Source organism: Akebia trifoliata, chromosome 8, assembly GCF_017979445.1.
Source record: "Akebia trifoliata isolate Shusen 1 chromosome 8, ASM1797944v1, whole genome shotgun sequence".
Lineage (NCBI taxonomy): Eukaryota > Viridiplantae > Streptophyta > Magnoliopsida > Ranunculales > Lardizabalaceae > Akebia > Akebia trifoliata.
In genome coordinates this window covers 16,834,190-16,905,797 of record NC_141382.1, presented here as the reverse complement: position 1 = coordinate 16,905,797, position 71,608 = coordinate 16,834,190, and the positions used below count along the sequence as shown (strand labels likewise).

At 38.2% G+C, this 71,608-nt stretch overlaps 6 protein-coding genes and 1 long non-coding RNA gene across 7 annotated transcripts; 4 read left to right on the top strand and 3 right to left on the bottom strand.

The window, feature by feature from the left end:
- The first annotated feature begins 17,071 nt into the window (after positions 1-17,071).
- On the top strand, positions 17,072-19,131 carry LOC147396315 (uncharacterized). The gene is made up of 4 exons (XR_015180805.1): positions 17,072-17,493; positions 17,709-17,812; positions 18,147-18,581; positions 18,678-19,131. It is a non-coding gene; the product is annotated as an uncharacterized LOC147396315 (long non-coding RNA).
- A 7,025-nt stretch (positions 19,132-26,156) lies between these two features.
- LOC147396314 (putative carboxylesterase 17) lies at positions 26,157-27,481 on the top strand. Its single transcript, XM_086451810.1, has one exon. The coding sequence runs from the start codon at positions 26,243-26,245 to the stop codon at positions 27,251-27,253; it is 1,011 nt and encodes a 336-aa protein (XP_086307936.1). The 5' UTR covers positions 26,157-26,242; the 3' UTR covers positions 27,254-27,481.
- A 5,013-nt stretch (positions 27,482-32,494) lies between these two features.
- LOC147396313 (uncharacterized) lies at positions 32,495-34,390 on the top strand. The gene is made up of 3 exons (XM_086450089.1): positions 32,495-33,051; positions 33,135-33,730; positions 33,820-34,390. The coding sequence occupies exons 1-3, from the start codon at positions 32,526-32,528 to the stop codon at positions 34,312-34,314; spliced, it is 1,617 nt and encodes a 538-aa protein (XP_086306215.1). The 5' UTR covers positions 32,495-32,525; the 3' UTR covers positions 34,315-34,390.
- Positions 34,391-38,924: 4,534 nt separating this feature from the next.
- On the bottom strand, positions 38,925-40,793 carry LOC147396312 (uncharacterized). Its single transcript, XM_086450088.1, has one exon. The coding sequence runs from the start codon at positions 40,791-40,793 to the stop codon at positions 38,925-38,927; it is 1,869 nt and encodes a 622-aa protein (XP_086306214.1).
- A 1,050-nt stretch (positions 40,794-41,843) lies between these two features.
- LOC147396311 (uncharacterized) lies at positions 41,844-45,672 on the top strand. Its single transcript, XM_086452089.1, has 3 exons — positions 41,844-42,343; positions 42,437-42,526; positions 45,168-45,672. The coding sequence occupies exons 1-3, from the start codon at positions 42,028-42,030 to the stop codon at positions 45,248-45,250; spliced, it is 489 nt and encodes a 162-aa protein (XP_086308215.1). The 5' UTR covers positions 41,844-42,027; the 3' UTR covers positions 45,251-45,672.
- A 4,018-nt stretch (positions 45,673-49,690) lies between these two features.
- On the bottom strand, positions 49,691-50,155 carry LOC147396310 (uncharacterized). The gene has a single exon (XM_086450086.1). The coding sequence runs from the start codon at positions 50,153-50,155 to the stop codon at positions 49,691-49,693; it is 465 nt and encodes a 154-aa protein (XP_086306212.1).
- A 486-nt stretch (positions 50,156-50,641) lies between these two features.
- Positions 50,642-51,398, bottom strand: LOC147396309 (uncharacterized). The gene is made up of 2 exons (XM_086450085.1): positions 51,330-51,398; positions 50,642-51,037 (listed from the first exon to the last, which is right to left on the bottom strand). Exons 1-2 carry the CDS (start codon positions 51,396-51,398, stop codon positions 50,642-50,644), a joined length of 465 nt encoding a protein of 154 aa, XP_086306211.1.
- Positions 51,399-71,608: the final 20,210 nt, after the last annotated feature.

Below are 71,608 nucleotides of genomic sequence, written 5' to 3'. Positions count from 1 at the left end.
ATGTGTTTGAAAGGATTTTCCTAAGCGTACTGTGGGCTGTAGGGATGTTTTGATGTCAGGGGTATTTTGATAATTTAGTCATTTTTTAATGATTTTTACTATAGAGCTTTTTTTTGTTTGCAAGATGATGATTTCTATGTTTTGGGAGTTATATTTTCCTAGCATAGCGTGGTTTTTACAGTTTTGTTAGTTTGAAATACTTCATCCGAATTTCTAAAACATATCTAGTAACAAATAAAGCAATGGAATAATCATTCATCATTGGGAATCGTCGCGATCAGGTTGACGAGTTGATTAATAAGGTGAATGCACAAATGGGGTGTCTACAATTGCGCGCCACTTTTGATCTAGAGATCCAAATAATTCAAAATTAACTTCATAGACCTGAGTTGGAAGGCTAGTTGTATTATTTCTACCTAATTAGGAGCTATCTAGCTTTAGGCAACCTATCTAGGTCCAGTCTTTTGTTTTCATGATTGTTTGATTGATTGTGTGATTTACATGCTTGGTAGACGTTCACAAAGCAACGTATCACAACCATTTGATCCTGAGATTGAACGTACCATTAGTGAGATACGCAAGACACCATTAGTAGTTATGATGGATGATCGATAGCGAACTCTCAATGAGTTCTTTGCTCTAGCTTTTGCATATCCTCATACATGCATTATGTCACTATTAAATAATGCACCTCTGTTTCAAATTAGGACTACCACCATCAATATGCTCCTTGAGTTCCACGGTCTAAAATGTGAACAACCTTACACCTACCTTAATCGATTATTGACTATATGTCAAACTTTTAGAAATCAGAATCTAGATGAGGAGAGTGTCAAGCTTATTCTGTTCTCGTTATCCTTGGAAGACAATGCAACTGCGTGGTTGAACTCCCTAGCACCTAATTCCACAGTCACCTGGGATATTCTATCTAAGAAATTTATGGTCAAATTCTACCCCGTGGCTAAAACTGAGAAAATGAAGGATTCCATTAGAAATTTTAGAGTTCGTCTTGATGATGAATTTTTCCAAACTTGGGAAAGATTCAATGATTTATTGGTCAAGTGCCCACACCATGGCATTGAAAAAGTACAATTGGTGCAAAGTTTTTATAAAGAATTAACAATGAATCAACGTACCTTAGTCGAATCTATGCATAAGGGTTAGTTCATGAATCAGACTCCCAACCAAGCGTACATTTTATCCTAGAGTTAGTCGAGAGTGCTCAAAATTGGAGCATTAACCAAGATTAATTTGATAAAGACGATCTGGTTAAGAAGACAGGCATGTATGAGATGAAGGCAGACCTTGATCTCAAAAATGTCATGTCTAGTCTAGTAAATGGGATGAACAGTCTCACGAAGAAGTTAGATGCCTTTACCATCTTAGCATCCAAACTTTACCTAGACCCTCGTACAGTTTAGCAAGTGACTGTCGAACCGAGTTCTTTGTGCGTCATATACGACGACAACGACCATTTGGTTGAATTTTATCTCAACTTGCTTCAAATCAAAGTTGAACAAGTAAATACGATTAATGGCAATAATGCTTTTAGGAAGTCAAATCCGAACTCTTTTAGTTAAACGTATCACTCAAATAATAGGTTCCATCCTAATTTCTCGTACAGATAAAACGAACCTATTCAATCTAGTGGTCCGTTAAGTTACAATAAGAGTTTTCCTAGGCAATCTGGTCCTTCCACAACCCAAGAGATTATTCCTCAAGTTCATTATCAACCCCAACAATCTATAGATTGTAGAGCTATCATCCTAGATCCCATGACCAATTACCATCAACCTGCTCAACAACAGTCATCCTTAGAATCTATGATTACCGAGTTGGTAGACAGCAACAACAATTTATCCAAACTCAACAACAAACCCATCAAAATCAAGTTGGGGCAGTTAGCTCTCTCCTTAAGTAGGAGAGAGAATGATCAATTTTCTAGTCAAATTATCCCTAACTCTAGATGTCAACTTTCAGTTCCAAACGGATCAAAAGGTCATTACGAAGTAGGAAGTCATCCTTGAGCTCCACAAGACTCAATCCAGGTTATCCACACCTTACATTCGGAAAAGAAGGTGGACAACAAGGTCCAACCTGTGGACAAGGGAGAAAAAGTCCTAAAGAAGGACAAAGTTCAAAAAGAAGTCATAGAGTTTCCAAAAGAGAAGGAAAAAGATTTGGAAAATCCGCCCATCATTTTGTCAATTCCAAAAGCTCTATTTTTCCATCGTCTTAGAGACTCTAAAAAAGATAAGCAGTTTGATGGTATCTTAGAAGTCTTCCAAAATATGCATATCAATATCTCATTCCTAGATGTCATTAAGCAGATACCTTCTAATGTGAAATTCCTAAAGGATTTGACCATAGCTAAGAAGAAAACACTATTTTCTCGAGAAGCCATCATAGCAACCTAAGCTTCGTCTCTCATCCAGCAAACGATTGCACCAAAATTTAAGGATCTTGGATATCTAACAATTTCCATTCACATTGAAAATCAAGTGATCAAAAATATCTCTTAGATTTAGGGACTAGTATGAACCTTTTGCCATATTCGATTTATAAACATTTAAGTTTGGAGGTATTGAAACCCATTGATATCACGTTGAGTCTAGTCAATAGGTCCATAAAAATTTCAAAGGGTATAGTTGAGGACATGATAGTTAAAGTCAAAGATTTTTACTTCCCTGTTGAATTTGTTGTCTTAGACACAAAGCCAGTCATCAATCCGAATAGTCATATACCTATCATCTTTGGTCATTCATTCTTAGTCACGTCTGATGCAGTCATTCATTGTAAAAATGAAATTATGACTTTAGCATTCAAGGATATGAAAGTGAAACTGAACGTTTCACTACAGCAAATCAAGGATATAGCGATGGTCGGTGGCCGTCGCTATAAGGGAAAAACCTGTCGCAAAAACATATAGCGACAGCCATCCGAGCCGTTGGTGGTCGTCGCAAAAACCTCCATCGTTGTATGTATTACCGATGGCCAATTATTCAGAAAACGTCGTTATATATGAGACTTATAACGACAGCCACTATTGGCTGTCGTTATAGGGTATTTTATAAAAAAGAGTTATAGGCCTTTAGCGACGGTTTTAAAAAAAAAAAAATTAGGCCTTTATCTACTGTCGAGGGTCCCTATAAGAACTTTTGAAAAAAAGAAAATTTACCCCCCCCCCCCCCATGTTGCTGAATATTGGAAAGACCCCTATATTTTGAAATTGATGACCTAGACCCCAACTAGTAATATGAAAAGACCCAAATGCCCCTCACCTTCAACTTTTATAAATCTAATTATTTTTTAAACCATCTAACGTCATATAATCAGGAATTCAAACAGAAGTCTAAGAAGGGAGAATTATTAAACAACTACTTATTATCATCAGAAACAATTGAATAGAAATTACATTATTTTTTCACAATAATGTAATTTCAAATAATGATGGAAATCCATTTTATGATTTAAAGAATAATGTAAACAAATCATTCACGATGTTACCTTCATAATTGTAGCAATGAAAAGCATCAATATTCCTCAAATGCGTCCACGCCTTACCTACAACCTCATCGAAGATTGGCTCCTCAGCTTCCATATCCACTCCAACTACTATAACCCATTGACTTTCCCTACTTATATATTGATGGAAACACTCAATCAAAAAGTTTAATGCAAGAAGGAAAATCGGATGAGGATATCAAATTTGATCAGGAAGTAGATCAATGAAATAAGCAAAGAATAACGAGTAAATCAAGTAATTGAATGGCTCTATAGTGTGCACCAAGTAATCAAATGAAATATCAAAAAAAATTTCAAGATAAACTTCAAAACATCAGAAAGAGCAAAGCAAATCTAATTTTCTACTTTGAGTCATTTTGTTGATCGTTATTGTTATTAGTAGCCTTTATACTTTCAAAAGAAATCGATATCTAGGTTTGGTTTAATTGATTGATGTTTCTCCCTTCTTGCAAGTTCAGTAAGAACATCTACAAAAAGATTTGTCAAGAACATTAACAAGTTGATTTCTACAAACTTTTGCAAGATTTAATGTGGAATCTGTTGGGGATGGAAGATATAGCATGTCTGTAACCAACACCCTGACACCAAGCAGAGAAATCCAAGGTTTCCCACACAATCATGTCTCCCATATGCAGATCATGTTGACTGATGCTTAATCCCAAAGTGTAGTTATTGCACTTTAATGTGTGCCCTTACGAGCACACGTTAACAAAACCCATATATATAAGTTATCTAGTCAGATCCAAGCATAATCAGTTTTATATTGGGCCTTATTTCAATGGTTGGATTATAACAGCAGAAATTGACAACTTAAGCAAATGCCTATTAGTATAGAATTAATTATAACAAGGATTTGATGATAATACAAACATATATGTAAATATTTTACTTACATTTCTTCTTCCTCCCCACTCTTCAGGGCATTCTTTGCTATGCATTGAAAAGCTTCTTCAATGTTAATGCCTTCCTTGGCGGAGGTCTCAAAGTATGGAATATTCCCCTTTGAAGCACACAATGCTCGTGTTTTTTTCTCAGACACCTAGATTGATCAATGAAAACACACATTACCATGTAAATGAAAAATCAAAAGGAATAATAAACCATTAGAAAATATAAATACACAGATATTCTCCCATACCACTCTGCTGTTTCCACCATCCACTTCAACCTTGTTTCCCAAAACAACAAACGGGAAATTTTTCGGGTTTGAAGGGCTTGCCTGCATAAGTCCTTTTTTTTCATCAGCTTAACTTTTTAATAAAATTGTAGAGATGGATTGTGATGTAGTTGTAATGCTTCTTTTATGGCAAATATACTACACCCTACATATGTGCAAACTTTTTAGTGTTTGCGGAGCTGTAAATATATTTTTTCGAAAAGGTCTTACACTTCAATAACACTACAATAAAGTTACTAATAAAAGCAAACAACCTTAAGAATTCAAAGCACACCCGAATAAGAAATTCTTCCCTCTAGTTGTTCAAATTGTCAAATGACTTCATAACATTAACATCATATACAAGAACACAGCAGTCTGCACCACGGTAAAAAAACAGCACCTAGACTTTGGAATCTTTCATGTCCAGCCATGTCCCATGTCTGCCATAAAACAACAATTGACCAAATATTAGTACTTAAAAACTCAACCATCCGAGTAACCATCAAAATTATTAAAGAAATAAGAGGTGGTGCCCAGAGACACATCAAATTTGGATAGCTGTGACGATTGTAACAATACATGGTGCAATAACGATTGTAAAAAGGGTTTGGATTCAATTTGGTATTATTAGAAGAGAGTGAGAAATCTTACTTACCTTGAGATTGAGAGCAATAAAGAAGATTGTTTGCTTTCTTTGTTAAAATAAAAGACAGGTTCTTACTTCTTTAATATTCACAGAGACGGACATTGTCTTTTGCTCACAGGGAAAGATCCATTATAATGAAGAGAACTAAGAACCAGTGACAACTAACATATAATATGATTGCTTGCTTTCTCAATTTTTTGATTTTTGCTATAACTCAGAAATCAAAAAATGCTTTGAAGTGGGTTGTTTTATGGATCTCTACGGAGGTTTGGAGCTGTATCACACAACTTTAACCTAAAAAAAATCTGAAATTTAATTTTAAAGATCTAGTCATGAAATGAGTTTTGAATTTTAAATAATGAAATAGAATACAGAGACTTGGAAAAGATAGAATCAAAAACCACTGTACAGTTGAACAAAACCAAGAAATTTTAGCATCCCCCCCTGAAAAATATAGAAAAGCATAAATCAAAGCAAAATTACTTAAAATTTTCGAAAAAGAATCTTTGTTACTTGAAAAAAAACTAAAACTACCTCAAATCAACAAAATAAATCCTTCAAAATATCCAAAACAAAGAGACGAACCTACAATGCTTCAAACCTAAGGAGAAATCACAGACACAGAACACCATAAGATAATCAATTACAAACAAAATACCTAAAACCCAAGACGACCATTACCAAACCCTAGAATCACCATTTCCTTGTAGGACTTGACCAACAAAATGGGATTCACAGAAGCTCTCAAACTTTGTTACAAACATTCCAACTATTTACTGATCTAGTAGACGGATTTAATATAGAATTCTTAAATTTAATTACGAAGCCATAAATCGGTGCTTGAAATCTCATAAGAAAACACAAACTTCATGAATAAATTAGAAATCATAAGAGGAAAAACAAAAATTAAAGAGTTCGTACCACTACGATCCGAACAACCAAGTAGATCGGGAGAGAATGAGAGATCTAAAAAAACACCATTGAAGCTGAAATCCGAAACTTTTGGATGAAGAAAAGTAAAATCATGTTTAGATTTTTACCTAAAATTATAGATCTAGCAAATGGTTTTGATTCTACTTCATCTTCCTTCTACCTCTGATTTTCGTCTCTTGATGCTTTTGATTCGAAGTTTTTGAGAACATTGCTTTCGTGAGGGAGAGAAAGAAGTAAGATTTGAGAGAGTTTAAACATATAGAGTGGTGAGTCAGCTAGATGGGGGTAAAATAAAGACTATGACGACGGTCAAATTTTGACCGTGATTAAAAGTTGTTGCTGTAGCTGATTTTTCTTGTAGTGTTTTCCACAATTTTTAAGAAATTGATGTAGATGAAAATATGGAGGAAGTGATAGATACGTTAATCAATCAAACATGTCAAGAGTTAGGGTACTCTGATCTCCTAGCGAAATGTTTGGCGCACTTTGGCCTTGACTTGGACGTAAAATAGTCTATAAATGAAGTCAATGCTTTTCTTGAATCTGTTCCACTCTTAGATTTTGTGCAATGGCATGCAAAAACTGAAAGTCTTCCTGTGCGCAGATCCAATCTTCTTCATTCCCATGTTGAGCCTCCAAAATTAGAACTCAAGTCACTTCCAAAGACTTTGAGATATGTATTTCTCAACAAGAGTCAAACCTTGCCTGTGATCATTTTCTCTCACCTTAATGAAGTCCAAGAGGGAAAGTTGTTAAGAGTATTAAGAGAACACCAAGAAGCTATTGGTTGGATCATAACTAGCATCAAGGGAATTAGTCCATCTGTAGGGATGCACCATATTCGTTTCGAGGATTTCGTTAAGCCTTCCTTAGAACCTCAAAGATGGCTAAATCATGTCATGAAAGACGTAGTTCAGATGGAAGTGATGAAATTGCTAAATACGGGTATTATCTATCCCATCTCCGACAGTAGTTGGGTGAGTCATATACAAGTAGTTCCTAAGAAGTCTGGTATCATTGTGGTAATGAGCCAAGACAACGAATTAATCCCCACTTGAGTCCAAAATGGATGGAGAGTATGTATCGATTATAAGAAACTCAACTAGATGACTTCTAAGGATCATTTTCCCTTATCTTTCATTGATCAAATGTTAGAGCGTCTAGCAGGACATTCTTACTATTATTTCTTAGATAGTTATTCCTGGTACAACTAGATACCCATTGCTCCAATTTATCAAGAGAAAAAAAAATTTCACCTATCCATTTGAAACTTTCGCGTATGGTTGCATGCCTTTTAGATTGTACAATACACCTGCTACTTTTCAATGGTGCATGATGAATATATTTTCTGACATACTAGAAAGATATCTCGAAGTGTTCATGGACAATTTTTCAATTTTCAGACCAAGTTTTGAGGAATGTCTCCATCACTTGACTTTGGTTATTGTACGTTGCAAAGAGGTCAATCTAGTCCTCAATTGGAAAAAATGCCATTTCATGGTAACATCGGAGATTGTGCTAGGGCACATTGTTTCTGCTAAGGGGATTGAGGTAGATAAGGTGAAGGTAGGTTTAATCGAAAAATTACCACCTCCTAGAACGATCAAAGAAATTAGGTCATTCCTAGGCCATTCGGGTTTCTATCGTAGATTCATTTAAGATTTCGGAAAAATCTCAAAGCCTTTATGTGAGCTATTAGGAAAAGATGTTCATTTCGACTTTTTAGAGTCATGTCTTTCTACGTTCAACAAGCCCAAGTCCGAGTTAACCTCGACACCCATTATTCAACCTCTAAACTAGAACATTCCATTCAAAGTTATGTGTGACGCTTCGGATTATGCAATAAGCGTTCTTTCGGGTCAGCGAATCGAAAGACAACCTCATGTTATCCAATATGCTAGTAAAACCCTTAGCGGTGCTCAACTTAACTATTCTACAACAAATAAAGAAATGCTAGCAGTGATCTGTACTGTTGAAAAATCTACCCCTATCTCATAGGATCAAAAGTCATGATCTACATAGACCACGCAGCATTGAAGTACCTCCTATCAAAGAAAGATGCTAAAGTAAGGCTAATCCGTTGGATTCTACTTCTATAAGAGTTTGATCTTGAGATCCGAGACAAAAGGGGCAAAACATGTCGTAACTGATCACTTGTCTAGGACAGTTAAAGAGCCGTCCGAGGAGTCATTAACTATCTCTGAATCCTTTTCTAATGAGCAACTTATGCAAATTTCTCAAGCCAACGCTCCATGGTATGCGGACATTGTTAACTACTTAGTTACATGTCAATTCCTAATCGAAATGACTAGCCAAGAGAAACTCTGTCTATTGTCAAAAATAAAATGGTATTTCTGGGATGGCCATACTTATTTAAGTATTGTCTCAATCAAATCATTAGACGTTGTATTCCAACCTGTGAGCAAGCCAATATCTTAGAGTTTTGCCATAATCATGCCTACGGAGGGCACTTCAGTGGTAAGAAGACTGCTATGAAAATCTTATAGTGTGATTTTTTTTTGCCCAGTATTTTTCATGATGCCCACGAGTTTAACAAAGTTTGTGATAGACGTCAAAGATTAGGAAAAATCTCCAAGAGAAACGAAATGCCTCAAAATCCTATCCTAATCATCGAAATTTTTGATGTGTGGGGTATAGACTTCATGGGACCCTTTCTTATCTCCCAAGGTTACCAATACATCCTAGTTGTCGTTAACTACATGTCAAAATGGGTCAAAGTTATGGCATGTAGAACTAACAATCACAAGGTTGTAGAACTAACGATCATTAAGGAGACGATCTTTTCAAGATTCGGTACTCCGCGAGCTATCATAAGTGATGGTGGCTCGTATTTTTACAACAAGATATTTTCTACGTTGATAAAGAAATACCTCATAACACATAAGGTTGCCATACCTTACCACTTACAAACAAGTGGGCAAGTAGAAATTTCTAACAGGGAGATAAAGACTATCTTAGAAAAAATAGTCAATCCTTCAAGGAAAGATTAGTTTTTGAGATTGAGTGATTCACTATGGACCTATAAGACTACATTCAAGATACTCATAGGAATGTCTCCCTACTAATTAGTTTTTGGCAAGGTTTGTCATCTCCCTGTAGAACTCGAGCATCATGCGTATTGGGCGATCAAGCGCCCTAACTTTGATTTTGATAAAGCCAATGAGAAGCGAAAGGTACAACTAGACGAGTTAGAAGAGATTAGAAATGACTCGTATGATTATGCCAAAAGATAGCATACCAAATTCTTTCACGATAAGCACATTCTTAGGAGGAATTTTATTCTCAATCAAAGATTTTTGTTGTTTGATAACAGATTCCACCTTCTTCCAAGAAAACTCAAGTCTTGGTGGACTAGCCTATATATTATCCAAACAGTTTACCCCCATGGTGTTATTGAAGTCCTTAATCCTAAGGACGGATCCACTTTCAAAGTGAATTGCCAACGTCTCAAACCTTTTCTTGAGAATGTTCCGCAAGAGGAAGTTTTTTCCTCGATAACCTTGTCTATCAAAATTAACTAAGTTTTCGTCTGGCTAAAGACATTAAACTTAATGCTTTTGAAAGGCAACCCATGCGCTTCAGGGGACATTGTGTTAAATATCAACAGGACTATAAGGTCTTTCTCAGGCGTTATCTAACCCACTTCATTTCATTTTATCAATTTCAATTTTACCTTTGCATGTATATGTTGAAATATTGAGGAAAATATAATGTTTAAGTTTGGAGGTATTAGGTTAGCTCACAATTGCGTTATATTTCTTTGCTAGTTTAGTTTCATGTTTCCAAAAAAAACATTTTGAAAAAATAAAAAATATTTAACATTTGAAAAATATTTTCTTCAAACTCTTTTTATGTACTGCTTATTTATGAATTTCAAATCTCAGGTTCATGTCCTAATTTTTTTTATCATAAGTTCTTTTTGGTATTCCTCATTAAGAAATCAAAAGAATACTTTGAAAATTCACGACACTTCTGATTGAATACTTGAAAAAATAAGATTTTATGGAACAAGAGTGGACCCTCTTTTCTGTCTAGAGTGTTAGGGGAAACCTAGTCTAGTGAACTATGACTTCCTTGTCTTTTGGTTGGCTAGTTAAAAAAACATAGAACTGGAATTAATATCACTAAGACAGCAACCATAGGATTAGACTGGGTACCTTGAAAAGGGCTACATGCTTTTTGTAAAAAAAAAATCAAAAAATGGTAAAGTATGAAAAAATTGAGAAAATAAAAAGTAGAAAGATGTGAAAAACCCAAAGTAAAACAAAAAGATTATAACTGAAAAATACAAAAATGAAAAGAGTCCAATGAGACCAAATAGTGCAGTAGGGTGAAAGTCGTCAATGGTAAAAACGTGAGTATACTAGAACATCACAAATAAAGCCCCTCAGAAGTATTAAAATGAATATCTACACCTCTTACAATCCTAGACAGGATGTTCAATTTTGAGTTAGAACTTAGATAGAACCGACCATTCTTAACAGTCAAGAACTAAAATCTTATTCCTAAAAAGATGTTGCTTTTAAAAAGAAAAAAAAATCAAAAAATCACACACGCACTCAAGTTATCTTTAAATTTTCTAAAATGAGGAATAGAAACAAGAACTTTGCTCAAACGTATGAACCTTTGATTAATTTATGAAATGTCGTTATGTTCGCTTTACATATTTTGATTTTGATTTTAATATTTCTGAAAAGTGTTAAAATTTTGTAAGTATATTCACTGCAAACCCTCACGAGTCAAACTCGTCCACTAGGGGTAACCTAGGGTTTAAGGGCTTGTTGCATTCACTAAATGTAGTCGATGTGCCTTCGAAAGTGGCAATGTTATTTTTTAGGGACTAGAAAAAATGTAAGTTTGGGGGTGTGATAAGTATCTCGAAACACTAAATTATACGCACGTTTCTTGGATATTTATCTTAATTTTTGTCTCTATTTCTTCTTATTAAGGTTATAATCATGATAAACCTCGAAACATCTTGTTGCATGTTATTAGATGATAATTAGGCTTAATTATACATAAATAATTTCAGTATTTTTGAAGTCAAAATCTCAAGGTAAAAGCATTTGGGCCCACTTTGGAATGCCCTAATTATTAAATCATGTTCTCCTATTTTATCCTTTTGTGTAAAAAAAAGTGGAGGCTACTTTTGGACTCTTCTACACACATTTTTCTCTATAAATAGAGCCTCAATTTCTAGAGAAGGTCTCTCTTGGTTCTCTCATCAAAGACTCGTTTAATCTAAGGCTCTTACCATTTTCTCTTATATTCTTGTATTTTTATCTTCTAGTTCATTTTTTGGCTAAATAGTTTTGTAAGAAGTAGAAGAAGAAGAATTTGTAAGTTTCTCCACGAAATGAAGAAAATTTTTTCCATCTCTTATCTTTTCTCTCTTGCAATGACATTTGGTTAAGTTCCCCTCCATTAGAGAGTGGAAAAACCTAGAGCAAGTTCTTGTGTTGTTTCTAATTTTATGCCTTTCTTTTATCTAAAATACTTATGAGTTCTCTTTAAGATTGCTTGCACCTTTTATTCTTAATATAGATACTTTATGCTTAGATTAGGTCAAGATAAGGTATGTTAAAAGTAGATAGTTGGTAGTAGGAAATTCAAGGAATTCTGCATTGTTTATGTTCCCTTATTTGATTTCATTTGCTAAACTTTCCGATTGAGTTATAAAAAGGCTAGAAACTAGGAATTGCTCATTAACATGTTCTAGGTAGATTCACCTCCAATGGTGCTTTAATTTCATAAATTTGCTTACTTTTAACTTCATTTACTTTGGTTTATTTTCCAACAACTTTAAATTTTCTTGATAAGTTCAAAAATCCATAAATAAAAAAAATAGTTTTAATCCCATTTGGTTGAGACAAATTTTATCATTTTAGCTTAACTCTACTCCCCCTTTCTCTTGGATTCTATCCCCCTACTTGCCCCACAAGTAAGGTAAAAGTAAGATTAATATTAACTTCGATGGGAATAACAACGATAGTACCACCACTTTTCAAATATCTATTAAGTGTTCAAAACACACAATCGATCAAACAATCAAAAGAAAGAAAATATTGGACCTAGATAGGTTGCCTAACTCTAGAAAACTTTTAACTAGGTAGAAATGACGCAAGTAACCTTTTGATTTGGTTATATGAAATCAAGTTTGGATCATCCGGATCTCCAGATCAGAGGTGGCGCATAATGCATAAGCAAGGGCATTCTTAAGTCACATTTTCTTATAATAGACTGAGTTTATTCCCTCAAAGAAAAAAATCTTAGATACCAAAAATGATCAAAAAATGCAATCAGTACAACTTGAAGTTGATTTCTCCTATTAAGCTTGTGGGCCTTATGATCAAATCTAATTAATTTTAATTAATTTGATTGGTTTGACTAGTGAATTGATTATTCTAATTAGAGTAAGGAATTTGTAATCACTTTCAATCTTTAGCTTATTGGGTCATCCCTAGGAAAGGGGTGCTCTTTGCTCTCTAATTATCTAATCCAAGTGTGTACAAATTGAAAAATAACAAACAAAGGTAAGGAGTAACTCACTAGCAAGGAGAGACGTGGGTAAATCCAAATTACCTCTTGTGCTAGATGGGGTAAAGATGAGTTGAATCGACTTAGGCTACTAACTCCGATTTTTATGTGCGAACCTAAGGAATCGTGATAGTATTGTTTAACCGTCATCCTTCCCTAGTCTATTGCAATCCAAGTCTTCTTGGATAATTAATGAAAGAAAATTACAAAGTACTTAATACAAGAGTGTCTATTACAAAAAATTAAACCTATCTAAAATGAAAGGAAAATAGAAAATGAAATGTTCTTGGAGCTTGATAATCCTTTAAGATTTTTTTCCAAAAATTAATTGAACCTACAAAAAGTCAAAAATAGAACCAAATCAAGAAATAAAAATTAAAATAGAGGATGCTGCTACAATCCAATGATCACCAAAATACTTTTGTGAGGACCAAAGTAAATATGCCAACAATTTTATTGTGGTGCCTTGATAGGGTTGGGCGACGCTGTGATGATGTCAAGAATCATCACCAACTTTTAACAGCAACCTTCTGTTGGTTCACTGATTGTAATGAATATTTTTTTGATTTTTTTCTTTGAAACATTTTTGGATCAATAGAAAACAGAAATAGAAAAATGGCAAAAATAACTTCAAACAAAAACTTGAAACTACAACACTTTTTCTAGATAGCATCGTCAAAATTTTGATGGGACTATCATTGTCCTTCCCATAAAAATTAACATGTTTATAACTTTCCTTGACTTGTGGGACAAGTAAGGGATCAAACCCAAGACAAATGAGTAGTTACCAAGCTAAGGCAAAATGAAGTTAATTTAAGTAACTATTTTAAAATATGTTTTTTTATTTTGTGTAAAAAAAATGAATGTAAATGTTGTTGAAAAATAAAGTAATAGAAATGAAAATTAAACTAAGAAGCAAAAGAAGAATAACATTAGTGATTAGAGTAACCTAAGGCTAGCAATTAAAATCACATCTAAGTTCTATTATTCTTTTAACTCAACTCCAAAGGCTTGGTGTGAACTCCTTGGGTTGGAAGATATAGCATAAGAGTTAGAGTTCCTTCACTCACTAATGTGTGAAGCCTTTACTATCAATTATTTAGATTAAATATGTTTTATCTTGATCTAATGTAAGTATAAAATATCTAAGTTAAATATAAAAGATGTAGAGATCATCTAGAGCTTTAATCCATTAGAGTTGGACAAAACCTTGAATAAAATCCAATAATCATAAAGAAACATGAAAGGATAAAAACTAAAATATAAAATTAAGAACTTGCTCATACGCTTCCTCCTCTCACTAATAGAGGGAGTCTAGCCCATGATCATTACAAGAAAATAATGAGAAGTAGTAAAACTAACACTTATATTCATTGAGTAATCAAGATACACTACCATTTTCTATGATAGACTACAGAAACTTAAAGAAATGGAAACTATCCTAAAATGAAAAATTACAAAAGAAAATGCCAAGGGTACTAGAGGAGAGAAGAGAGAACAAGGGAGAACAAGGGCTCTTTTTAATTTGGAAAATGGTCTATTTATACACATTCAATGCTCTAAAAGGACTTAAATATAACCGTCATACTCTTTGCACATAAGATCACATAATGAGTATACTCGAGAAATTCTAAGGCATTCCACTCGAGGTCCACTGCACTGCCTTACCCAACCTAGGCGTCACGGCCCATGTGAGCCCAATTGATCTAGATTTTGGCTTGTGACTTTAGTTCAGATTCTAGATCGCAATAGATGCTTCAAATTCTATTGATTCTTTTTCGGAACTTTACGACTTTTTCTATTACATGAAAATAGTTGTAATTACTTCCAAAATACATTATTTATTATAAATTAATAATAAATATGAGCTAACATTGAATTATATCTAATTAGAGGATTTAATGTATAATTTACTTATAAAGCCTATGTAATTAAGGTTCTAGAAACCACTTTCTAGACCTTAATCACTATATAATTCTAAGTCACATTTGTACCTTACATAATACATTCCAAGATTGGCCTAGAAATATTTGAACTACCCTTTAGTAGACCTAGGATATTATTAAACTGGTTTAAGGTCATATTTGGGTTGTAGAAGTGTGGTTTTTCATCCATGGATAACTTTTACAGAGTTGCTACCATCTTGCTTATATTGGCAAATTTTAATGACATTTGATACCTCAGAAATTCAGGGACTAGTGAACTAGAATTTTGGCAGAATCTTGATACTTCAAGGATTTTAGAACTTCTGGAATCAAGATTTCACAAAACCTCGATACTTCAAGATTTAAAGGACTTTAAATTTTAGGATTTCGAAAGAACCTTCGTACTTTGGGTGTTTGGGGACTTCATAAATCAAGATTTCAAGGGAACCTCAGTACTTTCGATTCAAAGACTTTATGAATCAAGTTTTTGGCAGAGGCTCGATACTTTAGGGGTTTGAGAGATTTCAAGAATCAGGATTTTGATAGTGTCTTAGTACTTCAAGGGGTTAAATGTGTATTTAGTATTTTTCATAAAGTTGGTTTTAGAAATTTCTTAAGGATTGTGTGGGGGGTTAAAATGCTAAAAAGAGGTGTTTTTTTCCCTTAAAACTTAGTAAAGTTTGTCGGAATTTCGAAAGGTTAAAGGGGTTTAGGAGAGACGAAAAACTTAGGATTTTTGTGGTAATTTCCTAAAATCTCATGAACTTTTAGGAATTAACCAAACTTAAGGGGTTGATTATGATTATGTCTTTTGAACTAAGGAGGGTGGCTTTATTTTTGGGTTGGCTAGGAGAGCCATTCTTCATAGCCAATGTGGAACTAAAAAGAAGGTAGGGAAATGAAACTTTTGTATTCATTACTTTTGGGTTTTAATTTGATGCATACTCACATATTGGCCGAAACACATGTCCTACAATTTCATTTATTTTGAAAAATCTTGATCATGATTGTATCCACCCCATTAAAGGTTTTCAACTCAAGTAATTCACTTTTTTTAAGGACCGATCTAGCAGTTAAATCCTTCTTAAAAGCACTTTTTTGGATTTTCATTGAAAACTCTAATCTCTCAAAAAAGAATGCTTGGATTTGTCTGAATTAGGTAATAATGGACATTTTTAACATATTGGCATGCTTGATTAAGATTTAATTCCTTTTGTTAATAAGGGTTTTTAAACTTATGTCTGACTAGTAGGACTGGGTGAGTCAGGGCTTGGACCAAGGCATATGGATCCCTCCCCCGGGCACGTGCAACACCCACACATGACATCCACCAAGTAAGTGATGGTTTGCCCTCGTGGGTGGGCTCAAGGATCCAATGCTCATATTGACTTGGTTATGATTTTTACTACGTGAATGCAACTAATTAGATGAAAAAAAAATGGATTTTTGCCTACCAGATTGGTGAAATGGAATGGGTAGGTGTCATGATCACAATGTGAAAAAAGCCCAAATTTGATGGCCCTAGACTGTCAAATTTCATAAAATTCAACGGACAAAGGTGTTGAATTGGTGTCGAATTTTTCATTGTCAAATTTTTTTTGACAGGCCAAAACTATCAAATTAATGAAGGATGGGAGAAATTCGACAGCTATAAGCCATTAAATTTGGGAATATCTAGAATTTCGACGATCCTAGACCATTAAAATTCAGTTTCTAAAATCCGTGGGCTTTGGCCCGTTAATTTTTTCTATTGAATTTTAGTTTTCGCGTAGTGGACGGAAGATTGAGTGATGGATGTAAAAGACATATTACTTGATATCTAGAGTTATTATACATCAACATTTGATACCTCACCCTTATTTATAATATATTGAAGTTGGTGAATGGTTAAATCAAAGCATACTTAAGGAATGAGTGCATGTGAGTGATCGTATCGATCCAGTCATGTCCCATCCATCGATTGGTTAATTGTCGTTTCGTTGATCATGTTATATTTTTCTTGAAATCATAATATTTTACATATCTGTGCTCCCGATACATCTTGATTTTATGCATTTTTAAATTAACATTGACTCCATTTGAGTAATCTTCAGACTTGAGATCGAGTAATCTTTCAATAGGAGACTAAGGTGGTGTTTGATTGAGCTTCAAAACACAGCGTTTCGCGCCTTTGCGATGAGAAGCTGCGTATTTTACTGTGATTATCGTTTGATACAAGAAATTGCAAAAAATTGCGTCACGCTTTTGCTTTTTTTAAACACAAATATTAAAAGTGGATATTAGCCACTTTTCCAAACTGCGTTTATGGGAGAAGTTTTTATCGAAAAACGGCTCAAATGAAAAGACGCAAATGCCTTCAATTTCGTTTTCTTTTCTTCTTCGTCGACAGAGCCCACACAGCTCTCTTTCTCTCTCTCTCTCGCACTAATCTCACTCTCTCTTCTTCTCTTCTTTTCTTTGCTGTCGACAGAACCTCGAACAAACCTATCTCTCGTAGACCTTCACAGTCATATGTGTTTCTCTGCTCTTTAATAGCTAAAAGCTCTTGAAGGATCAAATAATGACTTCTGGTGGTTACTGAAACGATGTTCAAAAGGGATCTGTGAAGGTCGAGAGACCTCTCTCTATGAGTTCGAATCTCAAGTCTTCGAGCTTTAAATCCAAGCTTGCTTCGGCATCTAGTCTTCACCGGAGTACCTCTGGTTCACTTGGAAGCTCTGCCGGTAGAGCAAAATACAACACCGAAGGTTATTTTTTTCAGATATTTATCTCATTTTGAAATTGAGAAGTGTGGATTTCTGTTTTGGAGACTGTGATTGCTGGATTTGCTGATTTGAGGACTTTGAGATCTTTTTAGAGCCCGTGATTTGTGAATTCTGAATTTTGATTTTTTGTTTTTAGTACATTTTAGTTTAAATTTGTTGAGGATTAAGGATTTTCTTCTATTTGATGTTATTTTCAGATTCTTAGATCTGAAGTTCGAGCTTTCGATCTACTGGTTTTCGAGCTTTAATGTCGATCAAGCAACTCTACTGATAATAGAAGACTAAAACTCTTACTTATAAGGTTCGTTTTTTTTCATCTATAACTCAATTTGGATTCCTTAATCTTGTTTCTTTGTAAATTGATGCCGAAATGCACTTAGAAATTCTTCAAATCTAGTCATTTTTAACCTATTTTCGTTTCTTTTTTTTAATAAAAACTGAACTAATCCTGTCAATCCAAGAAAATGATAAGCAAATAACTGATTGAGATTTTATAATAGTTTCTGATTTATAGATTTTGTCTTTTTTGTTATGTTTAGAAGAGTTGAAATTAAGAAATGTGAAAAACTAATTAAACTTTGGATGTTTAAAATTCTATAATTTATCACTCTTAACCTTAAAAGCCTAATTTGCAGAGAATTTAAGGGTCTTAATTCTTGGCAAACTCAAGACATAATTTTTCTACTCAAGATGCATCTCCCACCTCTATAAGATCAAGGAGATGGGATAACCAATCTAGATGGTCTGAATATTTGAGTCAAGAAATGAACTTTCTCGCGACATCGACGCCTAGGAAGCATTTTGGTTCAGAAGGGCAATCAGTCACAGAACTTGGGAGGAGGATCTCATAGGGTTTGAACATGAATTGGGTCTTGCAACTTACTGATGTTGCTAGAGGTTTATTGGCTAAGATGTATAGATTGAATCAAATTTTAGATTATCTCGATTCGTTTTCTCATGTGTTCTTGGATGCATTTTGGAAAGCGGGTGTGATTCCAAACCATCCGAGAATTTGTATGCTGATTTCGAAGAAGTTTTCGGAGCATCCAAGCAAATTGCAACTCAAACATGTAAGTTTTTTTTTAAAGCCTGTTTAGTTACTGAGATTTTCGTGCCAGTAAAAATAAAAATTGATTATTTTTTATTTGGGAAAATTATTGGTATAGGTTGATAAGGTTGCTCTTGATGCTTTGCACGATAATACTGAAGTCTATTTTCAAAGTTTGGAACCATGGGTCATGGTACACAGTTTCTTTCACTGCTACTAGAAGAAATATCATTTTTTTTAGTAATTGATTGGTCTACATGTATATATGAATGTGCTTTTAGGTTGTGTTCATTGTTACTGGTAATATTATTTGTTTTGTTCACTTGAGAATAAGATTGGAATCCATTTACCACATTCTGATCTCGGTAAATATGCAAGAGAGTTGAGCTAATGTATCATATGCCAATTGCCAAGTACATTGCATTGGACAATTTGAATCATGGAATTAAAAGATGCTTATACTCGTAATGCTTGTTGCATTATGTAGGACAAAACTTTTAACTGGTAGGGGGGTTCAAATTTTTTTTTTGATAGGTGGATTCTTCAAGATTGCCCAACAAAAGGAAAATTAATAGTGTATGTATTATTTATGAATATAATGAAAATTAGAATTTATATATCCAATTTGACCTATGGACAAATATTATTATATTGTCTAAGAAATCATTCTATCGTCTTTCTTAGATTTTCAAGACTTCCAGGTAATGTATTTCCTTTGTATTTGATTGAGTTTCATCATATGCTACATACTGATCATGCAATGTGGATTACCTAATAAATGATGTCAGAATATAAATGAGATATTATATGGATGTGTTATGAATATAAATGATACTGGTTATTTTTAGTACATTCTGAGTGCATTATCAACATTAATTATGCAGGTATTTTGTTTATCAGGAAAATTTCATATGTCCATTTTTTAGAGAAGATGCTGTCGAAATTTCTATAGAATTATAAATTTTTCTATAATTTTTTTAGAATTATAAACATTTTAAAATTAAAACAATTATTTTTTTTAATTTGTTATATAATTTTATTATATTTATATATATTTAGTGTAATTATATATTTATAGGGTTATTCTGATAATTTTTTCTGCATTCTGGGTGCATTATGTTGGATTGTGTATTATGCAAGTATTTTGTTTATCAAGAAAATTTTATATGTCTATTTTTAAGAAGAGATGTTGTCTAAATTTCTATAGGATTATAAATTTTTCTATATTTTTTTTTAGAATTATAAATATTTTAAAATTAATACAATTATTTTTTTTAATTTTTATATAATTTTATTATATTTATATATATTTAGTGTACTTATACATTTATCAGGGTATTCTGGTAATTTTAATGCATTCTGGGTGCACTATGAACCTTAAGGGTATTCTAATCATTTTATCCTAATACAACAGATTCTAAAAGTTGTATCAAACAGTAATTATCAGATTCTGGTAAACAGCACAACACTTTTACAAAATTCTATCAAACAAGCTTTTTAGTGTTTCAGCTTCTGACAGTAGATTCTGATAGCAGAAGCTGACAGCAAATTCAGGCAGCTGAATCAAACGGGGCCTAAGTGTCCATGAAGTTATTTTTCATACCTTTCAATAAAAAAGAGTCGTGATGAATGCTAGTGGTCTTGGCATGCGGATGATGTGACAAGGCCACAAAATCATAGATCATTTTCATCATGATACACATGAGCAAGATGTGCAATTCTGTGCTCTTGCCATGTCAGCCATGTATCAAAATCATGTGCATTCATCATTATTCATAAAAGAAAACGTTATTTTTTATTGCTTCAATATAGCCACATACTAAGACCCAACGAGAAGTACGTGCAAAATTAAGATGAAAAATATTTGAAACTAAATAGTTGAAAATCACCGATCATACTGACATATGGTCCAAATTTTACCTAAGTATACCCAACCATTCTTTGGAAAGCCTGAAAAAAATTGGTAATAATTCTCTGTAAAGCAAGATATAACCGGAGCGTCTTCTACGGACAAGTTAATGGAAACTTCGTGGACGACCGCGAGTTAGACCCTTTACTGGAATCCCAATTGAAAGAAGCTAAAGTCCTGTTTGGAGCTGTTTTTAATTGGACAAAGGAACTAGGCAGTAGGTTCAGCTATGAACGACGCCATAGGCCTCAATAGTGGTCTTAACGGGGGCCACAAAGAGTTCACAACTATTCAAGGTTGTCGTGTAACACACGTTACCGAACAGCACTTGAGTCTTGGTCAAAGAGGAGGCTTCTTGGAAAGGACCCACAACGATTCACTCGTGTAAGACATTTTTTTCCATGTGGACGCGTGTAAATTGGTTTTCCTCACACATGTATAAACTTTCCTGCTTTCAAAGAAGTCTTATTGACTTAAACAATCAATTTAGTACTTTAATAAGGGTGACTTGCAGTCCATATTTAAGAAATTCTTTTATTTTTTATTTTTTCTTTTTTCTTTTACAATTGAGTATCCCGATAAACAATAAATGGACTTGTATCTGGTCTTTGCCCAGTCCATAAATCATAGTCTTGCCCAAAGACTAATCTCGGGCACGTGCAATATCTACAAATCACACACACACTAAATAAGTGAGAGTGCACCCTCACGAGTGATTTCTGAGGAATTAATGTTCATACTAGGTATCGAATTCAATACCTACGGGCATTAATTGTTTATTGATCCGAAATTACCAATGAACCAATCCTTCAGAATTATATTTAAGAAATTCTTTGAGCACTTAGAATCAATTTGGTCATTTTTAGGTAGGTCCCCTAGTTTGAAAGTTATAAAAAATGCATCAAAATTTTGTGAAACTAAGGATTGATTAGAAAATTTTGAATATTTTTGAGTGTAGGCAATTGAAGAACTGCAAAGGAATGAATTAAATAGATCTAAATCCAAGAGTTTTTCTTCATAGCTCCTTATTTTTACTCATGCATTATGCACGTCCCCCAAACATGAGAAAAAATATCTATTAGAGAATATCCACCTTATGTTGTCCAAAAATATGTCAAACATTAACATGTGATTTTCTAATATGATGTGTGAGAGAGGTGATAGCTACCCACCAAATCCCATTACCATAAAAGTATAACAACAAAGTGAAATGTTAAGCAACTTTCTCTATCCAAAATCAATAATTTAAAATTAACTGGAACACTAGAGTGTGATTTACGTGCATCCTGCCAATGTAGGCCACATGAAAAGAGCAAACACCTTCAACGATCTCATCGATTGTGTCACACGTAATCAATGTGTAATTGGAAGATTTATCCTCCCACTCATAACTTATTTTGCATTAGACTTTGCCTACGTCGATAGTACACGCTCTTGTTCAGGTTAAGGACTAAGAGATGTAAAAAAAAATAAAGTTGAAGTCTTAGAGGGATATTATTGAAAAAATGAATGAAAAAGAAAGATAATAAAATTGAAAAAATATTACTGAAAAAAGAAAAAGAAAAAATACAAGACAATATATAAATTTCAAGCGATATTCTTGAAAAAAGGTTAAAGAGGAAAGATAATAAAATTTTATAGAATTCTTGAAAATGGAAAGAACATAAAAAATAATAAAATTAAAATCTTGTTTTGAGATACGACAAAGATGAGGAGTGAGAGAGGAGAGAACAACCACCCTATTTTATTAAATAGATAGTTACGTAAGAGGTCAATTATTTTTCTAAGATGTATAAAAATGAACGACAAATTATTGGAGATGTGTTGCAATAACATTTATGAAGATAAAGTGGCATGAATAAAAGCAATTAATGCCACAAGATACATCGTCCTTATTTGTAAAAATTGGGTATTGTTAGGCACATGTTAAAGCACAATAAATACACTTCGGAAATTGAATTTTGAACCTAAAATACTCTTATAAAATTATTTTTTATCAAAATAACTTCAGAATCCAATTTCCAAAATGTATTTATTATTTAATACACTTCAACGTGTGCCCTGAGGCAGACATTAGCAAAACCCATAAAAGTTATATAAGCTATCATTGGTCAATGACTATCTCACAAATTTGAATAAACAATTTCGAGAGTAATAAATATTGAGTCGTGATCTAGAACGGTGCTCCGTCCTTAAAAGAAACCTACAGTGTATGTGTCACATTTTTATTGGAAATATTTAAACACATCAGACTACATGCAACTAGAAAAATTGATTGGTTAGGAGTTCGATGTGTTTGAAACTCCAACTAACATATGCCACTTAGGCACCGTTCCTAAGACTGTATGTGATCTTGATTAATGAACATTTGGCTAAACAAAAGATCTAACTCCCGTACAATATATATTAGATACCAGAATCACCACGTGAAATCTAATTAAGCAAATTCCGTCGATCTTGACATCCAATTTATCCATTTTTTCAAGTAAATAATGTATCGCCCGTTCACTACTTGGTGGACCTCCACATCAAAATTATCATATTGTTGATTTAAGATGTTCACTAGAGATGATTTATTTATCAAGTGCATTAAGTATTTTCTAGACATTAAGATCCCATGGTTAAGAATTGTGAGATACAATTCTTTTTTGTTTAATGGTTCATTAAATAGTTGACGAAAGATTAAGGATATGGTAGAAAATGTGTGACGCATGGTGTTTTGTTAGTTGGACAAGAAGTTATTTTATGAGGCAAGGCCAAAATATTTTGGAAAAAATTACTTAATAAACCTTTTTCTTCTTAATGCCCATGCTATATATGTGTTTCTTCATACACAAAAAATTCATGAACATACAAAAGATCTTTGATCTTTGAATCTAACATATACCTCAAGATTATTAATTATTGTCATTCTCGTACTATTAAAAGAGATTAGAAAGCATACATTTCGACATTGCGATTCAATATGAACTTGATGACTTTTTATGCAAGCGAACGAGATTCCCCTTTAGTGATTCTTCACTTTTATGATTACTAGACTTATCTTTCCCTCATTCTCTATTGTTTGGATCAACCAGTAGTTACCGTTCTTGATGGATTTAATCCCAATAACCTAGAGATATACTCTCCACATTTTTGAATTTTTAATTGTTATTGTGATAATGATACCTAATAAGGGTGTCGGTCCATTCTTGGATAAAGAAGAGTAGATGGCCTAGAGTTCCTTTTTTTTATTAGAATTCCTTACCATCAAAGTTTCCTATTAAAATCCAATGAGGATCCTTTTTAATTCCACGACTTATGGATTTCCTTAATATTGACAACTCTTTAATTAGAATTCAATTTATATAAAACGTTTAAAATGTGTAGGCCAATTTAATCATTTTTTTAAAGTCTAAAATTCTAGCACCTGACTCATCTTGCCTATTGTTATCATAATGTAATTTTTTGAAGATTTTGAGCCTTTAAAAAATGACTCATTTATTAGATTCTCATAAAAATAATTTTACACTTGTACACGATTTTTTCAAAATATCAATAATCAAATGATTAGATATTTTAATACTAGATTTTAGTCAAATCATTAATGTGAGTTATGGTGGTTGTATATCATCATTGCCATACTTCTTCCATGTAGTACGCTATTAATAATTCTTTTAAATATATTCCTTATTGTCACTTTATTCTGTCATGTTAAGACATTTCCTATTATAATAAATTCAAATAACATAAAATCTATTTAATAAAACACAATTGAGTTAGAACAGTTGTGTGTGACACAAACGTCCAATCAACTACAATATTGTAGGAAACAAATCCAACTATGAAAAATCTCTCATCATCTACAGGTTTGTGGGTTAAACTTCCCATCAAGCTATAGTGTCATAGAATCCATTTTATTTCTTTTATTCTTTAACTCTTCTAATTTTACTATATTTTTTCTTATACCCCTTTAATTCTGTTTATTATTTTTCATCTTTTATCCCTTGAATCTCATTTTTTTAATAATACCCGTCCAATTTTTTTTTTTTTTTTAGTTTTACCCCTCTTAACCCAAAAGAAAATGCCCTTTCTATTTTTAATATATTTTCTTTTTTTACCCCTTTGATCCACTTGTTTTTCATCTCGTATCACTTTAATCTCAATTTATTAATAATAATCCTTCCATTAAGCTATAATTTATTGGGACCCACTTTATTTCATTTATTCTTCATCTCCCTTAGTTTTACTATATTTCCTCGTTTACTCTTTTAATCTCAAATATTTTATAAATGTTTTGTGAGTCAAACCTCCCATCAAGCTATAGTTTCATGGGAACTACTTTATTTATTTTATTCTTCACTTCCTCTAATTTTACTATATCTTTTCTTCTATCCTTTCAATCCACATTATTATTTTTCATCTTTTATTACTTTAATCTCAATTTTTTTTAATAATACCACTTAAATTTTTTTTTTCATTTTTACCCCCATTAACTTAAAAGAACATGCCTATCCGCTAACTTTAATATATTTTTTCTCTTACCCCTTTAATCAATTTTATCATTTTTCATCTCTTACCCCTTTAATCTCAATTTTTTTTAATAACACCCCTTCCATTAAGCTATAGTTTATTAGGATCCACTTTATTTCATTCATTTTCACCTTTCCTAACATTTTTATATTTTCTCTTTTACTTCTTTAATCTACTTTATTATTTTTTAGCTTTTAACTCTTTAATCTCAAATTTTTTTTTATAATAATACCCTTCAAAAATTGATATCCCGTCTAGTATATGTTTGAGCATACATCAATCTTTCAAAAGTTGATGCATATGTAATATCCTTTGTATGTTTCCTTTCTAAGTCATTCATCGGGCATTACAACAAATTAAGCTTATTTCCTTTTTTGATGGGTGCATCTCCTATTGAACATGATTGCAGATGAAATTTCTCTAAAACGCGATTAATATAATATTTTTAAGATAGTCTTGACATTCTTTGGGATCGATCTCTAAATATTTCTATGCCAATCACAAATGCTTCCTCATCCATTTCAACCATCTTGAAGTTCATAGTGAGATACTTGTTAGTTTCATGTAATAAACCAAGATCGTTGTTGGATAACATAATGTTATCCACATACAAAATTAATATAATAAACTTGCTCCCACTAATCTTCTAATATATACATTGATAGTCAATATTTTTTTTTTTTTTTGAATCTAAAGTAGATAATGGTATCATTTAACTTTACATATCATTATCTTAAAACTTGTTAAAGTCTATATATAGATTTTTTGAGTCTATAAGCTAAGTATTATTTTTCCTTTTTCTAAGAACCGTTCAAGTTGCTCTATGTAGACTTTCATTCAAAAAATACTATTTTCACATCCATCTAGTTTAACTACAAGTTACTTTCTATATCTTACTTGATATGACCTACAAATACGATAATAGGATTCATGTAATAATTAATTAATCAAAGAATCATAGAAAAAATTCAGATTTCTAAACTTAACACCTGTCATTAGTTGATAAATAATAAAGCTAGTTTAAGATGATGTACACAATTAGATGTGGTCAACTCATATCAAAGAGTTATTCATTTAAAAAAGATCTACACGCAACTTCGGACAAGTTTAAGAATTCAGTCTCCACTTGACTGACTTGGCTTGGCTTTGGAAAAAAAATAAAAATAAAAAAAACCCTTCGATCTCCACTATAAAAAGGAGTCTTGCCTTCAGTTTGCTTTATAGCATTCTTTTGTTTCAGTTTGAAACTATCGATACCGACGATGGCTCAAGAGAAGAAGGTAGTGGACGAGGTGTCGGGTTGGCTCCGGCTCTTTGAGGACGGTTCAGTAGACCGTACCTGGACCGGACCGCCTGAGGTCGAGTTCATGGTAAAATCCGTCCCTCCTCACGAAAGTTTTGTTGATGGTGTGGCCACTCGCGACGTAACCATCAACCCGAATTCGGGCCTTTCGGTTCGAATTTACATACCCGAAATCAAACCCAATGATGACCCGAAACTACCTGTCCTCCTTCACTTCCACGGAGGCGGCTTCTGCATAAGCGAAGCCGATTGGTTCATGTACTACCATGTTTACACTCGTCTCGTTCGTACGTCTCGAGTCGTTTGTGTTTCTGTCAAGCAACGGCTTGCCCCTGAGCATCGGCTTCCTGCTGCTGTTGACGATTGTTACGATGCCCTCCTCTGGCTCCGTTCAATTTCACGATCCGAGTCGTACGAGCCATGGCTTGAATCTCATGCTGATTTTGGACGAGTCTTCCTCATAGGTGATAGCTCCGGAGGTAATCTCGTACACGCCGTAGCCGCACGTGCCGGTAAAGAAGAGTGGGGCCCACTAAAGTTGGCTGGAGGTATTCCAATACATCCTGGTTTCGTTAGAACTGAGCGAAGCAAGTCTGAGATGGAGAAGCAATACGAGTCTCCCTTTCTCACACTCGAAATGGTGGATAAGTTCTTAGGTTTGGCACTGCCACGTGGCAGTACTAAGGATCATCCGATAACGTGTCCGATGGGGTCCGCTGCACCATCAATCGCTGAGTTGAATCTGCCTCCGTTCCTGGTTGTCGTGGCTGGAAACGATTTGATCCGAGACACTGAGTTGGAATACTGTGAGGCTATGAAGAAGGCAGGGAAGAAGGTTGAGGTGTTTATCAACGATGGTGTGGGCCATAGCTTTTATCTTAATAAGATTGCTGTTGATCTGGACCCACATACTGCTGATCAGACCAATCTCTTATTAGCTGCGATCACAGACTTTATCAAGAGGCGTTGAGATCTTGAGGGTTGTGTGTTTCAGCATGTGTTGACTTATTCTTATTTTCCAGTTGGACGATCAATCATCTGTGATGGTTTATGTGAAATAAATTAGTATAATTAAATATTATTCCAGTCAAAACAACCTGGCAGTCATGGTTTGTGAGTTGTAGGAAATTTCCACGTTTTTGACCCACGAGTCAACTTAAAAATAAATAAATATATCCTGATTTTCATTTGGTGTGAATGTCTTGTTAATCTTCAGCTTTGTGGATCATGGTTTTTAGACTCGGTATTACGTCTCGTCTCGTTCAGTTCATATACCGAGTTGACTTGGATGTGACGTCTTGTCTCGTTCGACATTGAGACAATGATTTTTAACTATTTAAAAAATCTGAAAAATTCAGAAAAAATTCTTATAAAAAAATATAAAATTAAAAAAAATTGATTTGAGAGTGAAAGAATTGAGGGTTGAGGCTTTAACTCGTTTGTATCGATTAACTTGGATGAGATTTTGAAAATCTTGTCCGATACATCTTGTTTAACTCGCGAGTTAAATCATTGCTGCGCTGTCTCATTCGTATCACTCGAGTTAATCGAAAATATCATCCGAGACGACTCGCTTATCTCATGATACGCGGTCGTCTCATGACACTTTGTGAGTTGGGCTCCGATACCGAATTAACTAAGGCAATACGTTTCGGTCTCGGGCGAGTTTAAAAACCATGTTGTGGATTCATGTGATTTCATTCCAATGTTCAAGTAGAAATTTAATAGCAAGAGTAAGAATGAGTTCTGTGGAGGCATTTTTTGTGATTTGTCTCGAGATCTTCATCAAAAGCAAGATCCCTCACCAATAAATTATAAGAATAATGCAAAAGAATGAAAATGATAAATAACACAAAGTAATTTTTTACGTGATTTAACAAATAAGTCTTGAAAAATTGATTTGCCAAGTGGCATACTCAATCATTTCACTGACATGGACAAGTTTAAAAATCATAAGTCTTTTTGCCTCGGGATACACGGGTCTCTTGGGAGACATTTTTTTTTATGGTTAACTGCAATCGTGTGTACCGAGGCATATACAAATCTATGGTTCCAAACTTGTGACATCAGTGAGTTGATTGAGTATCCCACCTAATGAGTCATTTTAAAACGACTCTTAGCAAATATTCTATGCACACGAGTAGGCGTAGAACCAGGATTTTTATAGAGTGAGGGCTAAGTAAAAATGATAGTCGACTGATAATTTGATTTCTTTTCTATAGAAACCCCAATTTGATCGACCCCCTCTAAAAGACAAAAAAAAAAAAAAAAAAAAAAAAAAAAACCACCAATGGGACTAATAGCCAAAATTTTTGAATTCAGTATTTTGATCAAATCAAAAGATCCTAAGACCCCTAAAGGTCTCATGAATCCACAATAAGACTTTCTTAGCCCACTACCTTCTCAAGCCTCACAACTCTAACCCCAAACCCACTATCAAGGCTCGAGTTCGTTTTTAAACCCAGCTAAAGCCCACCAATCCTCAATCACCCTAAGTCTCACTTTAGTCCCACCTTAAAACAAACCCAACCCTAAACTTAACCCCAATCCTAGACTTAACCCAATTTTAAAACATAAGCCATTGCCAAGTCTTATGTCTAACATGCAAAAGCTCACTCCAATCAAACCTACTAAAGCCCAATCCTAAATCCATGTCCCTACTCATATCTATATCTATGATCATAGCCAATTAAGATCCATGCAAACCTTGATCATCAAGAAGGATACATGTCACCACCACCACTCAACTCCCAAATCTTTCTACCAAACCTCATTATCATTCTCAAAGAGGTAACTAACTTACACCCATGTCATAACCTACTCTTATCATTCTCTCCAAAACAAGTCAACTCACATCCTTTCTCCTTAAAGATTTTATAAAATTGTAAACCCCATCCATTGGATTGAACATCATTCCCTTTTTCGATTCTAAATTATCTTCATCCTTATTATCATCTTCACCTATATTTTGTAGACTTTCTTCTAGCTCATTCATTTATTTTACTTTTTATTTTATTTTATTTTATTTTATCATTTAACGATAACCCTTCCATATCCTATATTCCAAAAGAAAAAACTTGAAAGAAAATAAATTTAATATAAATATCAAGAATTGTATAACATATAACACAATAACCATATATAATTCATGATTAGGCTTGACAAACTAAATACAAAGCATTACTTGAATTACTTGTGTATACAATCCATTTGATTACTAGCGTTAAGTTCCTCTTTTTAACAAAATTAAAACTAACTGACCAACTAAAATCAAGTGGTAAAGCACTTCAAATATTGATGTAAAAGATAAATTAAATCATATTACACTCATTAGAACTTTATTCGTTCTATAGTGGTAAAGTACTTCAATCTCTATAAACCAATTTCTATTAGGGGGTGCACATAGTTCGGATTGGTTCGGATTTTTGCAAAATTGGAATCGAACCAAACATGATTGGTTCTACAAATTTGGAACCGAACCAATCCAATTATCCTATAGAATCAAACCAATCCAAACCAACCTTGGTTCGGATCGGTTCTCGGTTCTCATACTTTTAAAATAGAAAAACTAGTATTTTTTCTTTCAAAAGAGGAAACTTTTGAATCAGATAATAAATAATGCTTATGTTTAAAATGAAAATGATTTTATGATTAATTTTGACTGAAATCTATATAAATTGAAAATTAGAGAAAGCTCAATGAGACTAAATAAAAATTTTCAATTTTAAAATTAGTATTTTGGATGGATTAGTGGGGAAACTAATCCATAAATGGTAGATTAACGAATCCAAGTCTAGGTTCGTCTAGTATATTTCATCTAACTAACACGGTATAAAGGTTTTTGTTAAAAAATAAGAAATCAAACTTTTTGAATTTTTTTTTCTATAAATGGGTTGATCCATTTGAGAGTTGAGAGAAAGATTTGTATACAATTTTTTATGAGTTTTTATTAGAAAAAAAAATAGAGGAGATGAAGTTAAAGAAGACAGAAATAGATAATAGAAGAACGAAACTAAAAAAGAGATTTATTTTTAAATAAATAAGCATATATATATATCTATATATATATATATATATATATATATATATATATATATACTATAATAGATACTTCATATTAGTTCAGTCCTCGGATTGGTTCGGTTCTATTATACCCCTAATCCGGAACCGAATCAAATCAATCGGATTTTTTTATATACAATCCGCACCCGAATCAATCCAATCCTAAAGGTTTTGGATTGATTAGGTTCTCGGATTTACCCAATCCAATGTGCACCCCTAATTTCTACATACCACTTTATACTGAATCAAACCACTTTATTCTAGAACTTTATGCCGGAATCAAGTGGTAAAGCACTTCAATCTCTATAAACCAATTTGTACAAAAATTACTTCTAATAGTCAAAAACAAATAAAAGTGGAAATTCTAAGTTCATTAAACACCAAAAACTGCAGATTAATAAAAATTGCTCAAAAACCCTCTTTTTAGAGTACTTGGAATCTCTCTCCACAGAAATGGTTCAAACCCAAAACTAAACGAAAGACATATGGGATGCTGGAGATGAGTTTCCATAATGAGAGAGAGAGAATCTACCTTCGTGAGGTTTGCTTGCCAGAAGAGATTGAAATCAATTTTGTTTTACGAGTTAGATAGAGCCTAGATGTGCTGACAGAGATGGAGTTCTTTTCTATTTTGAGCATCTATTAGGGCTTGAAGATAGTGTAAAAAAGTAAAAATGAATTTTTTACTTCTTTTTAAAACTTAAATGCTGACGTGGCAATGAATTGACGTGAAATCCATATATGATTTGTAGATAAAGAAGGGATTTAGAACGATGTCCTGTACTTAGCCAAGGTCAGGTGACACCTGATTTTATGCCACGTGACATTTTTTTGGAACCTACTGACTATATGGACATGTGGTCCATCTCTCGATGAATCTACACATAAAAGATCAATTTGATTGGTGATGTGCATTCATTGATAATAGCATTATCTGAAAAATGATTTTTAATCGTTGGGTTTAAATTCTTTTTCAAAAATTTAGATCTAATATATACAAGTTATTAAATATTATGATTTTTGGTACGTAGGTTCACCAAGGGATGGACCTCATATCTGTAGATGCACGAAACGGCACTACACTTTCCTTCTCTTTAAGCTCGGGGGGACCTGCAAAACAGCCCACTCCGACGATCAAGTTAGCCAAATTGATCAGTGTAATCTGTTTAGAGAAGAAGAATTCGAACCTTTTGTACTCGTAATTTTCTTCCTTATATAGGCGTTCAACCTGATCGTTTTCTGTGCCACCCCTTGAGGTGACTTGGGGTAGTTAGCTTACTCCCTGACATGTCAGCTGCAGGAGTTGTTGCAACTGCCCTATTGCTTCTGAGAAAGTCAGATTTTGTCTGACATGACGTGGGTGGTTAGAACTGGCTGTCTATTGCAGGCTTATCTGTCAGACCTGTCATACCGACCTACGAGCTGATGGCACAGCTCCGAGCTTGGAATACATGCATTCGTCGGAGTTAATAAACCGAACAAGAGTCTTTGTCCGACCTCAAAATCATTATCCTTGGCCCTTTATCCGAGCCGCGTGTCGGTGCTCAAGAATTTCCCCCCACAATACCCCCTCCCGAGGGCTCGGGCAGCATGATCGGGTACTCGGGAATATTAATAACGAAAACTGACACGTGGGTGCCTCTTATTGGGTATTAGCTAAGACTAATGGTATCTTTATGGCGAATCGTTACTTAGCCTTTTCACTTTTCGAGGGCGGCAGTCGGTTGGGCTATTATCGCAGTTCGCGTCCTGTCTGTGGGTTTAAACGGCGCAATTATTGCGTGGTGTACACGTGGCGCCCGGGGAATGGCTCGATTCGCGTGCAATGGGGCGAACGGTCATATCGGGTTTCTCAGCGTTATTTAATACCTCATTATTGTCCTGAGAAATCCCTGTCCGTTGATCCTAAACGCGCATCTCGAGGTCTCCTTGCCTATAAATATCCCCTTACTTCTTATTTTCATTTTCACTTTCACTCTCCCTGTTGTTACTCTGCCCGTTTGCCCTCTCGCGCGCTTCCTGTCTTTGCGAGTGCCTCCGCCGCGCCTTCGCCGTGCCATCCAGTCATCAGCTACTCTGTAACCAGCTTCCTTCGAAGAAGAAGTTGAAGAAAAGGTAACAGAGTCCAGGCCACCCCTCTCCTCTAGTTTTTCCTTTCGTTCCTCTGTCACCCCACCCTCATGGCCAAGGGGAAATCTTATTCCCCTGCCTGTCCTCCATTGGAGGTGGTTAGGGGCACCTTTGGCGTCCCTGCCAGTGTGGGCCTGTCCTATGTGGACGAGGCCACGCAGCTCAGGGAAGGCCCTCCAGGTACCACGGTGGTATACTGGGGGCAATTTAGAGCAGGCCTCCGAGTCCCTTTGAGTAGGCTGACTCGGGAGGTTCTGAATTTTTACCGGAGGGCGCCTGGGCAAATGAGCGGAAATTTCTTTCGACTTATTAGTGCCTTCGAGCATATGAACAATAGGCTGGAGGACGGCCTCCAGCTAGGGCTCTGGGATATCAGGGCCCAATTCGTTCTGAAGAAGTGCCCGAATAGGCCGGGCTTCTTCTATCTATCGAAGAGGAGAGGGAAGCCTTCCTTGGTCGAGTTACCTGACTCGGACAAGGAGTGGTTTTTATTCCCCATTCAGTTGTCTGGTCAGTGGGAGTACGCCCAAGATGACGAGCTTCCCTCCCTAGCCTATTCCTTCTTCAACACCCATGGTGAGTGCTACTAAATGTTTCTCCTCTTGTTCTCCTTTATTCTCTTGCCTAGAGACTAACTATGCGTCGTCCGACCTATGCAGGCCCGGCCAAAGACAAGTTTCCGGGAGACTCCGTGGTGATCACCCACCTCTTCTCCAACCCCGACTTGTACAATCAAGTTACGGCCTTTCTACCTCCGTCAATCCGCCCAGCAGAAATGGCACTGCAATCTAAGCGTCCCCCACCAGTCCTCGCCTCCGACTCTGAGGAGGATGAAGTTGCTGTGGTTCCCCCAACTGTAACTCCCGGGGTAAGACATGCCGATCCCGAGGAGGAAGAAGAGGAAGACCATCAACCTCTCCTAAAGAGGTTGAGGAGGGGGCCCCGTCCCCCAGTCCCAGTGCTCCAACTGCCCCCTCTTCAGGTTCTAGAGGAGACCTGCCATCCAGCCGAGCCATCGCAGGCGTCCTCGGCTGGATCGGTGCAGAGGGGGGTCGTGCCTCCTACCCCCTGGGTAGTTCAACCCTCGGTCAGGGGCAGGCCGGTGTCGGACAAAGATTCAGCCTTGTCCGACCCAGCCATAGCACGGGCGATCTTCGATGCTTCCGCTTTACCGCGGGACGTGGAGAAAGTCCGCAAGAGTTTTGCCGGTGATTCGGCAAAATTCTCGAACGAAGCATTCCGAGCTCTGGCGGTGGTAAGCCTTCATATTTGCCTTTTATTTCCCTTGGTTCGACCCCTATTTCCGGTTTGTCCCTCCGACTAACCCTTTTCTTTCTCTTTCAGGTGCAACACGCCGTGGCCAAGCTCGTAGAATCCCGCGATGCTTCCGTGGACAGCCTTAGGTCCACGGAAGGTCGACTTCTTCAGCTGCAGGCTGAAAGGGATGCGGCTGCGGCCAATTCCCAGAAACTCCAATCGAGCTTGGATAGCGCACTATCCGAGCTGGAGCAGAATAAAGACAAGCTAGCTCTGGCGGAGGGGAAGATCTCTTCCTTAGAAGAATTGGTGAAGGCGAAGGAGGCAGAGCAGGAGAGAGCACTTCAAGATCAGCTCAACTCCCTCCAAGCCCAGCTGGACTCCTCAGAGGAGGCTTGGGAGACGGCCTACAACAAGTTGAAAACGAAACTGAGGAAAGCCGAGGCATTAGCAAAAAGGCCAGAGGCGATCCCAGAAGCGGCTCCAATTGCCACTCCCGAGCCTATTCCCGAAGTCCCAGCTGCACCAGTTGAAGACCAAGCTCCCGATGAAGCCGAAGCTACACCTGCCGCGGATGTCTAATTTTTCTCTCTTTCTTTTCTTGTAGCACAATTTTGTAACGCTATATGTAATTCAAATGGAAATATATAAATATATCTTCTTTTTTTTTTTATCGACTCTTGTACCTCCCTCTCTGCTTTCTCTTTTCTGCTTTTATGCTGAGGCTTATTATTTAGGGAACCCCGAAATATTTAACTCTACACACCTCCTTAGCCAGGTCTTTAATTCCGAACGAATTCCTTTGCTAGGTCCGGCACCTGTTGAGGGGCCGTGGCTTTCCCTTAGTCCGACTCTTCAGTTGGGCTTGGTCCCCGTAGTGGACCAAGGCTTACCCTTCCGACCAACTCCTTAGTTGGGCTCGGCTCCAATGGAGGGGCCGAGGCTTTTCCTTAGACCAACTCCCCAGTTGGGCTTGGTCCCCGTGGTGGGACCAAGGCTTTCCTCCGAACCAACTCCTCAGTTGGGCTTGGTCCCCATGGTGGGACCAAGGCTTTCTTCCGAACCAACTCCTCAGTTGGGCTCGGCTCCTATGGAGGGGCCGAGGCTTTCCCTTAGACCAACTCCCCAGTTGGGCTTGGTCCCCGTGGTGGGACCAAGGCTTTCCTCCGAACCAACTCCTCAGTTGGGCTCGGCTCCTATGGAGGGGCCGAGGCTTTCCCTTAGACCAACTCCCCAGTTGGGCTTGGTCCCCGTGGTGGGACCAAGGCTTTCCTCCGAACCAACTCCTCAGTTGGGCTCGGCTCCTATGGAGGGGCCGAGGCTTTCCCTTAGACCAACTCCCCAGTTGGGCTTGGTCCCCGTGGTGGGACCAAGGCTTTCCTCCGAACCAACTCCTCAGTTGGGCTTGGTCCCCATGGTGGGACCAAGGCTTTCCTCCGAACCAACTCCTCAGTTGGGCTCGGCTCCTATGGAGGGGCCGAGGCTTTTCCTTAGACCAACTCCCCAGTTGGGCTTGGTCCCCGTGGTGGGACCAAGGCTTTCTTCCGAACCAACTCCTCAGTTGGGCTCGGCTCCTATGGAGGGGCCGAGGCTTTTCCTTAGATAGCAGGGCCGTTGGGCAAATATGACTTTATTGATAGTATTTCTTTAAATTGAATACATTCCATGGTGATTGAATTTCATCACCGGTCGGAGTCTCCAAGTAGTAAGCGCCATTTTCCCCGACTTTTCGCACAATATACGGTCCTTCCCAGTTGCAGCCAAGCTTACCGCTATTGACTTCCTTGGTGTTAGAAAATACCTTTCGTAGAACCATATCTCCGATTTTGAACTCTCTGGGACGCACCTTCCGGTCATAAGACCTCTTCAATACCTGTTGGTACCGTGCCAATCTTTCTATGACCCTTTCCCGTGTCTCGTCCAACCAATCCAAATTTCGTGCCACCAATTCGTCATTGAACTCGGTCTCGGCCACTAGTGTCCTTGTTGTAGGAACCTGTATCTCGGTTGGAATAACGGCTTCCGTTCCGTAGGCTAGCGCGAACGGGGTAAATCCTGTTGCCCTCCTCGCCGTGGTTCGATACGCCCAGAGGACACTATGTAGCTCGTCTACCCATCTTCCCTTGTGTTCCTCCAGCTTCTTCTTCAAGTTTGCGAGGATTGTCTTGTTTGATGCTTCAGCTTGGCCATTTCCCTGTGGATATCTTGGCGACGATTGCAGAGAACGGATCCCGTACTCCTTGAAGTACGATTGCACGCGGTTGCCCTTGAACTGAGTTCCATTATCAGAGATCAGTGCATAAGGGATCCCGAACCGTGTTATGATGTGCTCCCACGTGAACTTGATAACTTCTTCCTCCCGAATCCGTGTAAGGGGAACAGCTTCCACCCATTTAGTAAAATAATCCGTGGCTACTAGGATGAATAGTTTGCCCCCCTTTCCCCGAGGCAGAGGTCCCACAATGTCCATTCCCCATATCGAGAACGGCCAGGGTGATTTCATAGGGTGGAGTTCACTGGCTGGCTGCAGATGCATGGGGGCATGTTTTTGGCATTGTTCGCAGGTCCTCACATACCTCTTACAGTCTTCCTGCATCCTTGGCCAGAAGTAGCCCTGGGTGATAATCTTGTTGGCGAGCGACCGTCCTCCCGAATGATTGCCGCAGATTCCCTCGTGGACTTCCGCCATTATGAGCTCGGACTCTTCCTTAGTAAGGCACTTAAGAAGTGGCCCCCCGAAGGACATTCTATACAACTCCTCCCCAACGAGAGTGTACTTGCTGACCTGCCGAAGTAACTTTCTGGCCTCCCCTCTGTCTTCTGGCAGTACCTTTGAACGCAGATACCGAGTAAATTCTTCTATCCATCCTGACGTTCTATCGGCCTGTGCGCACTCCCTCTCCACATGTTCGATGCTTGCTTTAGGCAGGTATTCCACAGGTAAAGACCGTCCCTCCGTCTCCCCTAGCATTGAGGCAATGTAAGCCAATGAATCTGCATGCCTATTCTCATCCCTGGGTATCTGGCATATCTCCACTTGGTCGAACTTCTCAATCTCTCGCTTAACTGAGATCAGGTATCTCGCCATGCGTTCATCCTTTGCTTCAAATTTCCCGTTGCATTGGTTGGCTATAAGTTGGGAGTCGGTGCATAGTTTTACCCGGCCGATTTTCAACTCGCTCGCCATTCTTAGCCCGTGGATGACTGCCTCGTACTCTGCTTCGTTATTTGATGCCCCGTACCCAAGTTTAATTACCTTTTCCAGTCTATCGTTGCTCGGTGTTACAATTACTATTCCAACCCCCGAGCCCGAGTAGTTCGATGACCCATCGACAAAAATTCTCCATCCTGCCTGTTTGTCCCACAGTTCTACTTCTTCCGTCCCTTCATCCTCGTTCTCCAACTCTTCCCAGTTCGGATCTTCAACCGGGAAGTCCGCAAGGAAATCTGCCAACACCTGCCCCTTTATCGCTGTCCGGGATTCAAACTGCAAGTCGTACTCTCCGAGGATTACAGCCCACCTCGCCATCCTCCTTGACTTTTCGGATCTGTGCATCATCTCTTTCAGCGGGGTGTCCGTCACAACCCGTATGCGGTGGGAAAGGAAGTAGGGCCTGAGCTTGTGTGCCGAGTAAACGAGCGACAATCCCACCTTCTCCGTCCTGGTGTACTTAACCTCCGATACGCCCAACGTTTTGCTAACGTAATAAATAGGATATTCCCGTCCCATTTCAACTTTAAAGAGAACAGAGCTTACCGATGATGGACTGGTCGCCAGATAAATCCCCAGCTCCTCTCCTTCTTCCGGAGAGCTAAGGATCGGTGGCTGCCCCAAATACCTCTTTAGGTCGCTAAAGGCTACCTCGCACTCCGTACTCCATGCAAAATTCTTCTCCTTTTGCAACAACGCGAAGAGCGGGCGGCATCGATCGGATACCCGGGAGATAAACCTGTTTAGCGCAGCTATTCTCCCTGCCAACTTCTGCACCTGCTTTTGATTAGCGGGGCTCGGCATCTCTACCAACGCCCGGATCTGGTCTGGGTTTGCCTCGATCCCTCTCCTGGTGATAACGTGCCCGAGGAATTTCCCAGAGGAAACGGCGAAGACACACTTCTTCGGATTCAACTTCATCTTGAAACTCCTCAGCCGATCAAATGTCTGCTTAAGGTCTGCCAGATGGTCTCCCGCTCTCTTGCTTTTTACCAACAGATCGTCGATATATACCTCCACAATCTTCCCGATCAATCCTTCGAACATTTTTTTCACGAGTCTTTGGTAGGTTGCCCCGGCATTTCTCAAACCGAACGGCATAACTTTAAAACAGAACAGCCCTTGCTCGGTAATGAATGATGTCCGTTCCTGGTCTTCCACTGCTAGGGGGATCTGGTTATACCCCGAATATCCGTCCATAAACGACATTCTCTCATGTCCAGCAGTGGCATCGACCAACCTATCAATCCTTGGCAGCGGGAAGCTATCCTTTGGGCACGCCTTATTCAGGTTTGTGAAGTCGATGCACACTCTCACCCTTCCATCCTTCTTCGGCACTGCTACTATGTTCGCTATCCATTCTGGGTACTCTACTTCCCTGATAAACCCGGCCTTCAAAAGCTTTTCGATTTCCTCATTCACCCCCTGCCTGAGGCGCGGCGACAGCCTCCGTGGCTTCTGCCTAATAGGTCGGAAGCTTTCATCAACATTTAACCTGTGGCACGCCACCGACGGGTCTATCCCAGGCATGTCCTCCAATGACCATGCGAATACATCCTTGTTTGCCCTCAGAAGTTGGAGTAGCGCTGCCCTCTCCTCCTGCAACATCGTGGTACCAACACTGACTACCTGTCCTTCATCGCCCCCGAGATCCATGGCTTCGACTTCATCAACTGTTACTCGCTGCTCGCGCAGCGGCTGCTTCTGTAATTGCTACGAAGATTCATTAACAGCTGGAGTTACCTTTCTCTTCTTCGGTGGGACGGCCTCGGGGCCTCGGTCTTGCTTCAAAGCCAGGTGAAAACACCTCTGCGCCATCTCCTGATCTCCCCTGATTTCCATTATTCCTTCTTTACCCGGGAAACGAATAACTTGATGATAGGTTGACGGGACTGCTTTCATCTCGTGTATCCATCTCCGGCCCAAGATCGCGTTATAAGCCGAGTCTGCATCTATTACCACAAATCTTGTCATTACCACTTTAGACCCTGCTGAAATCGGGAATGTGATTTCTCCTACCGCTGCTAGCGGCGCCGTTGAACCCATAGACGAGGGTCGGCGTTGGCTCCAAACTTCCTGAAACCCCCATTCTCTTAGCCGCGCTTAGGAAGAGGATGTCCACCGCGCTCCCCGAATCCACGAGTATTCTTCGGAGCTCGACGTTTCCCACTGGAAGCGCGATTACTAACGCGTCCTGATGGGGCCCTGCCGTCCCCCTTAGGTCACTTTCTGTGAATACGATTGCCCGGGGATCTGCTCCGTGGTTTGTCGTTCCAACTACCCGTACTCCTGACGCCACACTGTTAACCCCGACCATATGTCGGATCTTTTTTACCTTCTCCCGAATCTCACGCCTAGACGGCACGTCGGCCCCTAATAATCCTGTGATGGTATGAATTATTCTGCGCTCTTCCGTCTCTCGACGCCCTCCTTTAGCTGGCCTTCTTTGCTCGGGCTTTCGCTCAGCTCTCTCGGTAGTCTCCCCACTTCTCCTTCCTCCCGCGGAAACATAACCTTTGAGCTTCCCTGCATCGATCATATCCTGGATGATATGGCGCAGCCTGTAGCAGTCCTCAGTAGGGTGATCCTCAGCCTCATGATACTCGCAGAATGGTTTTCCGGGTTTCCCCTTATACCCCCGTGGCGGCTGAACGAAATCGGGCTCCCCCCTTATGCGCCTCAGTATCACGGATAGTTTTTCGTTGAGCGGGGTATACACCCGGCCTCTTTTCCACCATGACTGCTCGTTCGAATCTCTCCGCCTTTTCTTACTTCCTTCCACTCCGGGGTGGGTCGGTATTTTTGAAGCGTCTACTCCCCCTTCGCTGTTAGCCACTGTCTGGGTGCTTCTTCTTCTGCCCTTCACAGATTCTTCCACCAGGATGTACTTTTCCACCTTCGCATACAAATCTTCTAGACGAGTAGGATCAGACTTGATCAAGGACTCATGCAACCGTGTTCCCGGGATCACCGCAGCGATGCACGCCGCGCATGCTGTGGCCTCGTCCATGCCCTCTACGTCCAGGGCTCTCGTTCGAAAACGGGTTACGAACGACCTAATACTCTCCCCGGGCTCCTGTCGAAGGTTAAATAGAGTGTTAACTCCGACCTTCTTCCTTCGCAGGTGCACGAACTGCCCAACGAACGCTTCTTCCAGCTCGAAAAAGTTCGTAATGGACCCAGCTGGTAAGGCCTGGAACCACATCATGGCCCCGAGCCTCAAGGTTGACGGAAACAGCTTGCAGAGCAACGGATCATCATTTTGGTACAGCACCATTTGACTTCTGTAGTGCAGTATATGGTCCATGGGATCTCGCGTCCCGTCGTAAGTTTCAAACTTTGGCATGTGGAACGACTTGGGTGGTTCTGACTTCATTATCGCCTGCGAGAATGGTGTTCCCTTGAGTTCCCGAATTGCGTTCCGTACCTTTTGCGCGGGATCCTTTCCTCGCGCGAATTCCTCATCCCTCCTTTTGAGCATCTCCTCCACTTCCTTCCTCGTCATGGTTTCTTTAACTTCGGAGCTTCCCTGCTGCGTTTTTACTGCTGCTGAATCTTCAGTCCAATCTACCTCCGTTCTTGCCGTTCGAACAGGATGGTCGCTACTCTGCTCTGCCCCTGGGCCCTCCTCGGTCTCCGCACGCTCGCCTAACCTTTGCCTGAGCTCTTCGTTTTCCTTTCTTATTTTCACTATCTCATCGTTTTGTTTCTCCAACCCCCTGCGCATTTCTTCTCTCATCTCTGTGAGTAAGTTGTACATTGCTAGCATTGGATCCGGCGCGTTTGGGGGCGAGTCTGCTGGTAGTGGATTTGATGGCTCTCCACGATTTTCGCCTCTAGCTCTTCCCATATTGGTCGTTTTTCTCCTTGTAAGTTTCCCACGGACGGCGCCAAATTGTAGATGCACGAAATGGCACTACACTTTCCTTCTCTTTAAGCTCGGGGGGACCTGCAAAACAGCCCACTCCGACGATCAAGTTAGCCAAATTGATCAGTGTAATGTGTTTAGAGAAGAAGAATTCGAACCTTTTGTACTCGTAATTTTCTTCCTTATATAGGCGTTCAACCTGATCGTTTTCTGTGCCACCCCTTGAGGTGACTTGGGGTAGTTAGCTTACTCCCTGACATGTCAGCTGCAGGAGTTGTTGCAACTGCCCTATTGCTTCTGAGAAAGTCAGATTTTGTCTGACATGACGTGGGTGGTTAGAACTGGCTGTCTATTGCAGGCTTATCTGTCAGACCTGTCATACCGACCTACGAGCTGATGGCACAGCTCCGAGCTTGGAATACATGCATTCGTCGGAGTTAATAAACCGAACAAGAGTCTTTGTCCGACCTCAAAATCATTATCCTTGGCCCTTTATCCGAGCCGCGTGTCGGTGCTCAAGAATTTCCCCCCACAATATCCATACGTTTGAATCCCCAAAATGCCGTGTGGCATAAAAGGGGTGCCACCTGACCTTGGTTAGCTTTGAGACACCATTTTGAATCTCATCTTTTGCAGATATAACACTCGTTGGATCCACGTCAGGCGGTATAACAGGGGTGATTTGGCTCAACAAACTAAATACAAAGCATTACTTGAATTACTTGTGTATTGTAATCCTTTTGATTACTAGCGTTAAGTTCCTCTTCTTAACATAGTTAAAACTAACTGACCAACTGAAATCAAGTGGTAAAGCACTTCAAATATTGATGTAAGAAATAAATTAAATCATATTATACTCATTAGAACTTTATTCGTTCTCAAGTGGTAAGGTACTTTATTCTAGAACTTTATGCTGGTAATAAAAAATCGTTATATTATCAGCATTTTTATCATTAGTGTTCGAAGGTGGGATTTCCCTCTTCACCTTATGGTTGGAGAAAGGGAGAAAGATTCACCCTATGTAGGAAAATTTAAACCGAGTCATCTCGGCATCGAAGAGAAGAAAGAGAGAGAGAGAGAGAGAGAGATTAAAGAATCAAATCATTCTTTCCCAATTCCCACACCACGAGCGAGAAAGGCAAGAGAGAAAATAAATAATCGAATCCATTTTCTTTCTCACACAAGCAAAGCAAGGCAAAGGTGGGGAGAGAGAGATATGGACCAGGCTCATCGTGGAAACAAGCAGAAGAAGGAAGGCAAGCCATATGGTTCATGCTCAACAGCAGCAGGCGAGGAGGGGAGGCGGGGCACGTGGGTGATGGGCACACCTATCCCACCCCAAACCCATCCCGTGAACAAACAACAACAACAGACCGCAACTTGGGTCGCAGCCCAAGCCATCCCCTCTTCTTCTGATCCAGCAAGCTTACAAGTCAACTACATGAACAACTCTTCGTCCTCCTCGTGTGACCCTGGCAGTGCCAACAATCCCTACGTTAACACAGCCCCCATTCCTGGGTCCTCTGGAAAGAGTTACCAATCACCACCCTTTATTTAATCAATCTCAAGTTTTCAACCCATAAAATCAATAAGTGTGGTTTTATTATTTTTAATTTTTGTTTCAGGACCCACGGGAATGATCTTTAACGTGTTGAACCGATGGGGTAACAAGTTTGAAGGTGCTACTAGAAAAGCAGAGAACGTGTGGCACCACCGTAAGTTTATTATATGGGCTGGATAGTCTCATTCAACAATGAAACAAATAAACCATAGTTTTAAATCTTGTCCGGTACATTTGATTTGTCTATTCGTCTCATTGGTATTTAAAATATTTGTATGAGACCTAGGTAAGTTGTCACTTTTTTCCCATTTCCAATTCGTAAATATCTGGTCCAGATTTTTAGCAGTTGACCATAGTAGATGCAATTTTTCGCTCTAAGATCTCCCTTGAAAGCTCGTAGCTCGGTGGACAGTCTATTACAAAGTCACTCCAATGATCAGTTAGAATTAGTACCAAGTTAATAAAGAGTTCTTAGAGAAGATTTTTTTCTAACCTTTCACATGAGTTGCAATCTAATATTTATAGGGATCCTCATTGATGGATTTCCCCAAATATTCTCAGAGATTTCTCCTAGAGTTGTTAAACTGCTCTATGACCTGATAGTTGTAGGATTCGCTACAACTGCCCTGTCAGGTTCGTGGTAGTTGGAGCCGATCTGTCAGGCTGTGAGTTGTCACATTTGTCTTGTCAGTTAGAGTGCTGACACGCTTGTCATGTCAGTTGTAATGAACCAACCTATGCTTAAGCTCGGTACCTTTCCTACATAACTCGGTGGGTCGGAAAGTATTTTACGTAATTGTCATGTGTCAATAGCTCCGAGAATTACCATCCACAATACCCCCTCTCGAGGTCTTGGATTGAATCCGAAGCCCTGAGATATATAAGAGTTGACACGTGGCAAGTTCCCATTAGGCATTGGTTTGTCTTAGTTCATTAAATGCATTGAATCATGACGTCCAACCGTACATTTTTCGAGGACGGCGAATGATATAATTGTCCTCATGGAGTGTGCTATTGACTGTTGATTTGTGTGGCATAATTATGCACCACTTACATGTGGTGCCTTGTGATTGACTGATAGAGCACGCATGTTTGAACGGTCACCTCATTCCTGGCACCATTAGATGCTCTATTGTCCTCATTATTGTTTAATCTTTTGAGGGGATCTTGGCCATTGATTTGAGTTTGTATCTTGAGGCTCTCTCAAGCCTATATATATCTCACTCCATCTCATTTTCCAATTTACTTTTACACTTTGTGCCATTTCTCTGTCTCCTCGTTCCCTCTCTTGCACGTTCTTAGCTCGGCTCTAGAAAGAAGTCTGCAATTGCTTCAAACTTCCCAAAGGTTCTTCCCAAGCTCCCGAAGGTTACCAAGGTCCCCAAAAGCCTCCAAGTTTTTCTAAGGTAAGAGGTCAAGGTCCCTTCCCTTTTCCTCTAAACCCATTTTCTTTTAGCCTTCTTGCTTTTGCTAATGGCTAGGGGGAAGTCTTATTCCCCTACCCGCCCTCCGTTGGACGTAGTCAGGGGTACTTTCAATATCCCTAACGATGTGAGTATGTCTTATGCGGATGAATCCTCAACATCCCGAGATTTCTCCTTAGGCACCACCGTAGTGCACTGGGGCCAACTCAAAGCAGGCCTCCGAGTCCCTTTAAGTAGGTTAACTTGGGAGGTGCTGAACTTCTATCGAAAGGCCCCCGGCCAAATGAGCAGGAACTTCTTCCACCTCATTTATGCGCTTGAGCAAATGAATGAACGGTTGGAAGAAGGCCCCAAGCTTGAGCTTCCTGACGTAAGGGCTCAATTTTCGCTAAATAGGTGCCCTAACAGGCAGGCCTTTTTTTATTTGACAAAGAGGAGAGCGAAGCCGTCTTTGATCGAGCTCCTCGACTCGGACAAGGAGTGGTTCCTGTTTTCGATACAACTGACCGGTCGGTAGGAGAATACTCCAGAGGACAAGCTTCCCCCTCTAGACTTTCATTCATTGAACCACCAAAGTTAGTTTGTTTCCCTTCTACCGACCTTCATACGTTACTACCGAGTTTCTAATTTTGACTTTTAACAATGCAGGCCCGAGAAAAGATTTCAGTGCCGGAGATTCTATAATAATCACACATCTCCTCTCCAACCCGACACTGTATCACCACTTGACCAAGCACTTCCTCCCCTCCAATCGTCTTCATCATCCAACTGTTGACCCCCAACCCTCAGGAGTAGAAGACATGGCCCTGTGTTCCAACCGCCCAACACTCACCATGGATTTTGATTCTGAGGAAGAGGACGTCATGGAAATGCTCTCAGCCACTCTCCGCGTCGAGGAAGAAGACGAGGATGAGGACCACCAACCTCTCCTTAAAAGGCTTAAGAGGGGAGCCGACCCCCAATCCTTGTGGGTCTCCCCTATATCTGCTCGATCTCCGCCTCCTCCCACTCCAGCTGGCACCAACCTGCCTTCTGCCAAGCCATCTCAAGCCTCGTTAGTGAGGTCAGGGCAGAGAGAAAGCCTTCCTCCCCCTTCTTCATGGCTGGTGAGCCCCAAGATGGGAGGTAAACCCGCTACCGTCCACGATTTTGCGCTCTCCAACCTAGTGGTGGTGTGCCTTTTCTTCGAATCGTCAATCCTTCCTAGGGACTTGGCTATTATGAACCAGGGCTTTTCCGATAACCCAGCAAAGTTCTACAATAATACCTTTCAGGCTCTGATCACTTTAAGTCTTTTCCTTTTCTTCTTTCGATTTCTTAACTTACATGTTTGTTATTTTCTAGGCTTTAACACTTGGTCTACTTCTTCAGGTGCAACACTTTGTGGTGAAACTTGGTCAATCCCGGAATTCAACATTGAGCGACCTTCACAGGGTGGAAGGTCATGTAAATAAGTTCTAGATCGAGAGAGATGCTGTTGCAGCAAATTCCTTAAAGCTCCGAGCAAGTTTGCACAACGCCCTATCCTAGTTGGAGCAAAATAAAGATCGCTTGGCATTGGATGAGGGGGGAAATCACTTCCTTCAAGGAGCTTCTTGAGACCAAGGACTTGGAAAAGGAAAAAGCGTTTGAAGAGTAGCTTGTTTCCCTTCAGGCTCGGCTTGATGCCTCGAAGGCGGATTGGGAGAAAGCATATAACAAGATCAAAGCCAAACTGAAGAAAGTGGAAACAACAGAGAAAAACACTGCTGCCCCTTTCAAGCAAGTGACCAATCAGGCAACCGAACAGATCCCCGATGAAGCCAACGCTACTTCCGACCCTTAGTTTTTGTTTTTCTGTTTAAATTTTTGACCGTGTAATTTTTGTAACTTTTTGTTTTGTGCCATTATCCTTTTGGTATGTAATCGAATTTTTCTAGTAATGAAAATAAGTGTTTTGAAAAGGGTGTTTATTAGATTAATGGCACATCATAACCACTTTAACATATGAGCACATCATAACCACTTTAACTTTTCCAATAAAGTTAAGTACCTTGGCTTAAGGCTCCCTTGTGCTTAGTAAGGATGGCTCTTGCTCCCTGAGCATGTAACTTGAAAACTTTTCACAAGATTTTGGTAGTACCGACTTGACTAAATTTCTTGCCTTCTATAATAGGCACCTGCGAAGGGCCTAAGCTTTCCGCTATGCTAGTCCTTTGGCTGGGCTCGGAACTAGTGGAGGGCCAAGGCTTTTCAATGAACCAACCCCTCTGTTAGGCTTGGCACTAGTAAAAGGTCAAGGCTTTTCGATGAACCAACCCCTTGATTGGGCTTGGCACCGATGAAGGACCAATGCTCTCCGTAATACCAACCCCTCGATTGGGCTCGGTACTAGTGAAGGTCCAAGGCTTTCTGCTATATCTACCCCTCGGTTGGGCTTGACACCAGTGAAGGGCTAAGGCTTTCCATTATACCACAATGCAATAAAACTCAAAGATAGATGCTTTATTAATAATATTTCATGAGGTTGAAAGCATTCCATGGTGCCGCGATTACATCTCCCTATTTTGTTTTTAAATAATACACCATGGCTTCCCCGACTTTATTAATGACGTATGGCCCTTCCTAGTTAGCACCGAGCTTCCTACTATTAAGTTCCTTGGTGTTGGCAAATACTTTCCTTATAACCATGTACCCAACCTTGAACTCTCGTCTCCAGACCTTTTTGTCATAAAACCTCTTTAGCTGTTGGTGATACCATGCTAGTCACTCTACCACTTTATCTCAAGTATCGTTTAGACAATCTAGGTTCCATATTTTCATCTCATCGTTAAGACTCGTTTCTATGACCTACGTCCTGACGATGGGAACTTGTACCTCGGTAGGGATGACTGCCTCCATCTCATAGGCACTACAAACGGTGTTAACCCTGTGGCCCTTCTAGGTGTTGTTCGGTATGCCATAGTACACTATGCAGCTCCTCTACCCATTTCCTTTTATGTTCGGCAAACTTTTTTTTCAAGTTGTCAATGATGGTCTTATTGGAAGCTTCTATCTATCCATTGCCCTGTGGATACTTTGGAGATGACTGGAGTGAATGAATCTCATACTCTCTGTAGTACGACTGCATTCGACTTCCTTTGAATTGTGTCCCATTGTTAGAAATTAGTACGTAAGGGATTCCGAAGTGTGTTATGATGTGCTCATATGTGAATTTGATAGTTTCTTCCTCCCCGATCTGAATAAGAGGAATAACTTCTACCCACTTGGTGAAGTAATCCGTGGCTACCAGGATAAATAGTTTAGCCCCTTCTCCCCGGGCCAGAGGTCCTACGATGTCCATACCCAGATGGAAAAGGGCCAAGGAAACTTCATCGGGTGAAGCTCATTCACAGGCCGGAGACTCATGTGCGCATACTTCTGACATTTACCATATGTTTTGACGTACCTCTTGCAACCTTGGCCAAAAGTAACCCTGAGTTGTCACTTTGTTTGTGAGTGACCGTCCCCCTGAGTGATTACCACAAATTCCCTCATGTGTTTCGATTATTATAAGCTCAGATTCCTCTGTGTTTAGGCATTTCAAAAGGGGTCCTCCAAACGACATCCTGTATAGCTCTCCCTTGACAAGTGTATATCTCCCAACCTAGTAAAATAGCTTTCTGGCTTCTTTCTTATCTTGAGGGAGAACCTTTGCCTGGAGATATTCCACATACTTATGTATCCACTCTAGCATCTGACCTACTTACATGCACTTTTCCTTCTGGCAATCGATGCATGCTCTCTATTGGTACTCCACGAGTATAGTTCGAGCTTTTGAATCTCATATCATGGAGGTAATGTAAGCTAGCGAATCCGCATGCTTGTTTTCGTCCCTTGAGATCCTACTGATTTTAACCTCTGTGAACTAGTCCAACTTCCGTTCTACCATCGCCAGATACTTTGCCATTCGCTCGTCCTTAGCTTCATACACTCCGTTGTATTGATTTGCTACTAGCTGTGAGTCAGTAAATACCGCCAACCTGTCGATTTTCAGGTCTTTGGCCATTCTGAGCCCATTGATAATTGCTTCATACTTTACTTCATTATTTGAAGCTCCGTATCCGAGTTTTATTATCTTCTCAAGCCGGTCATTGATCGGTGTTATAAGTACTATTCTGACACTTGACCCATGTAATTCGATGACCCGTTCACAAACATTCTTCATCTTACTTATCTGATCCAAACGTTTGCCTTATCAACCGTTTCATTCTCTTCTTCATTCTCTTCCCAGCTGCATTCTCGATTGGAAAGTCTACTAAGAAATCAGCCAACACCGTCAAACTGCAGATCATATTCCCCCAGGGTGATTGCATACCTGGCCATCCTTTTGGATTTATCCAACCTTTATATCATGTCCTTCAACGGATGATCAGTTATTACACGAATTCGATGTGAAAGCAAATATGGTCGAAGCTTGTGTGTCAAATAAACCAAAGACAAGTCGATTTTCTCTATTTTTGCGTATTTGACCTCTAATGGGCCCAGTGTCTTACTGACATAATAGATGGGATATTCCCACCCGAGGTCCACCTTGAAAAGCATTAAACTTAAGGACGAAGTAGTGGTAGCTAAATAAATTCCCAACTCTTCCCCTTCTTCTAGAATACTGAGGATAGGTGACTGCCCTAAGTATTTCTTCAAGTCAAAGAAGGCCGTCTCACACTCCTCATTCCATGCAAATCCCTCTCCCTTCTTTAGTAGGCTAAACAATGATCGACATCTATCCGAGACTCGAGAGATGAATCTGTTCAAGGCTGCAATTCTTCCTGCTAGAGTTTGCACATGTTTCTGGTTTCTTGGGTTTGGCATCTCAACTAGGGATCGAATTTGGTCGGGATTGGCCTCAATGCTCTTCTTAGTGACAATATGACCGATGAACTTTCCCTAGGACACCTTGAACACACATTTCTTCGGATTTAGCTTCATCTGAAAGTCCCTTAGCTAATCGAACGTCTCCTCGAGGTCCCTTAGGTGATCATTTACTCTCGTGCTTTTCACTAGCAAGTCATCGATGTATACCTCAACCGTCCTCCCGATCATACCTTCAAACATTTTAGTCACGAGCCTTTGATAGGTCGCTCCGGCATTTTTCAGGTCGAATGGCATGACTTTAAAACATAACAACCATTGCTCGATTATGAATGACGTTTTCTCTTGGTCCTTTGTTGTTAAGGGGACCTCATTATAGCCTGTGTATCCATCCATAAACGACATCCTCTCATGCCCCGCTGTAGCATCAACCAGCTTATCAATTCTTGGTAGTGGGAAATTATCCTTTGGACAAGTTTTATTGAGATTCGTGAAATTGATGCTACCCTTCCATCCCTTTTTGGTACTGTTATTATATTTGCTATCCACTCAGGGTATTAGACTTCTCTGATGAATTCCATCCTTAAAAGTTTACTGATCTCCTCATTTACGCCTTGCCTCAGTGGTGGTGACAATTTCTTTGGCTTCTGTCAAACTAGCCGAAATACTTTGTCAACATTTAATCGATGACACACAACCGAGGCATCTATCCCCGGCATGTTGTCAATGACCATGAGAACATGTCCTTGTTTGCCCTTAATAACTGTATCAGCATATCCTGCTCTTGTTGCAGCAACGTTGTCCCAATATTAACAAGCTACTCTCCACTAGTGCCAAGGTCCACTTGTTTCACCTCTTCAACTGCTGTTGCACGTTCCTCCTCCTCCCTCGAGTTTTCTTCTATAACTGCTATAACTACTTCTTTTCTATAGATGGCACCTTTCTATTTTTCTAGAGCTCAGTGCCGTAACATTTTCCTGGTCTTAATACTAAGTTAAAGCACCTATGCGCCATTTCTTGGTCTCCCTTAATTTCCATCACCCCATCTTTGCTCGGGAAGCGGATTATCTATGGTAGGTCGACGGGACAACCTTCATCTCGTGAATCCACCTTTTCTTGAGAATTGCGTTATAGGTTGAGTCCGCATTGATCATTATGAACCTTGTCATCACTACTTTTGTTCCCGGTGTTACAGGGAGAGTAATCTCTCCCACCGAGCTACTTGAAGCTCCATTGAATCCGAACACGATGGACTGATTCAGAATTAGGCTTTCCCACACTCTCATTTTCTTTGCTGCTTCCAAGAAGAGGATGTCTACCGCACTTCCCGCATCAACTAGAATTCTTCTGAAATACACATTCCTGATCGGAAGTGCAATGATGAGTGCGTCCTGATGTGGCATAGATGTTCCCCTTAGGTTATCCTTGGTGAATATTATCGCTTGTTCTCCCGTGGCAAGGTTAGATCTCCTCGTTTTGGTGACTCCAGGAGAGACCCAATTTACACCAACCTCGTAGCGTATCTTCATCACCCTTGCTCTAGCTAGTAGCCTTAATTGCCTTTCCGACTCATGTACCCCCGAGATAGTATGCACCACCCTCCGTTCCTCGAGTTCATGTCGTCCTTCCCTTCAGGGTGGTTGAAGTTGTGGTCTTAGATTTTGTTCCCTCTAGGCCTCCCGTATTCCTTAGGCAGTGATGGCCACATATCTTCTGAGTTTTCCATCTTCGACCATATCTCTTCGACCATATCTTGAATGATATGCCGTAGTCTGTAACAATCCTTGGTCGGGTGGTCTTCTACTCTATGGTAATCGCAATAAGGTTTCCCCGACTTCCCTCAATAATCCCGAGGTGGCTGGACAAAATCGGGGTCACTCTGTATGTATCTAAGTATCACAAATAATTTTTCATTGAGTGGGGTGTACACCCGGCCTCTCTTCCACCTTGTCTGCTCTTTGGGTGTCTCGTCGTCTCTTCCTGCGACTCCCCTCTCTCAACTCGACCATTCTTTTCTACGTTTCCTGACCTTTCTCACTATTAGCGACTGTTTGCACTTCCCGACCCATACTCTTCACCGACTCTTCCACCAGGATGTATTTCTCCACCTTCGCATATAGATCATCGAGTCGTGTAGGGTTAGACTTTATCAGTGACTCATGCAACTGTGTCCCAGGGATGATTGTCACCGCATAAGCTGTACAGGCGGTTGCCTCGTCTATACCTTCGATAGTTACTGCTTTTGTCCAAAACCGAGAGACAAAGGACCACATACTCTCATTGACCTCCTGTCGTAGGTTGAAGAGTGTGTTAACCCCAACTTTCTTCTTCTGCAAGTACACATATTGCCCTACCAACGTCTCCTCTAGCTTGACAAAATTAGCTATCGACCTAGCTGGCAGCCCTTGGAACTAAGACATAGGCCCATGCCTCAAAGTAGAAGGGAAGAGTTTGCAAAGCAAAGGGTCGTCATTTTGGTATAAAACCATTTAACTTTTGTAGTGGAGGATGTGGTCCATAGGGTCCCTCGTTCCGTCATACGTCTTAAACTTTAGTGGGTGAAAAACTCGCGGGGGACTCAGAGCTCATAATTGGTAATGAGAACGGTGTACCCCTCAGCTCTCGAATTGTATTTTAAGCCTTTTGCCCAAGGTCCCTCCCCAACGCGAGTTCCTCATCCCTCTTCCTCAGCATTTCTTCTACCTCTTCTCTAGTAATGGGATTTCTAGCTTCGGAATTCCCCTGCTGCGTTCTTACCATTGTAGAAACCATTGTTCGATCTGCCTTGCTCTTTTCTATCGCACGGAGTACATGGCCCTTACTCCCTCCCTTTCTAAGCCTCCACCAGTCTCAATTCTCTCGCCTAGTCTCTACCTGAGTTCCTCGTTTTTCCTCTTAATTGCTATAATTTCGTTATTATACTTTTCTAACTCCTTGCGCATCTCCTCTCTCATCTCCATTAGTAAATTTTATATCACAAGCATGGGGTCTTGTGGGGATGAAGGTAGATCCACTGATAAGGGGTTTGATGGCTCTCCGTGTACTTCACCTCTAGCTCTCACCATAGTGGTTGTTTTTGTTCTTGTCAGTTTTTCACAGACGGTGCTAAATTATAGATGCGATTTTTCACTCTACCTCCAGATCTCCCTTGAAAGATTGTAGCTCGATGGACAACCTGTTACAAAGCCACTCCGACGATCAAGTTACAATTAGTACCGAGCTAGCAAAGAGTTCTCAGAGAAGATTTTTTCTAACTTTTGACATGACTTGCAACCTGGTATTTATAGGGATCCTGATTGATGGATTTCCCCATATATTCTCAGTGATTTCTCTCATAGTTGTTAAACTGTTCTCTGACCTGACAGTTGCAGGAGTCGCTACAACTACTCTGTCAGGTCCGCGACGGTTGCAGCCGATCTGTCAGGTTGTGAGTTGTCACATCTATCCAATAAGTTAGAGTGCTGACATGCTTGTCATGTCAGTTGTAATGAATCGATCTATGCTTAAGCTCGGTACCTTTTCGACATAACTTGGTGGGTCGAAAAATATTTTACGTAATTGCTATGTGTCAATGCTCTAAGAATTACCATCCACAACCATCATCTATTAATCAAGATCTTTTATTCTCAAATTTTTAAGATCTCTACACGAATCTACTCTCTATATATAAGTATAACCATTCAGTCCAGTCCATTTGCTTTACTTTTTACATTTTTTTGTGTCTTCAATCTAAACTGATGTGGTGCATGGCTTGGTTGCCTCTCATCCTGATTCCAAATCCACAAAAGATGAAACTCAAAACTAATGTGTTCAAAACTGGGTGACCTACTGATTTTACCCTGTTGCGTGTTGGGAAACTTCCTTGGGTTTGGATGCTTCCTTAGGGAATAGTACCATCCCAGAAAAGGTATGGGAGGAAACCCTTCATTATTAAAAATAACCCTCAGTACAAGGTAGAAGGGCTTTGCCGAGCCATAAGGCCTAGCTTGAAATTCCAATTTGAGGTACAAATTTAGTGGAGAAGATGGAAGAAATACGGTCTTGAGGTTCTTTGTAAATCCCTAATCTTTTTTTTTCATTTTATAGTAAAGCAATAAAGAAAAAAAAATACTCTTATTAGGGAGACATAATACCAAGAAAACATGAAGAAATAGGTTAGACCCATAGCTTACTTGGTTTGACAAATTGCAAAACAACTTCAAGGTTGTGGGTTCAAGTCCAGTCTACCGATTATAAAAAAGGAAAACATAAAGAATTAATAAAAGTGTAATCTACCCCTAGCAATAATAATGTAGCCAAATATGAAAGGGCCATATACTCAATTTTATACTGATGATTTCTGTTCATGGACCAAGCTACCTAATTTGGCAATGTCACAAGTTTGATTCGGTGTGACTACAATATTTACACTTGCAGTGTCCAATATGAGTACAAGAGCTAAGACTTGTGAGAGGTTTGGGTTGTGGTTTTCTTAATTGTGATTCTTGTGTTATTGTTTCTTTCAACTCTTGTCAATTGAAGTTCTCACCCCTTATTTTCCTTTGTTTTGCTTACTTTCCTTTGTTTCTCACTGGTTGATCGATGAAATTATTGGATTGTATTTGTGAAGTTGGAATTTTTGTTATGTTTTTTGTTGTGGAGTTAGGTGAATGTTTTATTAGAGTAGTGTATCGTGAGTCATGTGACCCTTACATTAGTGTTAGGGAATAATAAAAATTGTATTATTTTTTAATGTGGGATGCAAATGAAACCAACACCAGTGGGTCTGAACAGAAATTTTGTAATTATCTAAGTTTCCACTTGTTTGAGTCTAAATTTATTTTTTTATTATTTTTTTTCGAGATTATTTTAGATTACTTATTTTACTAGTTTTGAGTTGCTTTAGATTATTTTAGGAATAGGAATTTGATTAGACTCTAGGTAATATTCATGTTATTTTTTTAGGTTTTATTTTGAGGGATCAAAACTTATTGGATTAGGTTGATTTTGTATCATTTGAAAGGTTATTCAATTACCTATTCAACGAGCCTATGAGTTTGCGATTATGATGAGTTTGATAAAGTAATGGCCAAAATTAATGGTGTATTAGTTTTACATAGGATTGACTAATCAAGGGAAAAAGTGTCAATGTTTATGTAATTTTAGGATTTTGATTTTAAGTCTAGCCTATATATATGGAATTATGATTAATTTTTAACAATTAATGGAATGAAAAGAAATTTTACAACTCTTTTCTTGAGATTTCTTCAGTGATTGGATCATGGTATAAGACCAATTTACTATATATATATTTTATTTTTTATAAATATTAATTTAATTAAAAAAGCAAAAGAAAAGAATGTACAACATGCAGTAGATGACTGACTTAAGGAACAAGGAAGAAAGGGAAAACAAAAACTACACTTAACAAACAAACTCCCGCTTAAACACGAACATCTCGAAAAAAAGACTTCTGACACAAAAAAAAAAAAAAAATTTCAATAATATTCAATTTAAAACTGTGGAAAGAGGATTCTGCTCCTTGGAACACTAACCTTTTCCTCTCCAACCAGATCTCCTACTACACATGTGAATGGAAGGAAGCTCCACAAAATTCTTTCTTATCACAAAAATAGGTTTGATCCCAACTTTGTAATAAAGATAAAAACTTGATTTGGCATCTCCCAACTAAGATCAAAGAGTGTTGAAAAATGAGACAAAATGCTGAAGAAAAAGGACAATGCAATAAAAATGGTCTACAAACTTCTCATCAAATTTGCAAAGAAAACAAGAATTTGGCATCAAGAAACCTCTTTTAATCAAATGATCAATAATAGGTAAACTATTGAGAGAAGTTATCCAGATAAAGAAGCACACTTTCGATGAGGGGAGCCCCAAATGATTGAGGTTGGGAAATAGACTAGTCCTTTAGAATAATAGGCGAGGCCAATGAAAGGACATGTGACAGTAATGTGTTTACCTTTAGTGCAAGTACACTCCCATCCATCACTATCTGTAGGATCCTAATTAGCTTGATCAAGCTACTTTGTCAGGTCTACAAGCTCTTAAATCTCCTAATTATTAAAATCTTTCTTAAAATCCAAGTCCCATAGGGTCTCACTCCCAATGTGGATTAAAAAAGATGCAAAATTCAATTCTTCTTAAAAGACATGCTATAAAGATGTGGGAATTGAAGACATAGAGGTGAAGAGCTACACCACCAATCCTCCCAAAATCTAACTTTATCCCCCTTCCCCACTCAAAACTTAAACTCATTTCCTAAACTTCAAAACTACCTCGATGATACCCTTCCAAATGCTACACCCAAATGAAGATTTTACTTCCTCTCTCTCTCTATTTGTTTTTTTTCTTCTCCCTATACTTCATCCTAATCACCCTCCTCCACATAATGGATCTCTCTTTCCCCAATCTCCATAATCACTTACCTAAAATTGTTGAATTTGTAATCTCGAAGCCCATTTTTTTCTTCAACCTACATACTACATTCCACTTAACTAAGAGGATTTTCCTAACTCCATTTTTATCACAAGAAATCTCTAATCAACTTTTCCAACCCTCCTCCACACCCTTAGAGAAAAAGAACAATGATAGGTGGTACATAGGGATGCTTGATAAAGTGCTCTTAATCAGAGTTAACTTCTTTCCTTTGGATAAATATCTTGATTTCCAGGAACTCTGCCTCTTCTCCATCTTCCCAATCATTGAATCCTAGATATCCCTACTCATATACACTGCACTTAAGGGAAGGCCTAGGTAAGTCATCAGTAAATGGTCCCTGTAGCACCCAAACATTGAAGCCCACCCCTAACTCCAAACAATTTACTCTTTCTAAGGTTGATTTGAAGCCTAAATATCTCCTCAAAATAACAAATCACTTCCCTTAAAAATCTCATCTGATCTATCGAAGCTTTAAAAAAATACTAAGGTGTCATTTGCGAATTGTGAATGAGACATTCTTGGCCCATTCTTCCTGACTAAGAATTCAGACAACTCCTCTCCCCTAAGCTAGAAGCCCTCCTGAGCATCATTCCTAGCATTTTAGTCCCAATCCCAAATAACATAGGGGATAAAGGATCCATCTGCCTTAAGCCTAAGAACTCCTAAAGAAGCTAGTTGGGCACCTATTAACTAGAATTGAAAACAATGCGGAAGTCATGCATTTCATGACCCATTTGTATCCCCCCCAAGCCCATGAGTTGTAACATATACCTCAGAAAGTCCCAATTCACATGGTCATATGCTTTGTGTAGATCAATTTTGCATACCAAACTTGGATCTCTTGCTCTCTTTCTAGAATCAATGCATTTATTAACAATCAAAACTCCATCCAGAATTTGTCTTTCCTTGACAAATGAACCTTGCTCTTGACCAATTAGATTGTGAATCACTTCCTTCAACCTTTTAGTCAGTACCTTTGTAATGGTTCTATGTGTTGACCCCACTAGGCTAATTGGTCTGAAATCTGCAATATCCTCCGCTCTTGGCTTCTTTGAAATCAATGCTATTAAAATACTATTGAGGCCATAGTCCAAGAAATTCCTTACTTGGAGGTTATCTATTACCTCCATCAAATCTTCTTACACCGTCTCCCGTCAACTTTTGAAGAAGGTCATTATGAAACCATTTGAACTCGGGCCTTTTCTCCATTCTTGGTTGAAATTGCATTATAAACCTCTCTACCTCAATACACCTCTCCAACCAATCACGTTGATCCTGAGCTAAAGAATCAAACTCCAACAACCCTAGGATAGGATGGTTTTCTTGTTCTTCCTCATACAATTTCTTATAAAATTTCACAACACCTCCCTTATCCTCTTGTCTTTTTTTATGCATCCCCCTTCGATTACCACTCTTCTAATTTGATTGAAGTTTCTTTGAGAATTTCCTACTTTAAATAATTTTTTAGTGTTATTATCCCCCTCTTTCAACCACTTTACCCTCCAATTTTGTTTTCAACGTACTTCCATTAGTGCCACCTTTTTGGAACTCAACCTTAAGATTATTCCTCCTCCCTTTCTCTTCCTCTAATACTCCAATGGAATTCTCTTTATAGTCCAGTGATTCAAGTTCCTCTAGAATGGACTTCTTCACATCCACCCTACCAAACACTTTCGTATTCTAAACTTTGATCTTCTTCTTTAGAGCTTTGAGTTTTCTCTTTAAAACAAAGCCCAAGTTTGTGTTGAAATTAAACTCCTTCCAACACTCATCTACCTTCTTACAGAGTCCTCATAAAGAAACGACATCTTCTCAATGCGTCATCAAGACACAAGGACAAGTCTTCACCAAAAGGTAAGAGTCAAAGGTTGTTTTGATCATTCTCAAGTACTTCAAAACTAGAGGACTAGTTTTCTCCAAGCAAAAGAGAATAATACGGGACGTGAGGGCGGTTCCAACGAAACATTTATAATTATTTAGGTTTCCATTTGTTTGGGTCTATATTTATTTTTGTCATTTTTATTTTTTCTAGATTAGTTTTGATTAACTAATTTTTTTTTTTAAATTTTGAGTTGTATTTGAGATATTTTAGGAATTGATTCGAGTCTAAGTACCACCCACGTCATTTTTCTTTAGACCTTATTTTGAGGGGTCAAAACATATTTGATTAGGTTAATTTTTGTATCGATTGAAAAATTATTCAGTTACCTCTCCAACGAGCCCAAGAATTTTCGATACGATGAAACTTTGTAGTTTGGATTATATCTTTGATATCCCATAAACCTCATGTACTAAATCACTTCTCATTAGTGCTTCTGGTGGTCTTCATTGCACATGAATGAACCATCTCAATTTATTTTATTTTATCCCCTATTTGGTCTACTCTAATATTCCTTGAATATTCTAATTAATGATATGTTCCTTCCTGGGGTTCCGAAGTTCATTAGAATCAGAGAGAAGGTTCATTGTTTATACTTTTGGCTGGCCAAAGTTTCATCTTAATTACTATCTTTCACCATGCATGTTTACTTATGCTGATGTATGTTAGCTGGAGTGCTTAATGATCTGGGATTGGATTTAGATTGTCTCTGGCTTTCTTTTAGGCATAAATTTTATTCCTAATCATGTTTTCGTATACCGGTCAAAACCAGTCCTAGTTTCACCGATGCAGCCATGGGGAGACTTGCGAAAGGGACAAAGGTACTTGCAGAAGGGGGGCATGAAAACGTTTTCAACAGACATTTGGAATCCTTTCATGGGAAAAACTGCTTAAGGCACATGCTTGTTATCTCTTTACTTCCACAGGTCCTGTTATAGGGACTCTATATATATCCACAAGCAGAGTAGCCTTTTGCAGTGACAATGCCCTTTGTCACTGCCCTGCCCCAGGACAATAGGAGTGGTTTTATTATAAGGTATCGTTTTTGTTTTTTGTTAATTGTGATTACAATCACTGCATCTTATATTAGTTATTTATATAACCTTGAGTAAAGGTAGAAGGAACTGACATTCTATTATATGTCAAAAGTTGGGATGGTAAAACATCGCTTACAAGAATCAAGAAGTACATTGTTTTTCCTTAAAAGTTATTATCAGGGGAACAAAAAAGAGGACAGGAAAAACTAAAATCAGTAAATTATTTTTGTAAGGAATAAGTTTCTTCCATCAAATTATATTCTTTTTGTTATCAACTTTCTTTCTCTGGGACTTTTCTCATGATGAGAAAACATCTATTATGTCAAAGTTCATTACTATTGGAGAATGTCCTGCATGAGATGATTTTTGTTCTCGATGGTCATGTCAAACTATTATATAGTGGAAAGGTGAAAACCCTTTCGTAGCTACAGGAGAAATAACATCATTGATCAGTGGAGTTATTGGTGAGAGAAAGTTGGTAACATTTCAATAAAAGATCCCAACGCTCAAGTGATAAAGAAATTGAAAGGCTATTCATAGTTTGATTGCTTGTTCGTGTGTGTTTCTCATCTCTCAAAGGGAGTTCAGTTATGTGAAAAGGACAGATATGGCATGTCTTACATGGTTCCACTGAGAAGTCCTATGCTGGCTTGTCCGTACATATGTACTATGATATACTTCTAGCTATATTTAATGTGTTCCTAAGTGTGTCAACATGCATATGTATCTAAAACGTTCATATCTGTCTTATTCACATAGGCATTCAACATGCTCCAAGTAGCTGAAATGCCTATTGGACATACATGCGTTGAGGATGTATCTTTAGACTCAAACTAGAGATAAGAAGTTGGTACATTTCCATCTAGACAAAACTTATCATTAAGGAAATCTCAATTTTCTTATGCAACATTTATCTTTACTGAATTTCTTACTCCTTTCATACAGAAGAGGTAGTCCTGATAATATATGGGATGATGGAAAGTATCGGCACAGAAAACTTGAGCTGTAATTGCTGAACTTAACTGGACCAATAAACATAAAGAAAATAATCACTATAGTCATTCTTAACAGCTGGTATGTTGGTATAGCATGACCGAAAAATATAAGCTGTTTCTTATGAAATCTTAGTTAATTTGGTAAAAGACTAGGATATCTTGTTGCCAATAATATATGTTTTTTCTTGTGCTACTATTTTCTTTTACTTGATACTTTCTTTTTATTGTTGTGTATAATTTTTATTTGCTACTTACTGTATTTGAGTTTTGAACTTCTTTTTAATACATGAAATCCAGGTAGTAGTGCCGCTTGATAGGTTGTGAATCCGTCAGCAAACAGATTGAATCCTTCTGAAAAATACATTCAGATTATCACCGTTGAAGGCCAGGAATTCTGGTTTATGGGATTTGTATCTTACGACAAAGCACTCAAAATTCTAATCGAGGTTTTACAGCACTGCAGTGCTCATTCTTTATCTGTATGACAGATTAAGAAATGTCTTGTAATTAACATCAGATAATTGCACATTCACTTATTTTGTCTATCTATGTATTTGGATATGTGATACCTATTATGAAATCGACTTAAGTATTTAAGAGATGTAACATTTACCATTCAACGAGTGACATTTTTGGGGTATGGGAGGGTACTAAAGGCAACTTCTTTTCTGTCTAATCTTTCTACAATTTTACTACTCATAATCATCCCTCTTCCCGTTATGTTGTTTGGAGTCCAGAAGTTCCCTATAATTTTTTATTTTATTTTATTTGGTCAGCTTAGTTTGGTAATTTTGTAAAATTCATAGTTTGATTTTCATATAATATTTCATTCATTTATTATTGAGAATAATTGTTGAAGTCAAGACCTCTTGAGTGTTTTATTGTAAAAAGTAGCACTTTCCTTTTTTTGGTGAAACATAAAAGAACTCTTTTCTTTTTTCCTTTTTTGTTTTACTTTACTTTATTAGTTTTGAAAGTTGTAAAACATCACTTCTTTCTTTAGTCCGACATCGAGTAAATACAAGAAAAGTTCTCAACTTATTTATGATACCTCTCTCTTTAATGCTTGAGTGTGTGAGAGATAGAGACTGGGCCTCGCGTGCAAATGGGGGCCCAAGGCATTGTGGGACTGCAGCCCGTTGAGTTTGGGGCCAACCCGTCGAGAAACCTTAGTGCGCGTGTGTGCATACGACGCGCGCGCAAGGGGGGGGGTGCAGATTTTAGAATTTAAGCCTCACGTGGGTGCGAATGATAGGCCCATTTTTTGCTAAAATTTATTTAATCTCGATCGTTGGTTTATGTTTTTATCTCAACCGTTAATTTGTTTTTACCATTTTGGACTACAATTGTGTATAGTTGGGTCTGTTGTGAACTGATGGCTTGCTGTTTATAAAATTAGTTTTTTCCCTTTTATTCAAGAATAGAAAATGAAATACTTTCTGATCTCTCTTCTTCTCCGATTTCAAATTTTATGTTATCTCCGAATACAAATCTTGCTGCTTGTGAAAAGTTCGATCTAATCGAGTTCGCCATAGATCTACTATTTTTGAGTGCACGGTTAGCAGACAGTGACTGTTGAATTTTGGAAATCAAACTCCAGAAATCGACTGCACTAAGGATTCAATCCTAAGGAGGCGAAATTGATTTTAAGGACAGCGGCTTCTCCGTGCCTCAGTCACCGATAAGTTCTTCCAATTTTCTTGAATTATTTACATTATAAGATTACTTCTAATTCATTGTTTCAACAAACCAGAATCAGAATATCTACAACAATCTTAAAACATATTTTTTATATCTATATACTATTTCTGTTTCTCGACTTTAAAACATGGATTTTAGACCCGAACATGTGAAACTTGACTTGTTGAAACCAGAACCTTTTAATGGAAAATTTTATCGAAGATGGAGCCAAAAGATGCTTTTCTTTCTTGAAGCCCTTAATGTATTGTTCGTACTCAAAATAGAAAAACCTACAGATATAGACCCTAATCTACAGAATTGGATCAAAACAGATGGAATTTGTAGGAATTATATTTTATCTTATCTTGTAAACACTTTGTATGATATTTATTGTTTGTATGGTACTTCTGTAGAATTATGGGAGGCATTAGAGAAGAAATATGTAACAGAAAATGCATGTGTCAAAAAATATGTAGTTAAAACATTCTTAGAATTTTTAATTGTCGATAGGAAGTCGATTATAGATCAAGTAAATGAATTTCAAAATATTATTCATGAGTTGACGTATGAAGGCATTAAATTGCCAGAACAGTTTGTAGTATCATCTCTAATTGAGAAACTTCCCGAAAGTTGGAATGAATAGAAGACTAATTTGAGGCAGAAAAAGAAAGATAAATCTCTTGAAGACCTCATTGTCCACATTAACATAGAAGAAACTAGTAGACTAAGAGAAAAATGGTAAGGTTAAACAATTTGTTACCAAAGCCAATCTAATAGAAGGAGATTCTCAACCGTCTAGGTTTAGACCTAAGAAAGTATTTAAAAAAGAGGGACCAAGGACTAAGAATAGTGTTGGCTTCAAGAAGTCAAAAGGTAGTTGTTTTGTGTGTGGTAAACTTAGTCATCATGCAGTTGAGTGCAAATTCAGGAAAACTAAAGAAAAATTGAAAGGGAATCATGTGAATCTAACTGAAATTAATAATGATACTATTATTGCAGTTCTCTCCGAAGTCAGTCTTGTGGAAAATCCTAAGGAGTGGGCAGTAGACACTGATGCTACAAGGCATGTGTGTGGGAACAGGGAGATGTTTACTTCCTACAATTTTGTGGGAGATGAAGTGGTCTATTTAGGAGACTCAAGAACATCTCAAGTTGCTGAAAAAGGCAAAGTGACCCTTAAGCTGACTTTTGGGAAGATGCTAGTACGCACAGATGTTCTTCATGTTCCTACCATTAGAAGAAATCTTGTATCTGGGTCTCTCTTGAATAAAGTCGGGATTAAACTTGTATTTGAGTCTAATAAACTAGTATTGACTAAAAATGGGGTATTTCTTGGAAAAGGATATTGTAATGGGGGTTTGTTTGTACTTAAAATTATGAATGAAATTGCATCGTCTTCTGCTTATCTTGTTGAGTCAATTTCTTTATGGCATGCTAGACTAGGTCACACCAGTTTAGGAAAATTAAAGAAATTGAAGAACTTAGGTATTTTACCTAATCTAAAAAATAAGGAGTTAGATAAATGCGAGATTTGTGTAGCATCAAAGTTTACACATAAGCCACATTATAACATATCAAGAACATCTTCAAAACTTCTTAGTCTTATTCATACTGATCTTGGAGATTTTAAAAATCTTGAGTCTAGAGGAGGTAAAAGATATTACATTACTTTTATAGATGATTTTTCTAGATTCACAAGAGTATATCTTCTTAGAAATAAAAATGAAGCAGAAGATATGTTTCTAAAATATAAAAATGAAGTAGAAAATCAATTAAATAGGAAAATTAAAAGATTAAGATCTAATAGAGGAGGAGAATATGATTCTAATCTCCTTAGTCAATTTTGTGAACAAAATGGCATTATACATGAAGTCACGCCTCCATACTCACCTGAGTCAAATGGAATAGCAGAAAGGAAGAATAGATCTTTGAAAGAAATGTTAAATACGTTACTTATAAACTCTGGAATGCCTAATAATATGTGGGGAGAGGCTATATTGACTGCATGTCACATTACTAATAGGATTCCCCATAGGAAATTAAGAAAAATTCCTTATGAGCTTTGGAAAGGTTATGCACCTAACTTAAATTACATTAAAGTGTGGGGGTGTTTATGTAAAGTAGGACTCCCAGAAATCAAAAAGAGAAAGATAGGACCTAAAACAATTGATTGTGCATTTTTAAGATATTCTGAATATAGTACTTCATATAGATTCTTAACCTTAAGATCTAATGAAGATGGTGTTGATAGCAATGTCATCATTGAAGCTAGAGATGCTGAATTTTTTGAGGAAAATTTTCCTATGAAGATTAAAGATTCATTAAGTTCTAATGACAAAGGAAAAATGGTGATAGAAAGAGAAACGCCAATTCTTGAATCTAAAGAAATAGAACCTAGAAGGAGTAAAAGAATTAGAAAAGAAACTAATCTAGGAGATGATTTTTATACTTATTTAGTAGATGATGATCCGTTATCTTATAAAGAAGCCGTGACATCTCCTGATGCTATTTTTTGGAGAGAAGCCATTAATAGTGAATTAGAGTCAATCATGTTAAATCATACTTGGGAATTAGTGGAGTTACCTAACGGCACTAAACCTATTGGATGCAAATGGGTATTTAAAATGAAACTAAGATCAGATGAATCGATAGATAAATTTAAAGTAAGATTGGTCGTCAAAGGATTTAGACAAAAAGAAGGGATGGATTACTTTGATACATATTCTCCAGTTACTAGAATTGCAACTGTTAGAGTTTTAATAGCCTTAGCTTCTATTTACAAATTAGTAGTTTACCAAATGGATGTCAAAACAACATTTTTAAATGGTGATTTAGAAGAAGAAATCTATATGGAACAACCTGAATGGTGTATAGTTCATGGCCAAGAGAATAAAGTATGTAGGTTAGTAAAGTCCTTATATGGGCTAAAACAAGCACCTAAACAATGGCATGAGAAATTTGATTCTGTGCTTAAGTCTAGTGGATATATTTTTAATGATTGTGATAAGTGTGTGTATAGCAAATTTAGTGGTAAAATTGGTGTAATCATTTGTTTGTACGTAGATGATATGTTGATTTTGGGAAAAAATCTAAAAATAGTTGAGGAAATTAAATCTTTAATAAAATCCAAATTTGAGATGAAGGATTTAGGAGAAGTTGATGTTATGTTAGGGATTAAAATAGCTAAAAAAGATGAAGGATTTGTTTTGTTTCAAAGCCATTATGTAGAAAAAGTGTTAAAAAAGTTTGGACACTTTGAGAGTATACCTGTCTTGACTCATTTAAATCCGAACATAAAGTTAAAAAAGAATAGAGGTGATAGTATGTCACAAAAAGAATATGTTAGGATCATAGGAAGTTTGATGTATTTGATGAACTGTACTCGTCCAGATATAGCTTTTGCTATGGGGGTGCTAAGTAGGTTCACTAGTAATCCTAATAGAGACCATTGGACAGCATTAGTAAGGGTTCTTAGATATTTGAGAGGAACCATAGACATGGGCTTACATTTTAGTAGAAGTCCAAATGTGTTAGAAGGGTATAGTGATGCAAACTGGATATCAGAATCTGATGAATCCAAGTCCACTAGTGGTTATATTTTTATGCTAGGTGGAGGGATTGTCTCTTGAAAATCATCTAAGTAAACATGTATGGCTAAATCTACAATGGAATCAGAGTTTATTGCATTAGAGTTAGCGGGAACTGAGGCTGAATGGCTAAGAAACCTATTAATAGGTATTCCTTTATGGGAAAAACCAATGCCATCAGTATTTATACATTGTGATAGTAAAGCTGCTATAGCCAAGGCTAAAAACCATATATATAATGGTAAAAGTAGACACATTCGTCTTAGACATAATGTGATCAGGCAATTATTAATGAATGGAGTGATTGCTATTGACTTTGTAAGGTTAGAAAGCAATTTAGCAGATCCGTTAACAAAATCATTAACTAGAGGGTTAGTGAGTAAATCATCGAGGGGAATGGGAGTAATGCCTATATAAATAATTAGTCTGTGATAGAAACCCAATCTATATGACTGGAGATCCCAAGAAGTAGATTTAATGGGTAACAACAAGTCATTGAGTTAATTGATGAAGCACTAGTGAAAAAAAAAGTTGACAAACTTTTGATCCCTTTCCTATGATGTTAACTAGTGCTTATCTATGACGAGTTAAGGATAAACAAAAGTTCTTAATATAATCCATAGCCTTATTGGGTGGTGTGTAATAGTCATAGAACACACTTGATGGATTTACCTATGTGAATGTAGAAGGGGGCCGCTTCTTATGAATAATATGGGCAATTATTCTAAAGTATTCATGAAATACCAAGATTCGACACATGGCCGAAAAGTGTCAAACCATAAGAACTCGATCGATCCTAGAAAAAAAGATATGTATGATATGATAGTTAAACTTACATTAAAAGGGAAAAGAATTAAGTAACCTAGTTACACCAGGTCCCTGTGAGTTCTGTCTATCTATACTAAGTATTGATTAAGTCCAAAAGACATTGATATTAGGCATCCGGTATTTCAATTTGTACGAGCAGCAATTCTTTCTCTTCTTACTATGAATTTGTGGGGGATTTTTATAAAATTCATAGTTTAATTTTCATATAATATTTCATTCATTTATTATTGAGAATAAGTGTTGAACTCAAGACCTCTTGAGTGTTTTATTGTAAAAAGTAGCACTTTCCTTTTTTTAGTGAAACATAAAAGAACTCTTTTCTTTTTTCCTTTTTTGTTTTACTTTACTCTATTGGTTTTGAAAGTTGTAAAACATCACTTCTTTCTTTAGTCCCACATCGGGTAAATACAAGGAAAGTTCTCAACTTATTTATGATACCTCTCTCTTTAATGCTTGAGTGTGAGAGAGATAGAGACTGGGCCTTGCACGCACATGAGGGCCCAAGGCACTGTGGGACTGCAGCCCATTGAGTTTGGGGCCAACCCGTCGAGAAACCTTAGTGCGCGTGTGCGCATACGATGCGCGCGCAAGGGGGGGTGCATATTTCAGAATTTAAGCCTCACGTGGGTGCGCGTGATAGGCCCATTTTTGGCTAAAATTTATTTAATCTCAATCATTGGTTTATGTTTTTATCTCAACCGTTGATTTGTTTTTTACCGTTTTGGACTACAATTGTGTACAATTGGGTCTGTTGTGAACCGATGGCTTGTTGTTTATAAAATTAGTTTTTTCCCTTTTTTTCAAGAACAGAAAATGAAGTACTTTCTGATTTCTCTTCTTCTTCGATTTCAAATTTTATGTTCTCTCCGAATACAAATCTTGCTACTTGTGAAAAGTTTGATCTAATCGAGTTCGTAGTAGATTTGCTATTTTCGAGTGCACGGCTAGCAGATAGTGACTGTTGAATCTTGGAAACCAAACACCAGAAACCAACTGCACTAAGGATTCAATCCTAAGGAGGCGAAATTGGTTTTAAGGACAGCGGCTTCTCCGTGCCTCAGTCATCGATAAGTTCTTCCAATTTTCTCGAATTATTTACATTAAAATATTGCTTCTAATTCATTGTTTCAACAAACCAGAATCAAAATATCTACAATAGGTAAAATTCTAATTTAGGGAATTTATTGCAGTCAATTTTTGTGTTCTTTGCCAACTAAGTGGGAGAGTCAAGTTAGCCATGTGTTGTAGAGGTGTCAATGGGTCGGATCACCATAGACCCAAAATTGGAACCTTAATAAAATCTCGAGTTTGGTTCTTATTGTTTTCAATTCTGGGAATGAGATCCTTGTAACCAGAATCGAACCTACAAATACCCGATATCTATCAAGGGCCAATCAGATATCTTGTAAGATAAATAAAATTTGTTGGAATGAGATAAAAAGATGAGTATCCAATAAAATAAACAATTATCTATAAAAGTAACAGTTTAATTCTTAATTCATTGATTGAAAGTTAAGATCAATAATGAATTGTTCAATCAAATCAAACTTTTGATAATAAAAACATAGACAATTATGGTATATACTATGTATTAGTTGTTGAAATTGTATAAACATGTGAAAAATGAATAAATGTTTACATAGAGAAAAAGTAAAAAACAAAGACTTCATATTTTCTAATTTTTTAATTTACTTCAAGATCTCTCTTTATTAATATTTAATTAGACTACTTATTTTATTATATATGTTATAAATAAAATAAATTTGCTAGTCGGATATCCAAAAGAGACCCAAAAATGGTCGTGTTCATAATAGTAGAACCGAAACCGACTAATCGATTTGGGGAAATTGGGTACCCATTGACACCCTTAAATTGTGTGAACTCATTGTCCATTTGTAAGTTATATTTGGGCTCATTTATTTGATTTATTCAATTATTGTTTGCGTTTTCCATCTTTGATGCTTCCTGAAAATCCTCTCGATCCGCGTGTGTAGATTTGCTTTTTGGAGTTTTGGGAGTCGCCACCTAGTTTGAAGGTTGGCTTCTAACTGGAACTTGACTATGAAATTGGTGGAATAGGTTGTACTTGAAAAATATAAACGAGCAACTATGGACTCTGATGTATGACAGATAGAAGAATCGACATTCTTTTAAATTTTCAAGACTCTTAAGATTATCATATGTGCAATAAAAAATTGATCACTTTCTTTTGAATTTCCTTTGAAAAATGCTTGAGTAGGACTTAAACTCTTGATAATTATTAGAATAGAAGATCTTTCTCTTCAAAATGGTTGATGGTTCTACATTTTCCTTTAATGAACACTTGGACAAGTAATCATACCCTTAAAGATCTAACATGCTCAAGATGACTTCCAGTTTCGTCGACTTCAACATTGTTTTTGTTGGACGTGTACTCTTGGCTGAAAAAAATGAATGTTGTAGCTTGAATAATTTTCTATACTTCCTAGTAAACTTCTTTATGAATTTTTCTTCTTAGTAGGACTTTTCTTTTCTTTTTTTGGTGCCCTAATTTTTGCCTAGATTGCTGTGTGCGGTCAGAATCTTGTGGACGACTTTGATGGTCTAGACTCGTACTAATCTAAAGTCGTTCCTAGCGCCTCCCTCCTCGCGATGGTTTGGTATCTGCCACAGATACTCTGATGCTCAAGTTAGAGAAGTAGAGGAACAATTATCAGTACAGGTTAGCTCTCGATCTCTCTAGTCCCCCTTTTCAATAATGCTTACTATGCTATTTAACCCCTACCTTACCCTAGAGTTTTCCCCTCTATAGGCTACAATCATGGGATTTCTACTGGTTTTGCGGGGTTGTTTACTTAATCAGGATATTCTGGATCGATCGAACTTATCTGTAGAGATCCCCTCCAAAATTTTTGGGATTTACGTGCACGTAACAGTATTACGATTTTCTCGAGGCCTGGCCTAGCCTACCTGACTGGACTAGCTTTGCTTATCGCTATGCTGCCCTGCTAGCCAGGCTAGGGAGGTCTCTGCTCTGACCTGCCCTGCTTGTTGGATAGCGTCTCATAAGCTGATTTGTGTTAGGTACCACTTAGTCGACTTGGACACTTATAGGTTAAGATCATTGCGCAATTATTTCCCTTTACAACTACCCCCTCTTGAGGAGGCACGAGATCTTTTCGTCTCCTTGAGACACAATTCTACTTTCCTACTGGCTACTTAGGCTTTTCATAATTGCACCTGCTATTTTTGAATTGATGCATTCAATGCAACATCGCTTCGAATCTTTGCCGACGACTCAGATTGGTTCCTCTTCATCTGTATCCGTCCATGTGTCCCTTAGCCTTTCTGTACTACCCCCAATTTACGATGCTTCAACTAGGCTCAAACTATCCTCTCAAGCGTACATACTCTTTCGCCTCTTCTTATAAATGGGTGATTTAGTGCATTCTTTGTCTGCTATCGTGCTGAAACTCTGCAAATTTGTCTATGTGCTTTTTTGGGAAGACTTATTCTCTCTTTTTTTTACTTTAATTTCTCATTCTGTTTCTTTGTTCACTTTCTTTTCCATACTTGGAATTTCAATGGTTATCATTGCGTCCCAACTCTAACGAAACTTATACATCCATGTTTCGGTGCACATTTGAGTTGGCGGTGATTCTAACGCCCCTGGCGATTACCGCCAGGGAGAAATATTTGTCTATGCCAGCCAAATCAAAGCCAGCTTTAGTTTCCCTTTCTCTATTTTCCTCAGAGAGGTACTGAGTAAGATAAATTGGGCCCCTGGTCAAATGTACGGGAACTTCTACTTTCTGGTGGAGGCTGTGGAGAAGATGAGCATTACCCCTAATAACTTCCTTTCCCGGTACAACCTGAAGGTGATCCCCCATCGGTCAAGATTCTATTCGCTGTCCTTCAAGAATACGCTAGTGGCTTTGACCTTTTCCCTCCCAAGTTCTAATAAAGGGTAGCATAGAGACCTCATTTATATTTTTGGGGACTAGGAATTTTTCTTGGCATTCCCCGTAAGGGATTCAGAGTCCCCCAATCTTTCCAGGGTAACGCTTCCTTTAGGCTATTATCTGAAGCCCATTTTTTTACTTCGTTCATGCTCTGTACTATTTTTTTATCTGCTATTCTTCTTCTTGTGCAGAATCTTTCATTTTGTTGGCTATGGAGGCTAGGAAGATATAGTGTAGAGCATCCAAAGATCGAAGGCTAGCAGTAGTGGACCCCCGAACCAGGGCTATAGAAAGAGTGGTGGTGGATGATTTTTAGGTGACGTCCTTGGATTACTTTCATGATGAGCTCCTTCTGGCCAGGCTGGTCGTACCGTAGAGGGTTCTGATCCACTTTCCCCAGCTCTATGATGAATGGATCTTACTCATCCGGCTCCTTCCCCCAATGTGCTAGGTTATGATCGTTTGATCCATTCGGAGTGGCATGGTTTTCCTTCTGGGCTTTTTCTAGGGTCCTTCGACGCCATGAAAATCGAACTCTCGGAGTTCCCTCTTTCCACTGCCACCAGGGCTGCACCTCCCACTGTCCCAACTAAGAGACGGAGGAAAAAGAGAAGCCACGCCTCTTGTGGTACCAGCCTTTCTAGAGGGGCTAGTCAGCTAATTGTGCCATCTGGGGAGCTTACTACCCTTGTTCCCGTCTCTGCTTTTGTTTCTACTACGATTGCTACTGGTACTACTACTAGTGCCGTTGCTATTTTTACAGAGCTTCTTGAGGAGATTTAGGCGAAGGGCTAGTAGAGTTTTGCGACTACTAAGGAAGACAACTTTGTTCTTCCTTTTGAACTGTGGAAAAGGCGCTGGCTGGTCAGGAAAAGTCTGAGAAGCCCTTCTCCTTCTGAAGGGGTCTGAGGGTGAGGGCCCTTTACTGCGCAAGACCCTCTTGGAGGAGGCTACCTTTTCTTAAATGGGCGTGGAGCCTATCTCCAGGATGGGAACAATGGCAACCTCTTCCGACCCCCTTACCACATCAACAATAAAGGTTGTGGGATTAAGGATCCTGTAACCACTACTTCTTTGCTCTCCCAATCCATTTTTCCTATGGACTGGGACGTTGTTGCCTAGGCTAACGCTGACTTGGGCTTCGGTATCTTCGTCTACGACTTTCATCAGGTAATTACTACTTTACCTGCCCTACTCAACTGCTTTTCCGATATTTGTGCTTTAAAATACTTTTTTCTTACTTCGTAGGTTCATGTTTATGGAACCGTGGCCTTTTTGAAGTGGCGTGATATTGAAAATCGGACAACTGCCCTAACTAGAGAGCATGATGAGAAAATAACTGTGCTCTAGGTTTAGCTGACCTCTTCTAGCCAATTTTTCCAAGAGGCTAGAGAGGAGATGAAGGCTAACCTGGCCCAATTCTCCAAGGCCAACCTAGCTTTGTAGAAGTCCAACAAGAGGCTGACAGATCTCCAAGATATTCTATAACTGGATTTGACCAGCTACAAGGAGAGAGTAGAACGAAGAAATACAGAGCTAGCAGAGCTTTGAGACAAGGTTTAGCAACAAGAACTTGAGCTGAACTCCCTGAGAACAAGTATTGATTCAGTCAGGGTTAATCAGGCCAAAGAGGATGAGGTTGAGATAAGGAAGCTACTAGGGCAACTACAGGCCCAATACTCTCAATTGGAAGAGGAATCTTCTGTAAATGCCTAACACAAAGGCTTCGAGACTGTTCGACTTCAGTACGAGGATGAAGAGGAGGACAGGGATGACGAAGAAGACCTGGATGATGCTTCCGAGGTAGCTCATGTCTGGGATGCTCCTTGGATTGGATGCTATGGGCACGCTTCCCCTTCCAACTGGATGAGGAGGGAAGTCCCATTGCCATCTTCAATCAAGTCCCTGGTGATCTTATGGAGGCTGGTACTATTTTAGAATTGAATCCTACCCAAACAACAGATTCCTCAGCTCAGCCTATTGATCCACTCTCTGTCCAATCGTTTATTTTTATCATCGACGTGGACCAAAATGGAGTCGCTGATCCCTCTAACACTATTGTTGAGACAAACCCTTCTGATGTCGCTGCTTCTCGGGCTGATGCTCCTGGTTCCACTACCCAGCCTTCTTCCTCGATTGGTTAACCTATCTCCCCTAAGTGATAACTTTTTCTCTACTATTATACTTGTGCTCTCTGTATTATCCCGTCTTTCAGGATTTCACCTTTGTACTTTCTTTTAACTATCAACGAAATTTTTTTACACTTGCTGTCACTTTTGTAATTTCCTTTTTATCTTCTCTCCTATCACTTCTATTGTGCTAACTATACTGCTTACATGCATGCTGGTTGAAACCACTCATACATACACTAAGCTGTTAATGGACTCACTACTGCTTTGCCTTAACAATTAGCCCATTCAACTATAAAACTAGTTAAACATGCACTGATCATACATTGCTCAACTCACTCTGCTACAAACTACTCTCGCATACTTTGCTCAACACTCAGTCCAAGCACACTACAAACTGCTCAAGTCTGCTCTGACTGCACACTGCAAACTGCTTAAGCATGCTTTGCTCAACACTAGTCCAAGCAT

Excerpts from the sequence above, each read along its gene's own strand:
- LOC147396314 (XM_086451810.1), top strand. The coding sequence starts at position 26,243 with ATGGCTCAAGAGAAGAAGGTAGTGGACGAGGTGTCGGGTTGGCTCCGG.
- LOC147396313 (XM_086450089.1), top strand. The coding sequence starts at position 32,526 with ATGGCCAAGGGGAAATCTTATTCCCCTGCCTGTCCTCCATTGGAGGTG. Across the intron at positions 33,052-33,134 it reads TTCCTTCTTCAACACCCATG|GCCCGGCCAAAGACAAGTTT; the intron begins GTGAGTGCTACT and ends CGACCTATGCAG. Across the intron at positions 33,731-33,819 it reads CATTCCGAGCTCTGGCGGTG|GTGCAACACGCCGTGGCCAA; the intron begins GTAAGCCTTCAT and ends TTTCTCTTTCAG.
- LOC147396312 (XM_086450088.1), bottom strand. The coding sequence starts at position 40,793 with ATGGGAAGAGCTAGAGGCGAAAATCGTGGAGAGCCATCAAATCCACTA.
- LOC147396311 (XM_086452089.1), top strand. The coding sequence starts at position 42,028 with ATGGACCAGGCTCATCGTGGAAACAAGCAGAAGAAGGAAGGCAAGCCA. Across the intron at positions 42,344-42,436 it reads TCCTGGGTCCTCTGGAAAGA|GACCCACGGGAATGATCTTT; the intron begins GTTACCAATCAC and ends TTTTTGTTTCAG. Across the intron at positions 42,527-45,167 it reads AGAGAACGTGTGGCACCACC|GTGCAACACTTTGTGGTGAA; the intron begins GTAAGTTTATTA and ends CTACTTCTTCAG.
- LOC147396310 (XM_086450086.1), bottom strand. The coding sequence starts at position 50,155 with ATGAAGATACGCTACGAGGTTGGTGTAAATTGGGTCTCTCCTGGAGTC.
- LOC147396309 (XM_086450085.1), bottom strand. The coding sequence starts at position 51,398 with ATGGTTTCTACAATGGTAAGAACGCAGCAGGGGAATTCCGAAGCTAGA. Across the intron at positions 51,038-51,329 it reads ATCCCATTACTAGAGAAGAG|TTCCAAGGGCTGCCAGCTAG; the intron begins GTAGAAGAAATG and ends CCTATGTCTTAG.